At 44.7% G+C, this 60,948-nt stretch overlaps 2 protein-coding genes across 4 annotated transcripts; one reads left to right on the top strand and one right to left on the bottom strand.

Annotated features, from left to right (window-relative positions):
• Nucleotides 1-29,489: 29,489 nt before the first annotated feature.
• Nucleotides 29,490-33,623, bottom strand: CETN2 (centrin 2). 2 transcript variants are annotated; one of them, XM_082444898.1, is made up of 5 exons: nucleotides 33,500-33,623; nucleotides 32,481-32,639; nucleotides 32,094-32,222; nucleotides 30,550-30,687; nucleotides 29,490-30,116 (listed from the first exon to the last, which is right to left on the bottom strand). In XM_082444898.1, exons 1-5 carry the CDS (start codon nucleotides 33,596-33,598, stop codon nucleotides 30,027-30,029), a joined length of 615 nt encoding a protein of 204 aa, XP_082301024.1. In that variant the 5' UTR covers nucleotides 33,599-33,623; the 3' UTR covers nucleotides 29,490-30,026. The 2 variants fall into 2 exon arrangements, with proteins under 2 accessions (XP_082301024.1, XP_082301025.1); XM_082444899.1 differs by lacking the exon at nucleotides 33,500-33,623 and adding an exon at nucleotides 33,363-33,499.
• A 134-nt stretch (nucleotides 33,624-33,757) lies between these two features.
• On the top strand, nucleotides 33,758-60,634 carry NSDHL (NAD(P) dependent 3-beta-hydroxysteroid dehydrogenase NSDHL). 2 transcript variants are annotated; one of them, XR_014258422.1, is made up of 9 exons: nucleotides 33,758-33,901; nucleotides 40,388-40,502; nucleotides 44,205-44,363; nucleotides 51,055-51,201; nucleotides 54,377-54,505; nucleotides 56,966-57,108; nucleotides 58,346-58,448; nucleotides 59,268-59,658; nucleotides 60,235-60,634. XR_014258422.1 is itself a non-coding variant. In XM_082444887.1 (8 exons), exons 2-8 carry the CDS (start codon nucleotides 40,431-40,433, stop codon nucleotides 59,598-59,600), a joined length of 1,086 nt encoding a protein of 361 aa, XP_082301013.1. In that variant the 5' UTR covers nucleotides 33,758-33,901; nucleotides 40,388-40,430; the 3' UTR covers nucleotides 59,601-60,634. The 2 variants fall into 2 exon arrangements, 1 of the variants encoding a protein (XP_082301013.1); XM_082444887.1 differs by having other exon boundaries at nucleotides 59,268-60,634.
• Nucleotides 60,635-60,948: the final 314 nt, after the last annotated feature.

A 60,948-nucleotide genomic window follows, 5' to 3' on the forward strand; every position in this document is an offset into this window, starting at 1 on the left:
AAGTCTACAAAGAATAAATGCTGGAGATGGTGTGGAGAAAAAGGAACCCTCTTACACTGTTGGAGGAAATGTAAATTGGTACAGCCACTATGGAAAACAGTATGGAGGTTCTTTAAAAAACTAAAAATAGAGCTATCATATGATCCAGCAACCCCACTCCTGGGCATATATCTGGAGAAAATCATAATTCAAAAAGATACATGCACCCCAATGTTCGATACAGCAGTATTTACAATAGCCAGGACATGGAAGCAACCTAAATGTCCATCAACAGAGGAATGGATAAAGAAGATGTGGTATATATACACAATGGAATACTACTCAGCCATAAAAAAGAATGAAATAATGTCATTTGCAGCAACATGGACGGACCTTGAGATTATCATACTAAGTGAAGTAAGTCAGACAGAGAAACACAAATATCATGATACCACATATGTGGAATCTAAAATATGACACAAATGAACTTATCTATGAAACAGAAACAGACTCACAGACATAGAGAACAGACATGTGTTTGCCAAGGGGGAGGGGGGTGGGGGAGGGATGGATTGGGAGTTTGGGATTAGCAGATTCAAACTATTACATATAGAATGGATAAAAAGCAAGGCCCTACTGTATAGCACAGGGAACTATATTCAATATCCTGTGATACACCATAATGGAAAAGAAAAATTTTTTTAAAAGAGTGTTGCTTAGATAGTGGCCTGTATGCTATAGGATGCCATCTCCTCTCCTGCAAACACGGTTGGAAACTCAAGTTGCACAAAGATCAAATTTATGAAAGACTTTAATGGGATAAAGTACTCAACAAGAAAATCCAATTATAGAAAGTTTTCCTGTATTTAAATATATTTTTCTGTGTATTTGTGGCTCATGCATACAGCTACAATAATGACCTTTCATTCTTACATTTGCTATGTCAGGTCACTTTTAAGACTTTACTCTTGACAACCGTTGGGAAGACTGAGCTTACACTCTCTCTCTGCTTCCCCCAATATCCAGACACTTATGTCCTCAAACCTAGTGTGAGTTTTAGGCAGTTGGCAGCTCTTTGGTAACAAAAGTTGTTGATGATAAACAGATCAGAGACCTGGAGGCTGGGCTTCCATGATACATCATTTATCTAGTGGATAGTGGTTGTCAAAATTTTAGATGTGGAACCTCTTATTCCAACTGAAGCCTTCCGCAGAAATCCACTCCACAAACATGAGCAAGGCAGACCACTCCAGTGGAAGTGAGGAGTGTAATCCCAGAATCCTGCCTACCCCCTTGAAGAAGTTGGCCCTGACACCCAGCCACAGAACTCCAAGGTCCTCCTGACCACAGCTGGGAAAGTTCTATGCTGGAAAACGCTTCTTCAGACATGGACCTTATGCTCCTGCACAGGCACCTATTTGTGTGGACTCCATTCTGCCCAGTCCACTGACTCCTAATTTATCTGTCTGCGTTGCCAGCACTGCCAGCAAATATCACCCTAACCTCTGCATTCTCAACATAAGCTATCATCCCATTTCTTGTTTCCCAAACTCTTCATTGCCCACTGAGTCTATTTCTGGACTCTCTAATTAGCAACACTGATCTATGTGCCTACCCTTTAGCCAATACCACACCATCTTGATTACTATAGCCTTTTCTTAAAATCAGGTAGTGTGATTCTTCCAACTTTATTCTACTTTTTCATAATTGTTTTAGCTATTCTTGTTCTTTTGCCCTTCCATAAACTTTTTTTTGGCTTTCTATAAACTTTTTGAATCAGCTTGTTTATACCTACAAAAAAATCCTGCTGGAATTTTGATTGGCATTACTTTAAATATATAGATCAATTTACTGAAAATTGACATTGTCACTATGTTGACTCTACCAGCCCATGAACACAGTAGGTATCACTATTTATTTACTATTCATTTAGGTCTTCATTTCTTTCATTAGCATTTTGTAGTTTTCAGCATACAGACCCTGTGCACGTCTTATTAGATTTACACCTAAATATTGCAAGTTTGGAACTATTGAAAATGGTAAGTTTTTTTCAAAGAGGAAATTCATATATTAATGGAGATAATTGTGAGATTTCTTGTTACATATGAAATGAAACCTGCAGTGGATATCTCTGGACAAATAACTTTTTTTTTTTTAAATGCAGATTCTGCCTCAGCAGGTCTGGGGTGGGGCCTGAGAGTCTGCATTTCTTTTTTTTTAATTAATTTATTTATTTATGGCTGTGTTGGGTCTTCGTTTCTATGCGAGGGCTTTCTCTAGTTGTGGGAAGCGGGGGCCACTCTTCATCGCGGTGTGCGGGCCTCTCACTGTCGCGGCCTCTCTTGTTGCGGAGCACAGGCTCCAGACGCGCAGGCTCAGTAGTTGTGGCTCACGGGCTTAGTTGCTCCGCGGCATGTGGGATCCTCCCAGACCAGGGCTCGAACCCGTGTCCCCCACATTGACAGGCAGACTCCCAACCACTGCGCCACCAGGGAAGCCCTGGACAAATAACTTTTTGACTGGCAGGAAAGTCTTCTAAAACTTTAAATGTTTATAAAAGAATCAGTTTGGTCACTATAGAAGTAACATATGCTCATCACAGAAATCAGAGTAAGTAATAAAAGCATCCATAATCTCACCAGAAAGTGGTAGGTTTTTAATTTTTTCCGTTTTTTTCCAAAATGGTTTCCAATTTTTTATTGTAGTTGTATGGAAATACAGTTAATTTTGTGTGTTGATCTTGTATCCTTCAACCTTGCTGGATTCGTTGTAGTTTCCTTGGGATTTTCTCTGACTCCCTCCCAGGCTGCCAGCTGTGAGAAAGCCCACAGGGTGCCAAGACAGCAAATGAGCCCCATGCCTTCCCGAGGCTGTACCCTCACTACCAGAGGTTCTTCCAGGTACCATGGTGCCAAGGGCTTCACTCTCTGAAGAGACCATGGGCTGGCCAGCCAGGCACCTGCCCACTCAGCCGAAGCTCTTAGGCCCCCAAAACTAGAGGTTAGAGTCATGATATGATTTTTGCACCAGAGAGGAGACTAAAGACAGCTGTACCAGTACCTACTGTGTACTGGACTCTGACTGCTGCCCAAGAAGGCTGCTGGAGGCGGAGGAGGCAGGGTCAGGCCTACCCCTCGACTAAGGCAAGTTCTCTGTAGTATTCCACTCCTGTCATTCTGGATTCACCACAGCCACAGCCTCCACTCTAGTCACCTTCCAGGTGAAACAGTGGAAAGAAAAAACAAAGAGAAGAGAGAAGAGGAAGGAAGAGTAGACCTGATCTCTAGGCCAAATATAAGGACTGCAGAAATACACCAGCCAAATAGAAGCACTGAGGAAGGAAAGAAAGGAGAGGTAATCCTTTGTGTGTAAGAGAGAGATCCTGGAGCTGATAGTCTCTGCTGTTATTTTACTTCAAATACAGAAATCTGATTTAGTAGTGTTCTGGGGTGTTAGGAAACGGAAAGTGAGGATCTCTGACAAGCAGAGAGCAGGAAAGTCAGAACTGGACAGTCAGCCCAGATCTGGTTTTCTGAAGATGACACCTCCCCAAGTTGTGGAAAACACTATGTTGGGGCAATATTATCCCACAGAGCACCCACCCCTACCTAAGGCCCCGTGTGTCTCCTTAGGACAATCTACACTGTGGCAAGACTTCAGGCATTAAGGAATAAGTTTCTCCACACCGTCTACCCACAACACTCGGTCCTGAAGGCCTCTTCTCTCCCTCATTCCAACAGCTAGACATGAGTCGCCTTCTAAATAATGAAAAATAAAGACTGTAAATACAATACAGACTAGTAACGAGGAAAAAATATCGGTCCTTTGTCCAAGCAGCAGACAGAATGATTTAAATGCATGCTTCCCGCTTTGAATATAAAGACACTCAGCAGAACTGAGAAGAGGGGGAAAGGAGAAGATTAAGAAACCAAGAAGGCGCATAGCCTCAGACCTGTGTGGAATGGCAATTGCCCCAACCCTCTCCAATTCTTATTCTTATGTGACAACCTTCCCCCCACCTCCTCCCAGATCTGTAATCCTAACTGCCTAGGGCTCATAAAGCAACCCCCAGAGGATGAATCTGACACTTCGAGGGATGATGGAGATTGAAGGGAAAGTCTGGCCTGGATTACAGTAGACTACAAAGAACCCATTGAAATTGCTCCCTGAGAAAATAGTAGACCTGTTTTTAAAAACAGGAAGGAAAGTGAGGGAAGAATAGATGAAGGGATAGAGGAAATGGAAAAGGGAGGGAAGAAAGGAGGGAGGGAAGGAAGATAATTTTTTAAAAATCTATGAAGCAAATCATTGAAAGGGCTGTTTTTGAGGACAGGGTGAGCAGAAAGGAGAAGGAAGCAGAAGGAAGTAAGAAGATTAATGAAAAGTTGTCCAGTGGTAAGAGCCTTGGACAATGGGTTAGGAAATTCAAATTCTAGTCATTGCTCTGCCACTGACTTACTAAGTTGCAAGTGCCATCCCTTCTCTGGGTCTCAGTTTCTTCATCTGTGCAATGGGGATGTGTGGGGACTTAGAGCTGCCACCAAGGTCCCTGCCTGCTTAGTTTTCACAGGAGAAAGGCAGACCTCACAGAATTAGGCTGTCAATAGGGATATACGTATCATTTAATTAAATTAGTAATGGATTCAGCAAATATAGGTGTCAGCTGTTTATGAAAAGTTTCTAATACTCCCAAACTTCCATCAACTTACATAAATCTCATCATATTGCTCCTATTATGCTGCAACTTGCTTTTTCAAAAAACAGCTTTATTGAGATATAATTCACATACCATGAAATTCACCCATTTAAAGTGTACAGTTCAGTAGTTTTTAGTATGTTCACAGAGTTTTGCAACCACCACCACAGTCAATTTTAGAATATTTCCATCAACCCAAAAAGAAACCCTGTATTCATTAGTATTCATTCACCATTTCCTCCCAACCCCACACCCCAACCACAGACAATTACTAGTCTGCTTTCTGTTTCTACAAGTTTGCCTATTCTGGACCTTTCATATAAATGAAATCCTGTAATATGTGGCCCTTCGTGTCTGGCTTCTTTCTCTTAGCAAAATGTTTTCAAGAGTTTCATCCATGCTGTAGCCTGTATATTTTTATTTTTTATGGCCAAATAATATTCCATTGTATTGATATACTACATGGTGTTGAACTCATCTATTGATGAACATTTAGGTCGTTTCCAACTTTGAGGTATTGTAAACAGTGCTGCTCTAAACATTCATGTTCAAGTTTTTGTGTGAACATATGTTTTCATTTCTCTTGAGTATATTCCTAGGAGTGCAATTGCTGGGTCAAACAGTGACTCAATGTTTAACTTTTTGAACAACTGCCAAACAGTTTTCCAAAGTGGCTGCACCATTTTACAATCCTACAGCAGTGTATGATGGTTCCAATTTCCCCACATTCTTACCAACACTTATTATTATCTGCCTTTTAGATTCTAGCCATCCTAATGGTTGTGAAGTGGTATCTCTGTGGTTTTGATTTGCATTTCCCTAATAACCAAAAATCTTGAGCTTCTTCTCATGTAGTTATTGGCCATTCATATACCTTTTTTGAAGAAATGTGTATTTAAGTATTTTTCCAGTTTTGAAATTGCAACATTTGTCCTTTTATTTTTGAATTGTAAGAATTCTTTATATACTCTGGATACCAGTGCCTTATAATGTATATAATCTACAAGTATTATAATTTTTCAGGGTAAGATTTTTCTTCTCTACCCAAAGCAAATTTCCTTGTCATTCCATCTATCTGGCAGGTTTATTATTATTTATCCTTTTACTGATAGTGTAACAAGTTCCCAAACAGGGGATCTTCTATTAGACCTCCTATTAATCTCCCATTAGACTTCCACTTTAGGCAGGCTCTAAATTTCATCTCCTGCCCTGTGTACTTTATGTAGCCATCAAAATGGAACACAAAGCTTCCAAATTTTTCAGAAACCTCAAGGATAAAAGCTGACTTTGATACTCTCACCTCCCAGGAGTCCTGCTATCATTTCATTTATGGCTTCTGTGAATTCCATACTTGAATACCAAGGAGTGATGCATTTAAGAAGCTTTGACTTACTCAGTGTTTTAGTCGTTTTCATGAGGATGCTTATTCAGGGTCTTTTAAAATATGTTGTAAAAAATGGAAGTCTGCATTTGCTTTCTTTTAAATTTTATTTTGAAATCATTGTAGATTCAAGGAAGCTGCAAAGATAGTATGGAAATGTTCTGTGTACCTTTCATCCAGTTTCAACCAAGGGTTACTATAATACCATACCAAAACCAGGAAACTGACATTGATACAATGTATTAGTATAGTTCTGTCTATTTATCACAAGTGTAGATAATCAAGATACAGAGCTATTCCATCATCACAAAGTCTTCCCTTGTGCTACCCCTCTATAATCATATTCATCCCTCTACTCTCACAATTCCTGCCCGTGGAAACCAATTGTCTCTTCTCCGTCTCTATAATGTTATTATTTCAAGAAAACTATATATGTGGAATCATACAGTATGAGACCTTTGGAGACTGGATGTTTTCACTCTGAATAATGTCCTTTAAGCCATACAAATTACTGCATGTATCAAGAGTTTGCTCATTTCTATTGCTGAGTAGTAATCCATGGTATGCAAGAAGCAGTTTCTGTAATCATTCCTTTAGTAAAGGACATTTTGGTTGTTTGCAACTTTTTTACTATTACAAATAAAGCTGCAATGATATTCCTGTTTGCTTTCATTATACTTATATCATTATATTTGAAATGAGTTTCTTATACATATGATATAATTGGGTCATTTTTTAAATCCACTCTTCCACTCTCTGTCATTTAATTGATGTATTTTAGACCATGGTTTTAATGTAATTATGGAAATGTTAGGGCTTGAGTCTGACATTTTATTTTTTTAACACAATTTGGTGTTCAGAGAAGTTTCAGATTCAGCGCAAAATTGAAAGGAAGGTACAGAGATTTCCAATATACTCCCTACCCCTACACATGTGTAGCCTCTCCCATTATCTGGCACCAGAGTGGTACATTTGTTACAACTGGTGAACCTACATTGACACATCATTATCACCCAAAGTCCACAGGTTCACTCTTGGTGTTGTACATTCTATGGGTCTGGGAAAATGTATAATGACATGTATCCACCATTATATACCATACAGAGTAGTTTCACTGCCCTAAAAACCCTCTGTGCTCTACCTGTTCATGCTTCCTTTCCCCCATCGCCTGGAAACCACTGAATTCTTACTGTCTCTATATTTTTACCTTTTACAGAATGTCATATAGTTGGAATCATATAGTATGTAGCTCTTTCAGATTGGCTTTCTTTCACTCAGTAATAAGCATTGAAGATTCCTTCATGTTTTCTTGGCTTAATAGCTCATTTCTTTTCAGCATTGAATTGTGGTGTTCCATTGTCTGGATGTGCCACAGTTTATGTATCCATTTACCTACTGAAGTATACCTTGTTTGCATCCAAGTTTTGGCAATTAGGAATAAAGCTGCTATAAACATCCATGTCTAGGTTTTGGGGGGACAGAAGTTTTCAACTACTTTGAGTAAATACCAAGGAGTGTGATTGCTGGGTTGTGTGGTTAAGAGTATAGTTTTGTAAGAAACGTCCAAGCTGTCTTCCAAAGTGGTTGTACCATCTTGCATTCCCACTAGCAATGAATGAGAGTTCCTGTTGCTCCATATTCTCACCAGCAGTTGACGTTGTCAGTGTTTCAGAATTTGTCCATTCTAATAGGTATGCAGTGGTATCTCATTGTTGTTTTAATTTGTATTTCTCTGATGATGTATGAGATAGAGCATCTTTTCATATGCTTATTTCCCATCTGTAACTCTTCATTGCTGAGGTGCCTGTTCAGATCTTTGGACCATTTTTTAATCAGGTTGTGCATTTTCTTGTTAAGTTTTAAGAGTTCTTTGTATATTTTGGATAACAGTCCTTTATCAGTTATGAATTTGCAAAGATGTTCTCCCAGTATGTGGCTTATCTTTTCATTCTCTTGGTAGTGTATTTTGTAGAGCAGAAAAGAGAGAGGAGATATGGGGATATGTGTATACGTATAGCTGGTTCACTTTGTTATACAGCAGAAACTAACACACCATTGTAAAGCAATTATACTCCAATAAAGATGTTAAAAAAATATATGAACAGTGACTCAGAAATGTATAGGGGAATATGCCACAACAATAACATAACAGATGGGAAAAGGCAGTTAGAATTAAAATGTTCTAAGATCCTTGTGCAAAAGCCATGCCACCCCAGCCCTGGTCTGTCATCTTGTAGTGTGCTAGGTCCCAGGTCACTGTCCCTGGACACTGCTGCATGCTCTGCAGGTGCCTGTGATGGACCTGTGAAGGCCAGGCCATGGGACCTGATCCCCGAAGCTGCCTCAAATCTTACCCTGACTCCCACAAGCAAGAAGGGGTAGGGGAATATCTCTCTTCCCAGCTCTGGGCTCAGTCTGCTTGAGCCCGTGACCTCCCAGGATCCTGCCACCTAGGCAAGCCTGCTCATGAGAAGGCAGGTGGATTGAGTCATATGGGCCCGTTGGTAGGGCTCATGGCTGCCAGAGCATCTTTTAGGAATTGAGAGGGCAGAAGGGACACAGGTTTGGTCCTAGACTTTCTCCTTTCTTTGAAACCTGGCTCCTTCCCTGTTCTTATGGCTCTTTCCGTTTTCCTTAACAACGTGCCTGTCATGTAGCAGATGTTCAATACATTTTAGTTGAATGAATGGATGAATGAATGTAACCTCAGACTCCACTGTCTCTTTGTTGCTAAATACAGTGGATAGTTCCCAGTCCTTTCCTCATTGGATAACTCTGCAGAATGTGACAATGGGGATGGCCAGAAATCAAAATCACAAAAGTTGGCAGATGGTGTCCCTAGAAATGCATGATTTGCGCTGTGAATTGAGCCCACGGTGCTGGAGGTAGGAAGCAAGATTTCTGGCAAGAGAGCCTGAGAAGACACAGGAGGCAACCGTCTTGAGAAGAGGGAGCCTTTTCCTGAGGTTAAGGCCAGCTTAGGAGAGAGAAGTGGCAACATTTATATCTGCCTCTGCCACCTCCTCACTTTTAGTCACCTGACTGCCTCTGCCACCAAGGCACGCTGCCAGCCAGCACCCCTGCCCTACAGCAGTCTGGCCAAGGAGGGAATCTCCGCTTTCCCAACTGGCCCTCTCAGCTGCCCCTACTTGCCCAAGCCCACCGGGAGCCCCTTGCCTTCACTAACTTTACTAGTTTGCAACTGATGCCTGGACCCCCAAGGCCCGACTTCCAAATCAGGAGCACAAGCCAACACGGGAAGAGGATGACAGGCCCCAGCGTCTGCCCACTGTGCCTCAGCCGGTGCCAGGAAATGCCACAGGGCCGGGCCCTCAGTTCTCTGAGCTCCTGCTAGTGGGGAGGACTGTGCAAGAGCCTGACAACCGTGGCCTGCATCTTTCTTCCTGTCTGTACAGTCATTAGATGGATCTTAACTAAAAAATAAATTAGATCACATTTCTCTCCTGCTTAAACCTTCCAGTGGCTCCCTACTTTCCTCAGAATAAATTCCAAACTCCTTTCCATGGCTCATGGGGTCCTACACACTGAGGACGTTGACCACCTAGCCAGCCTTGCATCTTGCCACTCTCCCCACTTGGCTACAATCTGAGGCCCAGGTTTACCCCACCCCTCAAGCAAAGCTCTTACCTGCCATGTTGAGGGCCCCTACGGACACTGCCTTTGTGCCCTTGAGCTTCTATGGCTTGTGAGGGCCTCCCTGTGCAGGGGCTCAGGCTTACCAGGTCCCCACCCTTCTGATGACTCAGTCGTGGGATTGTGGGGCAATGCCTCCTCTGGCTTCACTTCCCCGGGTGCTTGGCTGCATAGGTCTCAGCCCAGTCTGCAGGCTTGAGGAGCTGAAAGTGAGCAGATTGGGAAGCCTGAGAGCTGAGAGCTGTTGGAAGATCCCTCAGGTCCCTACAAAGAGTTCCTTGTAGCAGGCATCCTTCTCTGATATCCTATTAGGCAGTTTTGTTGTACAGGTCATTTGTCCCGAATACTGGCTCACTCATCCTCAGGTTGAAGGACAATGAAGAAAGGCTGTTGATTTCCTGCTAGTCCCCCACTAGGATTCATGGGCACCTTTTTCCCTGACAAGGCATTTTCAAACCAAGAAGCTGCCTCCTCCTTTCCTTCCAATCTTTTCAATTGTGGTAAAATATATATAACATAAAATTTGCTATGTTGATTATTGTTAAGTGTCCAGTTCAGTGACATTAAGCACATTCTCACTGTTGTTCTGCCATTATCACCATCCACCTCCAGAACTCCTTTCATCTTGCAAAACTGAAATTCTGTTCCCATTAAACACTAACTCCCCATCCCCTCGCCCAGCCCTGGGCAAACATCCTTCTACTTTCTGTCTCTATGAATTTGACTACTTTAGGGACCTCATAGAAGTGGAATTATACAGTATTTGTCTTTTTGTGACTGACTTCTATCACTTAACAGAAAGTCTTCAAGGTTCATCCATGTTGTAGCAGGTGTCAGAATTTCCTTCCTTTTCACGAGTGAATAATATTCCATTGTATGTATGTATCACATTTTGCTTATCCAGTTATCCACTGATGGACACCTGATTTGCTTTCACCTCTTGGCTACTGTGAATAGTTCTGCTAAGAACATGAGTGTGCAAATATCTCTTTAAGACCCTGCTTCCAATTCTTTTGGGTATATACACAGGAGTGAAATTTCTGGATCAGTATGATAGTTCTACACATTCTCGCCAACACTTGTTATTTTCTGGGGTTTTTAAAATAGTTGCCATCCTAATGGGTGTGAGGTGGTATCTCATTGTGGTTTTGATTTGTATTTCCCTAATGACTAATGATGTTCAGCATCTTTTCATGTGTTTATTTGCCATTTATATATCTTCTCTAGAGAAATTTCTATTCAAGTCCTTTGCCCATTTTTTAATCAGGTTGTTTGTTTTGTTGTTGTGCAGTTTTAAAAGTTCTTTATGTATTCTGGATAGTAACCCCTTATCAGATATATGATTTTCAAATATTTTCTCCCATTCCATGGGTTGCCTTTTCACTCTGTTGGTTGTTTCCTTTGTTGCACAGAAGTTTTAATTTTTGATGTAGTCCACTTTATCTACTTGTCCTCTTGTTGCCTGTGCTTTTAGTGTCATATCCAAGAAATCATTGCCATATCGATGTCATGAAGTTTCTCCTCTATGTTTTCTGCTAAGAGCTTTAGCTTTAGCACTTATGTTAAGGTTTTTGATCAATTTTGAGTTAATTTTTTATATGTTGTAAGATGAAGGCTCAACATCCTTTTGCATGTAGATACCCAGTTGTTCCAAAACCATTTGTTGAAATTCCTCAGCTCTTAAAGGAAGAGTGACAAGGAGCAGGGTGTCTGAAGGTGACTGGATGACTGTGAACAAGGTCCTTCCTCTCGCTGAGCCACTCACTTTCTCAAGGAAACTGGATAATTTACTTAGCTCCTACTCTTTCATCACCCATTCATTCATTCATTCATTCATTCATACAACGTGCTGTGTCCAAACTTAGAGCCCACAACCTAGTAGAATTTAGGAAGCTCTGTGGTATTAGATGGGGGAAGAATATTCTTTATTTTCACTAATGCAGGCAACCAACCACAGGAAGATTAGCAGTACCTGCAACGTTGTCACCAGGAGAAATCCCTGGTATTTTTATATCATGTTACCATGGCATCAGCTCTCTCCAAATATTCTTTACCCTTGTCACTACTTCCTAATTACAGTAATTATTAGACATACTACTCAGTCGTATTATTTAATGCATCAATGAAGATGCACATATATTTTACAATATCACAATTGTGTTTTTAAAATATTTTGATAACTGTACTTCAATAAAATTGCTTTCCTTTGTAACCGTACTTATTTTGTTTCATGCATTCAAAAACGCTATTCTCAGACAGACCCCGCCAGTCTCCCCCAGATGAGCAAGGAGGTTAAGAAGCCCTGCCCTATGTTGGCCCCTGGGGATACAGCAGCCCATGACACAGTCTCAGTAAGATCCAGCCACTGGGAGTGGGAGGGCACACAGATGTGTAGATGCAACATACTATGGTGACTTCTGTGCCAGGGGCACCAGGCACTGTGAGAACCCAGCAGACTACTCAACTCCAAGCAGACCAGCCATTTTTTGGAGGTCTATGTAAAAGGAGAGACCATCCATTTGTCAGCCTGGAGGAGTTATCCTGCCCCTGGTGACTTTTTTGACCCTCTTTGTGCAGGTAATGAGATTCAGAGGAACCGACCCTGCCCCCCTTGGCAGCAGACCATCGGCTCTCCTTTCTGCTCTTCTGCTAACAACAGATATATTCAGCTGTGGGAACGGAGATGCTCACTGAGCTCTTGGTAGCTATGGAAATCCCAGGGTTTCCCTAGCAACAGCTCTGGTTCGGCCTTGTTGCTAGGGAACGCTGGGATTTCCCAGGCTGCCACAGAGCAAGACTGCTCTAGCCCAAGGGCAGAGACGTGAGCACAGCTGTAGGTCTGAGCCCCAGGGAATGGATGGTACCCCCTCACTCTGGTCCTTTCAGGTCACCATGGCCCATAGCCAAGTGAAAGGGGGCTGCACACTGGGCAAGAGGTCTTGAGAGGGGAATGAGAAAGGAGTGCAGTGGGGTAAGCAAACTAATTAGAAAAGTCCAAATGAGCCCAAAAGATGCCAAGAACTGGAAGACGCTGGGCTTCAGGAAGCTCTTCAATCTTCAAGTCTAGCACTTGGTTGTTTGTAAAGCACTTTCCCCAAGATTATCACATAGCACACACCTGCTTCGGTTAAGGAGAAAGCCCAAGGTTAGAACTAAGGCTAGCTTCATGGATGAGGGTGTGCCACCTAGGCGGTCCCCAAGGGCCCCATGCTTAGAAAGGTTCTACATACTTGGTATAATGCTCTGTTGTCACCATCTTGAAATTTAATTTTTAAACAAGCAGCCCTGATTTTTTATTTTGCAGTGGGCTCCACAAGTTATGTAGCCAGTCCTAGTTGTAACCCCCATTTTACAAAAGAGAGAACTGACCTATAGGGAGTAGAGGTAATTAACCCAAGCTCACGTGTCAGAAAGCACACCTTAGGGGCCACTATATTTTCCCTTAGCTGCTTTCAGACACCAGAAGCTGGAAGGGTTTGGCCCAAACAGGCATTCAGCATGAGAAGGCACCCCTATCTTCTTGTCATGGTCCCCTCACCAGTTCTAGGGCTTCAACAGAAAACTGGAGAAAGCAAGGCTTCTCCAAGCGTTGCTTTGGGGGAGCTCCCAGTCTAGTAGAGGATACTGCCAGCATTAAGGAGATACAATTGGAATAAGGACTGAGGTGGCAGTGAGTCCATGGTTGCTGGTAGCAGCGCTGGTTCTGCCCATATTTTACAAAACTCTGGAGAGGCTATCTGCTTCCTATATCACCCTAGATCCTTTAGAAAATGGACATTTCCCATTTCTTTATCCCCTAGGCACTACTTCTGTAGTAACAGGGAAAGGCCCATGCAACAGTACACACATATTTAGTGAGACTTCCTGTTGGCCAGACCCTGGGATGATATCTACTCTAGGCTGAATTGTGGTCCCCCAAAATTCATATGTTGAAGTCCCAACACTAGTACCTCAGAGTGTGACTGTATTTGAAGATAGGGTCTTTAAAGAGGTGATTAAAGTTAAATGAGGTCATTGGGGTGGGCCCTAATCCAATGTGAGTAATGTCCTTATAAGAAGAAGAGATTAGGACACAGACAGGCAGAGGGGAGACCATGTGAGGACACAGGGAAAAGATGGCCATCTACAAGCCAAGGAGAGAGGCCTCGGAAGGAACCAACCCTGCTGACCCCTTGATCTCAGACTTGCAGCCTCCAGAACTGGGAAACAATACATTTCCATTGTTTAGGCCCCCACAGTCGCTGGTATTTTGTTACGGCAGCCACAATAGACTAATATAATATCTTTCTCTGCTCCCACTCGTGTGAGGTAAAGACTATGACTATCTCACAGAGGAGGGACCCGCGACTCTGAGGGGTTAATTACCTTGCTCAGGGTCACACAAGCTACCACGAAGCCCAGGCCAGGACTCAACTCAGCTTAGTCTGACCCCCAAACCAGTGTTTACATCTCAGGAAGCCTGAGTGAATTGCACCCCAGCTTATCCAATTCAGAACATCCAGATCCCTTTCCTTCTGCTGTCCTGTGGGCTAAGGGACTTCTGGCATGACTCTCTTACCCCCGGGCCCATGACCAGCACATTTCTGCCCAGTGTTCCAGTTTCTCAAAACTTCCTGGTCATTGGCACCTGTGGCCCAGGCTGAGATGATCACCCTGGATGGATCCTTTCACAGAGGGACCCTGAGGCCATATTGACATTTACTGTCCTGAAGACAAACAAAAGAGTGGATATGAAAGGCCTTTGAAAAGTGTCACTAAGCAAAGTAGCAGTCTCATGTGGTCCCTAAGCCCTTTAACACTAGGGGACACTTTCCTTTAGTGTTAAAGTGGCTGCACCAGGAAATTCCAGATTCTGTCGCCTTCATGCGGGGGAGAAATTCAGCAATTCAGCTCTCTGTGACTCTCTCCTTTCATCCCCGAGGCAGCCAAGTATCTCCGTAAGCAAAGAACTATCTACCCAGAGAAAACCATGCCTCTCCCCTGGAAAGCAAAAGCAACTGCAGGTGGTTAAGGGGATGGATTTTTCTCTTTTAAAAAATTCTTAACTTAACAGTGCTTTATCAAGGTACAACGTACATAAAAAAAATTGCACAGATCATAAGTGTAAAACTTGATGAGAAATTTGACAAATGTATACTCCCATGTAATCATCATGCAGATTGAAATGGTAGTTGTGGTTTTAAGTGGAAATCCCCACTTGTCTACTACAAGCTGTCCACACATAGTGTGACAACTCTGATCATGCCAGGTATTGGGCCCCAAGGATGCAGAGTTGAAGCACAAGGTCAGTGGAGTTGATGACCTTGCTAATCTTGTAGAACCAGAGCTATGACAGAGAGGACAGGGGCTAGGGAAGCACAGAGAGGAGCACAGATCCATGTCAGGCCAGTCATGAAAGATTCCCCTTGAGCATGTGACAAGTAAGTTGGATCTTGTAGGATAAGAATGAGTCTGCTGGGGAAGAGAAAAAATAAGGGGACATCGTAGGCATCAAGACATGTGAAGGCTTATGGGTATCAAACAGCTTAGGAGAGAGGCATCAGAGTAAACACAGCATAGGATGGCTCATAGGGTGCCACTTGGGGTCAGAAAGAAGATATGATTATAGAGAAATGAACCCAAGGTTCCTGTGTGACTTAGAAGCTGTTTCTGAAGCCAGAACAGTCAGTGCCTGTCTAATGTTCATGCCAGGTTTTATTGCTTGTTGTCAAATGCTGTTGTACAATACACAGGGCAAAGACCAGGGACTGCATGATTCTCATAGCAACGTTCAGAATAAATGCGAGTCTCTGCCTGACAAGTGATATTGCAGAGCAAGTTACATGAATGGAATTATCCATCTGATAGATCTCACCACAAATTGATCAAGGTATCTAAAATCAGCTTAGCACCGATGTTTAAAGTGGTCAGAGATGTTTAAAGTTACCAAACCTAAATGCATGTTTCACCTCATTGTGCCAGCGTGTCATTTTCTCCCTCTTTAATCATTTGTTTTATTTTTGTCACCAGAATGTATCTTTTCAAGTATCCTTAAATCCTTTCTGAAAAAAAGAGAAATATATACATAGGTAGCCGCATACATACATGCAGCAGAAACAATCCACCTTTTCACAGCATCCCTGACATAAACCAAACTGTCATATACACTTAAGTCTGTTTCAAGCCCATTTCTTCTGTTCCAATAGTCCAATTTTTTCCTGGCCCTATACCACACTGGTTTTATTTACTATGGTTACTTCCCTTTAAACATTCAAACATTTCACCCCTAAGCCACCACATTTTGGGTTCCACAGAAATTGCTGTTGTTAAGGTCTGTCTGTTGACACACTCTCCCCTTGCTTCTGTGACATTTCGTTCCCTTAGGTTTCCTGCAGTCACTTTCCTTATTTTCAGTCTCTTTGCTTTGCCTCTCCTCCTCTTCCCATTTCCTAAACACTGAAGATCCCAGGACTTGGGTCCTGGGCAGCCTTCTCTTACTCAGCATGCGCATGACACAGTTACCCTAGGAGTGCTCCCCACATCTATATTATCTGTGACACAGGCGATGCTACATGTTCATCAAACACCATTTCCTTTTCCTACTTTACCTGCAGCTAGGCCACATTTCCCAGAATCCCTCCTGATTCAGTGTAGTCATGTGACTGAGTTCTGATCAGTGGAATGTGGAGGAAAGAGACTATGACACTTGCAGGTCTGGCCACTCAAACCTCACACGTGGTCCTGCAAGATCGGTCTCTTCACTCATCTTCCAGCCACGTGCAAAGAAGTCAGTGGGGATTTCGATGTGCCTAGGGCCCTCTGGAGCTACTGGATAGAAGGAAGCTTGGTCCCTAATAGCCTGTATGGAGTCGAGCTCAAGCAGCACCCCAACCCGTCCCCACTGACTTTGAACTATAACATGAGTGAAAAATATTCCTTTATTAAGTCAGCTCACTGAGATACAGAGATTGTTTGATACAGCATTTAACCCTCACCAACTGATACACCACCTCTATGCTAATGACAATCAAATATACGAATTCTGGGCTTGTATTTCTCATTGTGCATCAGATAATTGACAATCGTTGCCCAAAATGATAGGACAGAGAATGTTTTTTTAAAGTCGATTAAAGTCACAGAAATTCATTTATTCATTGAACAAATATCAATTGATTTTAGTATTAATCAACAAATATCTATTAATGATAATAATATCTATTAATCAACAAATATCTATTAATTTTAGTATCTTTCTCATGCAGAACGCATCGCCTAGTACACCAGGCACTGTACTAGTTGCGAGGACTGGACCTATCTTACCAGCCCCTGGTAACCTCTTTCTGTCTCTATGTATTTGTCTATTCTAGGTACATCACACAAGCAGACAAATACAGTATTTGTCCTTCTGTGTCTGACTTTTTTCACTAAGCATAATGTTTTCAGGGTCCATCCATATTATAGCATATATCAAATTTTCATTCCTTTTATAGCTGAATAATATTCCATTGTGTTACATAAACCATATTTTGTTTATCTATTTATCTGTTGATGGACACTTGAGTTTCCACCTTTTGGCTATTGTGAATAATGTTGCTATGAACATGGGTATGCAAATATCTTTTCATGTCTGTACTTTCAATTCCTTTTGCAATACACCTAAGAGTGGAATTGTTGGGTCATATGGTAGTTCAATGTTTAATCTTCTGACAAGTCACCAAACTATTTTCAAAAGTGGCTGCACAATTTTATGCTCCCACCAGCAATGAACCAGGGTTCCACTGTCTTCACATCCTCACCAACACTTGTCATTTTCCATTTTTTCTGGCCATCCTAGTGCATGTGTTGTGTTATTTAGTAATATTTTTAAATAAGAAAATCATACATGAATACAACCTTGTTTTAAGAAATTTAAACCCAAAGCAGCTTAAAAGGAGTAAGTCCATTTCACTATAGCCCCCTCCAAGTGCCTTCTTCTCTCCAGAGAAAACCACTGTTAAAAAAGTTTGGTGCTCATCTTTCCACACCTTGTTCTCTGCATTTATATTCTTACAGAGGTTGAATGGAAGATTATACATAATGCATTATGTCATTAATATCAATTTCTATCTTTCTTTCCACTTCCACTGTTCTTTCTGTTAGAGAAATTCCACCTCTGAAATCTTATGTTATAGCCTATCCCACTGGTTATAATGTGGTCATTGATGTCCTGGAAGAGTAAGCTGCATTGACTAGTTTTGTCACTAGCAGCTGAATTTTAGTATCTTTCTCATGCAGAATGCATCACCTAGGAAGTGTCAGGCTTGTTTTGGAATGACAACAACTCTTTATGCTCCTTTCCCTCTCTGAAATCGCTTACTTTGCCTGTGAAAAAAAAGAATTGGAAAGATTTTCTCCCTTTTGAAGAAAACAACTGTCCAACAGTTCCAAATGGGAAACAGGTAGTGTTTGACAAGACATTGCCCTCTGCTGGCTGTATTAGTCGAGGTTCTCCAGAATAGGAGATTAATTATACATATATATATATATTTTTATTTATATATATATATATATATATATATATAATTAATCTCCTATTGCTTCTGTTTTGCATATATATATATGGAGAGAGAGAGAGAGATTATAAGGAATTGACTGGAAGGATTATGGAGGCTGACAAGTCTCAAGATCTGCAGGGTGAGTCAGCAAGCTGGAGACCCAGGAGAGCCAATGGCATAAGTTTCAGTCTGAGTGTAGTTTCAGTCTGAGTGTGAAGGTCTGGAAACGAGGAGAGCCAGTGGTGTAGCTCCTGTCTGAAGACTGGTAGACTCAAGACCCAGGAAGAGCCAATAGCCCAGTTCAAAGGAGGAATTCTTTGTCTCTTACTCAGGGGAAGGGTCAGGCTTTTTGTTCTATTCATGCCTTCCACTGATTGAATGAGGCCCACCCACATTAGGGAGAGCAATCTGCTTTTCTCAGTCCATAGATATAAATGTTAATCTCATCCAAAAACACCCTCACAGAAACACCCAGAATGTTTGACACATGACCCAGTTGAGTTGACACATAAAATTAACCATTGGACTGGTCATGTGAACTGCTTTGGAGACCAAACCCAGAGCAGGAAGCTGTGGTGTATTTAAGCAATTGCCCTGATGGGTGTTGCAAGCAATCAAAATTCTAAGTAAGAAATTAAGAATAGAAAACTTGTAAACCAACCCAGAGAGAAAAAGAACAGGCTCAACCATCTAGTTTTCAGTTAAAAGTTTTTAAACTAATTGAAACAAGGAGCATGTTGTCTTAGAGAGCAGAGTGATAAAGTAGAAAGATCATGAACTTTAGAGTCAGAAACTCTGAGCCTCAGCTACTTTATCTGTAAAATGGGGTAATAATAATCCTTGCCCAACGCTGATAATTCAAGGATCAAGATTTCCCAAACTCTTTATGGTTTAGAAAGGACTAAGAGTTTGGAAAATCTTGGGTCTGGGAGTTATAGGCCACTGTCCCTAGAATGATTGATTGATTAAACCTGACCAGCAAGAGAGAAGAACTGGTTGTGGATGAGGAAATGACCAGAATTTGGGAAAAAATAATAATGACATTTTGAGGTTCATAATAATGGCAGACAAGCTTGGGTGGAAATCAGACATGAACTTAGACGAGAGGATCTGAGAAGGCAGACTCCAGGGGGAAAAGGGCAGAAAGCAAAATAGCACGCAACACAATTTGCAGTCCTACTGCTAGAGACTCTAAGGGAAGTGGCTCCGAAAGATGAGGATTCTAAAAAGGGGAAATCTGCCTTCATTACTTCAAATTCCAGAGCAAAAATTGTCCCCAGAAATTTCCCAATCTCAAATCATCCAAATGAGATTTAAAAATAAAAACAGTCAGCCATATGGCTATGCAGGGAGACCTCTAAATGAGCTCATATTACGAAAAGATATATGCTTCCACCCTGGCTCCCATAGGCAATTCACAACACAGCTGCCAGTGTGAGACTTTCCACTACAAGGCAGCTTACCTTCCTGATCAGCTCTCAGTGGTGACAACCCATCGTCTGCAGAACATAACCATTACTTATGGGGTTTACAAGGCCTTACCTTACCCGACCCCTGCCTCCTTCTCCAACCTGACATTTTTCACTTTGTTCACTTTGCTGCAGCCACATGGACCTCCTCATTGTTCCTCACTCACACCAACCCCACTGCTGCCTCAGGTCCTTTGTACTTGCTGTTCTCTCTGCTGGGGTACTCTTTCCCCAGATCTCCTCATGGCTTCAAGTCTTTGCTTGAATGTCATCCCCACAGAGAAGCCTTCCCTTACCATTCTGTCTAAAATAGCACCCCTACATCCTTTTCTATCTCCTCTTCCTGCTTTATTTTCTTGAGATTTTTTTTTCTGTCTCCTTCACCAGAATGTAAATCCCATGAGGCTAAGGTCTGTATTTTGTTTACTTCAGGGCCTGAATCAGAATAGATGCTCATTATTGCTGAATAAATGATAAATAAATTCAAATGATAGAAGGAGAGAAAAGATCTAATGATTGATTCAAAAAAAAAAAAAAAAAGCAATGGTATGAATCCCAAACAACAATTTCAGGAAGGCTAGACCTCAAAATGGATTGAGGCTTTTGAAAACTGCTGAAGACGAATAAGTAAAAGGCCTTTTAAACAGTAATAAGGAGGGGAAAGAACAACTTCTTAAAGAAAATAAATCCTCTTTTGTTGGCATTTTACTTCAAGAAGATTGATTTTCAAGCTGAAAAAGGCTAAAAGGGTTGGGAGAGGAGATGACCAGAAACCCAGGCAAGTGGTGATATTGTTGGAATCCAAAGGCTCCAAGGAGTGGAGGATCACCAGGAGGTCTAGACAGGGACAGAAACAGCATTGTAGAGATTCCCAGACCCCGAAGTGACAAGAAAGCAGCTGCCTCAGGTCCTCGGGCAGAGCCAAGAAACAGATCTCAGGGAATGCCTGTGTGGACAAAAGACCACAAAACTAGGTCTCACACACTACTACTGTTATTACTACTGCTGCTACTACTACACAATGCTATGGGTTTGCGTATTTCTCTCCATGCCCCAAATGGCAATGCCCAATTCCAAGGCAGTGCGTCTGAATCTCTTTAGGCTCACGGTCTTTGAACAATTCTGATGAAAGTTGTCCACCTGCCTGTACCCTCAAATTGTGCATGTTATTTCAGGAGATTTAAGAACGTCCTTGGAGTTATTCATGGACCTCTGAAGTGTGTCACAGGTTAAGAATCCTTGTTCTAGATATATGGACACCAAGGGGGGAAAACTGCGGTGTGGTGGGGATGGTGGTGTGCTGAATTGGGCGATTGGGATTGATATGTATACACTGATGTGTATAAAATTGATGACTAATAAGAACCTGCAGTATAAAAAAACAAACAAACAAAACAACTAATACTAAACTTTCATTGGGTTATTTGTATGGAAATATGTTAATATAAATGTTTCAGACATTACATGAAATTTCTAAAAATCTTATATGTTCTGGTATAATGTTATAAGTCACAATCCTAGTTATTACTTTAGAATGTATATCTCAGAAATAACTAATTTTCTTGTCAACTGCATTATTATGAACTTTCATCAAATCTTTAACCGTGGTCATTTTTAAGTCTTTTGTCATTTACAGACAGTTCTGGGTGTACTCTGATGCTTTTGCAAATATGTTCCTATAAAAGGGTTTCATCTTCAAGAAATTCATGGAAAAGACTCTGACAAGTACAGGTTTCTGGTAGCTGACTGTACTGCTGAACTGAATGAATAAGCATTTTCAGAACTCTAATGAAAAACTGATGAACTCATAAAAGTGCTAACAAAAGATCAAGATGAAAGAAAAAATTAATTACATGGGACTGAGTGAACTGATGAGGATGAGTATAATTTTTGTGACTTTCTGTTTGAATTTAAAAAAAAATCCCACAAGGACTCAGAGGCAAAGAATATACAAATCAATTTTCACTGCAAAGTAAAGGAGCTGTTACAGTGGAGGATTACTGGACTGAATGTCAATATTATGACATAGTATGAGTGTGTTTCATGTTTGGTAATTGCAATCATTGTTGCTTTTGTTGTGGTCATCCATGTACAATGCTTGGTGTCAGTCTATTTATCTCTTGTAAAAATAAAATACAGTGTGTGTGTGTGTGTGTGTGTGTGTGAAAAAAAAAAAAGGTAATAGACCTTGCCAGTTGCCCACTAAAGAGATTGTACCAATTTACATTCTCACCAATACAGAGTTACCAGGTTTTTGGATCTTTGCCAATGCAAAAAATAAAAATAAAAATAAAAGTGAGTAGAGTTTGTACATTCAGACACGGGGAATAGATTTCCTCTACTAAGCAGGTTTAATGAGACATGCGAAGCAGGAAAAAAAATTGTTTTCTCATTACAAAAAAAAAAAAGAATCCTTGTTCTAAAGGTATCTCCCTAAATTGCACCACTGGGATGAATGGTGTAACTCCCAAACCCTACAGTTGAGGATTTTAGCCAAATTCTGAATTTTTTCATTCACCAAATGTTTATTGAATGCCTGCCATGTGCTAGGCTCTGTTCTAAGCTCTTTAGATATATTGGATTATTTAATCCTTACAACTGCCCTTGAGGTGGGTTCTGTTAATAAACCCCCTTTGAACCCTCTTGCACTGTTGGTGGGAGTGTAACTTGGTACAACCACTATGAAGGACAGTATGGAAGTTCCTTAAAAAACTAAAAATAGAGTTACCATATGATCCTGCAATCCTGCTCCTGGGCATATATCCAGAGAAAACCATAATTTGAAAAGATACATGCATCCCAATGTTCATTGCCACACTATTTACAATAGCAAGACATGGAAGCAACCTAAATGTCCATCAGCAAAGGAATGGATAAAGAAGATGTGGTACATATATACAATGGAATATTACTCAGTCATTAAAAAGAATGAAATAATGCCATTTGCAGCAACATGGATGGACCTGGAGATTATCATACTAAGTGAAGTAAGTCAGACAGAGAAAGACAAATATCATATGATATCACTCATATGTGGAATCTAATTTTTAAAAATGATGTAAATGAATTTATTTACAAAACGGAAACAGACTCACAGATTTTGAAAATAAACTTATCGTTACCAAAGGGGAAAGGTGGGGGGAGGGATAAATTAGGAGTTTGGGATTGACATATACACACTACTATATATAAAATAGATAACCAACAAGGACCTACTTTATAGCACAGGGAACTCTACTCAGTATTCTGTAATAACCTATATGGGAAAAGAATCTAAAATGAGTGGATATATGTATATGTATAACTGATTCACTTTGCTGTACAACTGAAACTAACACAACATTGTAAATCAACTATACTCCAATAAAATTTTTTTAAAGAACCTTCGACAGATGAAACCAATGAAGTACTGAGGCTTTAGGTAACTTGCCAGAGGTCACATAATGGAATTTCACTTGTCTAGCTCCAGAGACATTTCACCACTACTCCACGGTGCCCCTCAAGAGGTTGGTGTCTGTTCTTCAGAGAGCCAGGTTCATCCACCAACAACAACATCAGAAATTCTGTCACACTGCCTCTGGTTACTGACCTTTCCAATGCTTTTCAGACTCAGTTTGCCATCATTGGACCTATTTGTATGAGGGATTGCACAAATATTCACCCACATACAACATCTCACAAGGAGATGGCCTCACATCCATGTACAAAGTTACACTCTAAATTGAGAAAAAATTTTTCGGGGGGGCAGGGGCAAGGCTGCATACCCCCACGTCCAAGTTTTGTTTCCTTGACATCACCATGTGCACTTCTGGTCAGGACACTTGGTGGAATAAAGGAAGTTTTTCAGTAAAAGAGAGACATGTATGAGTTTGCTGGGGCTGCCAAGACAAAGTCCCACAGATTTGGGGGCTTAAACAACAGACATGTATTGTCTCCCAGTTCTGGAAGCTAGAAGTGCAAAATCAAGGTGTTGGCAGAATTGGTTCCTTCCGAGGCTGTGAGGAAAGGATCTACTCCAGGCTTCTCTCCTTGCCTTATAGATGACTGTCTCTCTCGGTCTCTTCATTGTCTTCCCTCTATGCATGCCTGCATCCAAATTTCCCTTTTTTCTGAGAACCCCAGTCAGATTGGATCGGGGCCCATCTTAATGAACTCATTATAACTTGGTAAAGACCCTATCTCCAAATATAGTCACATTCTGAGGTCCTGGGGGCTAGGACTGCAACGTATCTTTTAAGTGAACACAATTCAAGCCATAAGAAGGCACAGTGGTCAGAAAAAAAGCCACAGAATGCTGGAAGTTTTAATGAGTTAATAAACCCTTGCTACAGGATCAACAAAGCTGGCAAATGAGGAGGCCTGACTGTGAACAGAGCATTTTACTGGGTACAAAGCATGGCTACGAAGAAATCAGAAGCACATCTGTGCCCTTCCCTTGATAAATGTTCGGTGTACTTGGGGAATCTCAATGAGGCCATGTAGCAGGTAAACAATTTTCCCTGCAAACACTCAGAAATGCAAACACGTCATTTTATTTTATTTTTTTTATTTTTTTAAATTTTTTTTTTTTAATATTTTATTTATTTTTTTTTTATATTTATTTTTTTTGGCTGTGTTGGGTCTTCGTTTCTGTGCGAGGGCTTCTTCTAGTTGCGGCAAGCGGGGGCCACCCTTCATCGCGGTGCGCGGGCCTCTCACCATCGCGGCCTCTCTTGTTGTGGAGCACAGGCTCCAGACGCGCAAGCTCAGTAATTGTGGCTCACGGGCCCAGTTGCTCCGCGACATGTGGGATCTTCCCAGACCAGGGCTCGAACCCGTGTTCCCTGCATTGGTAGGCAGATTCTCAACCACTGCGCCACCAGGGAAGCCCCTTTATTCTCTTTTAATTAGATTTAATCAAGCTTCCAACCAGACAAGACATCCTTCCATCAGTGTCTGCACCTGGTAGTTTTTCTGAGGGGTCCACAGCTCTGCCAGGATTCTCGACACTGTGGCATCCTCTCCATCACACTCCAAGGCTGTTTGGGACCACAGCCCTCTCAGGGCACCTGAGAAGTTCCAGCTTGAACCATTGGACTCCACGTGACTCGGTGCCTTGGAGCCTCTCTGTCCTGGCACTCCACCTAGTGGCAAGGGACATATCTGCAAGGCTGCTGTCTCAATTCTCAATTCCAGCTAGGAAGCAGCCCAAAAATACTCCTACCGTCAAACAAAAGTTTTTCTGGAAGGAGGGGACTCTTAGGTCGAGTTTCACAAGATGAGAAGAATACAGATTTGGGCGGAAATGGGGGCTATATTTCAATAGGGACGATGGCAGGGGCATAAGTACATATATAGAAATTAACCCTATACCAAGGAGAACATATATAGGCACTGATTAAGGACAGAACAGTCCAAGTTAAGGAGGAAACTGAGGCTCAAGACAGTTAAGTCACGGACTTCCCTGGTGGCGCAGTGGTTAAGAATCTACCTGCCAATGCAGGGGACACAGGTCCGAGCCCTGGTCCGGGAAGATCCCACATGCCGCGGAACAACGAAGCCCATGCACCACAACTACTGAGCCTGCGCTCTAGAGCCCGCGAGCCACATCTACTGAAGCCCACATGCCTAGAGCCCATACTCCACAACAAGAGAAGCCACCACAATGAGAAGCCCGTGCACCCCAATGAAAAGTAGCCCCCACTCGCCACAACTAGAGAAAGCCCGCGCGCAGCAACGAAGACCCAACACAGCCAAAAATAAATAAATTTATATTAAAAAAACACAGTTAAGTCATGTCCCCCGGGGCCACAGCTGCTGAGTAGAAGAGTTGAGATCTGAAGCAGGTATGACTCAGTCTAAAGGCCAGGCTCCTTCCCTAAGCAAGGTAGTGGCACAAGGAAGATGGTACCGCAGATCATCTTGGGAAAAGACAGGACAGAAAAAGCAACTAGGAGGACATTACAGCATTCCAAATTTGGGTTGAGGTGGTGCCTTCAGAAATGAAAAAGGAAGAGGAGGATCAGAGTGACTACTGTAGGGAAATCTTGGTGACCTAATAGATGTTCAGCACAAAGAGGAGAAAGGCAGTGAAAATGACAAGCCTCTAAACCATGGCAATCACAAAGAAAAAGGGGAAAGGCTTAGAAGACTGAGGGTCAGCAGGGAAAAGCACAAGAGGTGACTTGGCTTCCAGATACATCAAGTTCTGATGGTGATGTTTTTAGAATTGGGCTCAGAGCCCCTGTGAGAGTTTTGGGCACTGCCGATAGGGATTTGGGTCACTAAATATGTCCCATATGTCACAGCATGGCACACCAGGATGGCGTCATTGCTCCACAGCTGCAATCAATGAAGATTGATAACTTTTGCTACAAGTGAAGATGCACAATATTCCAGCGACTTCAAGAATATAGGATGTTGAGCTGAGCAGGTCATGAGACATGGAATGGAGAAGGGAGCCACTTGCTGCAAGACACTTATCACGAAGGCCGTGGAGGGCTCATAAAAGGGTATCTCCTGGCCTGTGGCAGAACTTGGCTTCGTGGGGTGAGCCATCAGGGAGTAAGCAGGTCTAGGCAAACAAAAGGGTGATTAAGTGTGTAGTGAAATGACTACTGGCTGTTTTTTACAGAAATGTGAGTGAGCTGTAATTGTAGGTAAAGTGTTATTTTGAGTGTATTCTCCCTTTGAATGTGCTTCCAAAATCCCTACTATTTGAAAGTGTGACAAAAACAAGAATTTAAAATCTGACAGAGGGTGAAAGGACTTCAAAAGGGCCCCCTAGGGCACCCAATGTGCATTTTCACCCTTCGATGCCTGGTCAACATTCTGGGTCCAGGAGCTCTTCCATGTTGAAAAGGACAGGAACTGAGCTTCCTCCTTTCTTTAAACAACTTCCTTAGATTCTACTTATATCAAACCTGAGTATGGCTACCGATGAATCTGGCTGTTCCTAGTAGTTGGAACACTTTGGAACAAAGAAAAGACTAATCCCCTGGAGAGTTATTTCAAGGAAACTTAGTACATCCCTGAGTTACTAGGGAGGCCCACAAAGCCCAACAGGAACTGACTTCTCCCTCCCCATCCCACTCACCTTTTCTCCCATCCCACCCCCATCTCTCCACCACCCCATTCCCACCACCACCCCCATCTCTCCACAGCATCCTCATGGGAACTGATGGCAGCTCCCTCCCCATCCCCGCCCCTCCATCTCCCCACACCTCTCTGCTCCAGCCCCATATGAAGGCACTTCTGCTCCCTCTCCACCCACATCCCTGCCACCTCCCTATGATTCTCTCTGGTCCATCTTACATCAACTAACTTCAGCTCCCGCTCCTTCCCAGTACCCAGCCCAAGACGGAATGCCCTCTCTCACTCACCATCCTCCCACACCCATATGCTTCTCTACTCCACCCTCAAATGAACTAACCTCTGCTTCCCTTCCCCCCAACTCCACCTGCATATCTCTGGTCGAGCCCCACATGTAGGAACCCCTGGTCCCTCCTCCCCCTTCCCCCAACTCCCATAGAGCTCTCTGGTTTATCCTCCTGCAAACCAGTCAAAATCTTGTATCATCAAAATCCTGCCCCCACTCTCCCACAACTCTCTGGTCCAGCCCAACATGAACTGAACTATGTATCCTTTCCCTCCCCATCACCCCAATCCCACTATAGTTCTCTGTTCCAGCTGAACATGATCTAACACCTGCTCCCTTCCCCTCCTCATCACCCCCAAGCCCCCACAACCCTGATCTGTCTGCACAGAAACCAACCCTTTCTCCCTCTCCCTCTCCTTTCCCCACCCATCACTTTTTCCAACCCACATGGATGGACCTCAGTCCCTTACTTCCCAGTCCCCAATTACCTTTCTGTTCCATCACCAGTTGACCTGACCTCGGCTACCTCTCCCAGCGCACCCCGCCATACTCCCCCTACATCTCTGGTCCACCCACAAGGGCTGACCCGTTCCCTCTCTCTCCCTGCCCATCCCCCACCATCCCCCTCCAGCTCTGTAGACCATCCATCCTTGGGGACTGACCTACCTTGTCTCTCCCTCCCTATCCACCCCCACACTGCCCAGAGTTTACCCAACCACTCTGCCTACATCTCTTAGTCCAGCCCCACACGAACCAACCTCTACTCCGCTCCCTTTTCATGACCCTACACTCACCCTACACTCTCTGCATCAACTGCACCTGCGCTAGCCTCGCCTACCATTCCCTCCCCATCCTTCCCATCCCATCAGTCTATCTGATCCAGCCCCACATGAACTGACCCCAGCCTCCTCTCCATCCAAATCTCCCCACCCCCTTGCAGCTCTTTTCTGCCTCCAGTGACCTGGCTCCAGATCCTCCTCCATCCCCATCTTCCCGACCCTCCTGTGACTCTGCTCCAGTGCCACATCCACTGATTCGTGCAAACCTATCTTAGAATGGCTCCCAGGCATAGATATGGCAAGCACATTATGTCTGTCCTTATCCTTAAGGATAACATGTTACTTGCCACTCTCCCTCCTTCCAAGAGATTCTGACTTTATTTCATTTAGGAGAACGTTAAGCAGGAGGAGATAAGAATGTTTCCAGGGTGACAGTTAACAGTGAAATGGGAAGTAGGGCCCTGTTTTTTCACTCGTTTCCAATATTGTACGTCTTTTATCAGATCATATGCCTCTTATTAAAAAACAGCAATATGACAAAGGTCAACTCCTCACAGGAAATGCTGTCAACTCGACTTTGGGGACAGTAATCATAAAAGCTTCATGGACCCACATTTAACAAAAAGCTTCTGTGACAACCATACCAAAGGAATGAGTGAGAACAAATACTCCTGAAATGCCTCCTTCTTGGCACTGTAAATCCAGGCCCTTTCTGTTAAGTTTTCATTGGCCCTCCCCAGCGATTCTGAGTTAAGCACCACTCTTCTCCCTATTCACAGACAAGGAGACTGAGGTGCCCAGAGAAGCAGCTTGCCCCAAATTACACAGCCAGAAAGTGGTGGAGCCCCTGTGAGAACCCAGGTCTGAAGCTACTCTGGGGTCCCCCCACATACCTCAGTGTTTCTCAAGGAGAAGTCCCTCTGCAGGAGACCTGTCCAGGGGACCCCCAAGTCCTCCAGGATGCCGGTGTCCAGAGATGAGGCCCACGGTCACACCTCTTTAACATGCACCCCACACAGGGTTGCTAGTTGAAATACAGGACACCCAGGTAAAGTTGAATTTCAGACCAACAATGAATAAACAACAAAATGTCCAAATGGGATATACTTGCACTAAAAAAAATTGATATGAAATTAGCTTAATCAGTTTTCCATTCCTCCTCATCCCTTCTTGCTCCTCACCCTCAGCCTGGGGCAGAGACTTTAACGCCATCTGCCAGGATTTCTCTTACAGGTCATCCCATACAGGGCCAGGAGGGAGCTGGACAAGGTCGCTGGACCTGAACCACACAGAGATTCTGAGACACCATCCAGCAAATAAACTGACCAGAGGTTGGCTAAGCTCAACCTACTGTCATAATCACCTGGCTTTCCCCAATTTGTCCCAAGCACAAATTACCAATAAGACTCTTTTCCAGCTGTACACTTTGCCAAAACTATGTTTTAGGGCATCATTTAGGCTTATGCAAAACAGTCAACTAATTTTAGAAACTGATGGGTTCCCAGGGCAAAAAACAATTCACGTCCATAGTAAAGGATCATTTTGTTTTCTGTTCACGGGCTGGCAAGGAGTTTGGGATCTACCAGGCTACATTCAATGAAATGGTTTAGAAGCTGAACTCATAGTCAAGGCTAAAGAAGTCATCCTTAGAGAACAAGAGCTCAAAATAAGAAAGATTTTATTTGAAGACAAAACAAATAGCGTGCACACACACACACCCACACACATCCAAATGCAAGTAAGAGAGTTCACTGGGTTTTATAAAAGAGAAAGCTGCACTCAGGTGCCAATTAAAATTGGAACCACTGAAGAGATGCCCCCTGCTTGTGGTGACACAAGTACAACATGTGCTTGTGAAGAAGTTGTTCTGCGGTGGCATAAATGTGGGAATGCGGGACAAGAGTTAAGCGATACAAGGCAGAATAGCAGGTGTGCAAAAGCTGAAAGACTCTTTTCTCCACTCCAACGTGCTCTCGTTCTGCCCTGGGGAATTAAAGCAGTCAGCAGGTCACCTTACAAAGAACCTCAATTTCAAAGAACACTTTCAAAAGTTGAAAATAGATTCAGAGTTATTACTAAGGTCATATAGAGAGATCAGTGGGGGAAAAATAATTTACATTCTCAAAAACCAGGCTTCACACAACAGCAGGCACGAAATCGAGTTCCACGTGCTTGCGTTATAAAAGATGACACTGATCTCAATAAAGGCTGGTTTTCTTCATGATGCGCAGGAACTCTTGCTCATTGACTTCTCCATCTCCATCTCTATCGGCCTCATCAATCATTTCCTGCAGCACAGAAAAGATTCCGGTTAGATTAATTCATAAATGAAATGAAAATGTGACTAAGTAATAGGCTTTTATAATGCTACATGAATAGACAATTGTGGTCCACCTGATGCAAATGTGCTGCTTTTTATAATGGCTTGGTTCCTGAAAAGTCATCTGAAAACCAAGCCATACTTTGCCACACGCGTATCACCTAGAAGGGAGCTCAACGATCATGTTGACTAGGGAGATTCCTAAAACCTAAAATAGTAAGTAAAATTGTTCACGTGTGTATTTTTCTGGGAGCAGCGTCCATAGGTTTGTCACACTATCGAAAGAGAAATTAAGTGGTCAACAGAGCGACGAGAGAACACACTAGTTTTCCTTCCTATGTAACCAGAGAAAATGTAACTGAGAAAAGTCACACAGGGCTCCAGGCTGATGCGTCACAAACCTGCAGCTCCTCATCGGTGAGGTTTTCACCCAACTCCTTGGCCACACGTTTTAGATTTCTGAACGATATCTTCCCAGTTTCATCATCATCGAAGAGCTTGAAAGCTTTCAGGATTTCTTCTTTGGTATCTTTCTCAGACTTAACAAGTAGAACATAAAACACATGAATATGGAGACACTCGTGACTCATACTTACTCGGCTCCTGCAGCCCCACCACCGCCCATACCCCCTGCCCTGCACAGACATCTTGGTAACAGCCTTCGTGACCATAGGGGCTCGATCACAGAAGATCACACATCAACCAGGGTAGAAAAAGGGGACAAACGATGAAATTATTACAAACCCAGAGACTAAAAAGGAAATATAAAGGATTGTATTTAAAACATTTTCTGTATAAACCAAAGAGAAAGTAGATTTGTTTTTAAGACGTACGAGCAGATGGTGGAGTTAAATTTAGGGGAAATATACTGCTTAAGCTGGTGGAGGAGGGATCCTCTTGGTGAGGGTGGAGGAGAAGGGAGGAAAGAGAAGGCTATTTCACTTGTTATGAGATCACAAAGCATTACTGGGATCCCAAGTACTCTAACAGAGGAAAAGAGTAAAATCTCCAAGAGCTCCAAGTCCAAATATTCCTGAAAGGTAGCTAAAGATAGAGAGAGCCTCTAATAAGAGCAATCTGGGAATCAACCTTGAATGTGGGACAGCTTTACTAGGTTGTTACAGAATGTTAAACTTCCTGAACTCTTAAACTAGTCCCTGAAGAAAAATATAGGTGTGATTAGATAATTTCAAAGCAACAGGATTATTAGAGTAGGAACAGGCCTGTGCCCTGGGAAGCACACCTGAAACACTGATGGAGTTACTTTTCCACAGGCCAGTAGAACATAGCTGAGCCACATTAAGGAGGAGCCAGGAGGTCAACAAAAGAGAAATGGACCAATGTGAACACCTTTCCTGGGTGGGACACTCAGGGGACTGAGGTAGACTGGTAAGGTGTCATTTTAGAGTCTCTCTGGACCATTTGGACCCTTTAAAAGGGTGACACCCAAGAGACTAGAAAATGGGTGAATTCAACCTTGGAAGTGGTGAAAGACCAAATCCTCAGTGCAGTAAAAACACAGCCTCAGGCTGAGGCTGCCCAGAATAACGACAAATAGGAGAGAAAAGAATTTCAAACTTTAAATACATGGACTTTGTCCTGTCAAAATGCGAGACACTGTAATATTGTTGCTGTCATTAAAAGTTTTACTGCTTGTGGTTATCACACTGACATACCGGTTGGAGAAAGGTAATAGCAAAAAAACATGATAGCAGGAATACTTTTACTTCCTTTCAGAGGGTAAAATGACTTTTCCTGTGACTTTGTGGCCTTGAAGAAAGCCAAGTAGAACCTAAACATCCTAATTCTCAGTCACAAATACTCTCCTTGATCTGAACGCTCCAGTTTGTATTAACTTTTCTTCAATGAAGACATTTCCATATCGAGATTCAAATTTGTCCACCATTATTGGTGGCAAATATGCTGATCATCTTAGCTAACTTACCATTTTCTGAGTCATCACAGTCAAAAAGTCGCTAAAGTTCATTTTTCCTGTCCTTTCCTTATCAATTTCACTTATCATTTTCTTGATCTCTTCTTTCTTGGGTTCAAAGCCCAGTGCCCTCATTGCCACCTACAACAAAAAGAGGATCATCTCAATAGGCACATCTAAACCCAGGAGCGAAAGAATGACAGTGCTGAGGGGGTTAAGCCAGCATCTGCCACAATACTGTTAAAATGACTAGGAAACACTATAACATTCAGCAAATTGATATGTGCACTCAATTTTATTTAATAATTCTCGAGGTAAGTAAAGACAGGAAAACACAGCACAGAAGACAAAGAGGCAGAGAAAAGTCAAGGCAGCAGAGCAGGAATGTATAAGGCTTGCCTTAAGTTCCTTAACATCAATTGTCCCAGTTCCGTCAGCATCAAAGAGATCAAAAGCTTCTCGAATTTCCTGTTTCTGCTCTTCAGTAAGCTCCGGTTTAGGACTCATCCTTTTTCGCTGGGCAGTTGATGCCATGTTTGCCTTCTTAAAGTTAGAGGCCTTTATATGTTTTACAAACACAGAAGCACAATATTAAGTAATAGAGTCCACATTTTACATAAAATAGTTACAACCACACGCATTTTAAGATAGTTCATACCAACGAATTCCAAAACTTTGCTTAACAAACTATTGTTTGTAGAAGCAAGGAGATCCCTTGTTCTTTTGGACGTCTCATTGAAAAATCATCCCAAAAGAGAGCTAGCCAAGGAGCTGACTAGGGAGAACTGTACAGATAACCAGCTCTCCCTGAATCTGGGGACTAATTATAAAAATGTCCTTAGAACGCTACTCCGCTTCACCCTAAGTTCTCCGATTTTCTGATTACTTCTAGATTTAGGCCAAATATTACTAAGGTAAGATGTATGTTCTGTCAATATCGAATAATAAAATTCAATCCCCTTGGTACATCTGAGCCCTCTCCAAGAAGCTCAAGGCGTTACCCTAAGTCCCTATATTTAACATTTTAAATGCATTAACAATCAAACATAATAAACTGCCCCCCAGCTCTGTGTGGAAACTTTGGTAGAGGCGGCCAGAAGGCCAGAGTCAGAGAGGGGTCGGGGCTTGGGGGAAACCCGAGTCTTTTTTGCCCAGGGACGGTCACCGAAGGGGCTGGAGAAGGCCAGGGGAACCCGAGGGGCGGGTAGGGGGCGGCTGTGGCTGAAGGGGAGACAGCGACGAAGCACAGGCCCAGCAGGGCAGCCGGCATCTCTACCCTACCCTTCCGGGAAAGCTCTCAGAGGAAGAAGAAGTGCGCCAAGGCCGAGAACCGCGCAGGAGAGGCGGCGGGGCCTTGCCAAGGCCTGGGAAGGGCTCAGCCTCTGGACGCGGGGCTCCAGACGGCGGAACGCACTCACCATCGCGGATGGACTCCACTTCCCGTTGTTACGGCAACCGACGTACACAGTGACTCGGCTCCTTTCCCACCGCCCCGCGCGCACGGCGTCTCTCCCCATTGGCGGACCGCTCGCTGCTCTTCCCCATTGGCACAGGGCTGGAATGGGTGGGGCTAACGTGAAGAACTCCCGGCGCAGGGCGGGGGGCTGTGCTCTCGCGGCCTGGCCTCATTGGGCAGGATCACGCCGCGAGCGCTGATTGGCTGAGCCAGCACCGAACCGAGCCAATTCCCTTGGTGGAAGAGCCTCGGCAGATCCTCGGCTCACGTGGGCGGGGAGAAAAGGGTGGCTGCAGGCCGCTGGAGCTGTGAGGGTGCAGGCTGCGGACGCGCTGGGGACAGCCAGGGGGCCGCCTACGGACGGGTAAGGTTTGCGACCTCGTCCTTGTATCGGCGACAGGACTGGAAGGGTTGGGTGGGGCGATCCGGGTCGGGGACTCTCTGGTCTGGCCTGAGATTGAGTTAGGGTCAGAGAGGCCAGAGAAGACCGTGACCTTTCGTGTTGGAGCAGACACTGTACTCACGGGGCAACTGAGACCCAGAGAAGGGAAGGGACGTGCCAAGCCTTGTCGCAGAGGTTCGGAAGTCTGGGAGTTAGCGGCCAAATGCAGCTGAGGCTCTTTCTTTGAGCGTGTCCCTTCAAGAGCGCCCCCTGCCTCTCAAGTAGGTTCCAAGACAGGATCACTTTAGTTCTCGCCTGGCTAAAAGCAGCCCAGGAAAGTGAGCTGGAGGCCTGGGAGCGGACTTCGAAGGGAGTGAAGCAGATATGAGCGTGAGAGGGAGCAGGTCATCAAAATATATTCTTTTTGACACCCAAACACTCAAGGTGGATAGTGAGGAGCATTGCAGGCGGAGACACCTCCTGAGCAAAGTCACAGGAGTTTTGGAAGTGTGAGACCTGCTTGGAGAATTACAAGGGGACGTGCGCCAGGGTATGAGATGAGACGGAGCTGCTGCGGCAGTGGATCTGGAGGTCCACGGTCTGCCTTCAGCCAGCTCAGTGTAAGGGCACTTCTTGGCTCTCAGCCCTTACCTGCTTCCCCTCTGGGCAGGGGACAGAGCATAAGTTTCTCAGACTGAAAAAAGCCTGAGGTTTATTGACATTCGTTAAACGAGAGTGTTCGCCAACCTTCTGCCCTTTACCCTCTTCCTCTTTGAGCATAAACCAGGTCCAAAACCTTGCAGTCATATTTGACTCTTTTCGTGCCCCCTTCCCATTAACCAGCCTCCAAGTTCTATCCATTTTCCCCCTTAAATGCCGTTTCTTTTCTCTTTCCCACCTCTGCTGCTCCTCTCCCACTTCAGGCCTTCAGCAGCAGCCTCCCTATGAGTACAAGCCAGACAACCACCCCCTCTGTTTGACTCACGCCCCCAGGGCCTTAGAACTTGACTTAGGGATCGCCTCCCCGCCTGGGTTTACCCTCATCGGAAGTCAAAGGCACTTCTGCAATGTTCTGCTAAGCCTGACTCCCACCCCAGATGCTGGACTCCCTGAATGTCTGTGCTGTGCAAGGTTCTGTTTGGCAATGGCCTTGTGAACGAGGGAATGTATGAGTGAGTGAGCTGACACCAGGGTGCTTTTTTTACAACTTTTTGACAAGTTACAGCTCCCCTTTTACCCCTGGGGCTTGTTTCAGCCCTACAGCAACTCTGAAGTCTGTGGGAAGGATCGCTGCTCTACAGATGAGGCCTCTTAGACCAGCCGCAGCAGCACAGTTCAACCCATACTCTCCATTCCAGGGTCCTTGCTGGCCCTCCAGGGGCTCACAGCCTGGCGGGCCAGGACAGATGTGGCGGGGAGAAAGCCTAAAGCTGTGTGCTATGCTGGAATGAGGACAGAAACCTGTTCTGAGGAAGCTGCTCACCTTGCCTGGGGAGGGGGAGGAGGTGTCACAGAGGTGACAGCTGAGCAGAGCATCTCACTGTGGAGAGGACAGGGGGGATATTCCAGGTGGAGGGAACAGCATAAGCTAAAGCTCTCAGGCAGGCTGTTGGCTTTGTCAGTGGCCACCACGAATTCAAAATCAGGGCCTTTCTGGGTCCTAAAAGTAAATAGACCAGCAGAGAGATGAATGACTGACAGAAGCACAGAGACACCTCAGATCCATGAAAGGACAAGATTGAGCTGATTGAGACTTTGGGGGAAGTGGTGGGAAGCCTTGGATGCTGTTGGCGTTTTTCTTGCGCAGACAGGCGTCGTTCTTCCACAGACTAGGGTACCGAGCTCGCGGTGGCCACAGTTTAGCTTCCTGCACTGAGTCTGTGGACAGCAGCAGGCCAGGCCCCGACTACCCCAACACACCCCTCTGAGCTGCTCTGGATTTCCCCCTCACAAAGAGCCTGGTCTCCCACGTTTGCGAAGGAAGGAACACTTGTCTCTATCTGGTTCGAAATGGACAGACTATCCCGTCCTTTTGTCCCCAGGACTCACTAGCTGGGGACTCTCCCCAGCAGGAAGGTGGTGATGGGCTCACTCCCTTCTCTCTGTATCTAATCCTATCAGTGGCCTTCCTCCCCCTTGCCCAGAAGTGGAGCCAGGCACTTGAGTTTCCCTAATAGGAGATGGTTCTCTTCCTAGATTCTTTTTAGCCTAAGACCTTGTCCCAGTGTGTATAGAGGAACGAGGGCATACGTACTGGTTTTAATTCAGAGACCTATCATTTTAAAGGAAAAAGACTTGAGGCTTCTGATGTGTGAACCTTAACAATGCCAGCCCTTAGAACGTTGCTCTTTGGGGTCTTATTTTCTCACTTACAGCTGTTCGTGTGAGTGTATGTGTGGTACAATAGACAGAACTGAAAATTTACCATTTTAACCATTTTGAATGTACAGTTCAGTGGCATTAAGTATGTTCACATTGTCGTGCAACCATCACCACCATCCGTCTCCAGACGTCTTTTCATCTCGTAGAACTGAAACTCTATACGTACTAAGCATCACTCCCCGATTCTCCCACTTCTCCCAGCCCCTGGCACCCACCCTTCTACTTTCTGTGTCTATGAATTTGACTACTCTAGGGACCTCATGTAAGTGGAATCATATAGTATTTGTCCTTTTGTGTCTGGCTTCTTTCACTTAGTATAATGTCTCCAAGGTTCTTATTTCACTTAGCTTAAGTTCATCCATGTTGTAGCATGTGTCAGAATGTCCCTTCTTTTCATTTTTATTTTATTGTTGTAAGAACAATTAAGATGAGATCCACCATATTAATAAATGTTTGAATGTACAATAGGTACAACACACCTCTAGAGCTTACTCATCTTGCTTAACTGAAACTTTCTGCCCATTGATCAGTAACTCCCCCTTTCCCCCTCCCCCAGTCCCTGGCAACCACCATTCCACTCTTTGATTCTGTGAATTTGACTACTTTAGATACCTCATATAAGTGGAATCATGCAGTATTTGTCCTTCTGTGACTGACTTATTTCACTTAGCATAATGTTCTCAGAGTTCATCCATGTCTCATATAGTGGAATCTCCTTTTTTAAGGCTTAATAGTATTCCGTTGTGTGTATATACCACATTTTCTTTATCTATTCATCCATCAGTGAACACTTAGGTTGTTTGCATGTTGGCTATTGTGAATAACGCTGCAGTGAGCTTAGGAGTACCCATATCTCTTCAAGATTCTGGCTTCAACTCTTTTGAATATATACCCAGAATTGGAATTGCTGGATCATATGGTGGTTTGGTGGTTCTATTTGAGTTTTTTAAGGAACCTCCATACTGTTTTCCACAGTAGCTGTATCGTTTTTGCATTCCCACCAACAGTGTACAAAGGTTCCAGTTTCTCCACATCCTTGCCAACACTTATCTTTTGACTTTTTGATAACAGCCATCCTGACAGGGGTGAAGTGGTATTAATTGAAGTTTTGTTTTACATTTCGCTGATGATTAATGACATTGAGCATTTTTTCATGTACCTGTTGGCCATCTGTATGTCTTCTCTGGAGAGATGTCTGTTCAAGTCCTAAGCTCATTTTCTAATCAGGTTATTAGTTTGGGTTGGGTTTTTTTTTTCTTTTTTTTTTTAACTATTGATTTGAAGTTCCTAATACAGTCTGGAGATTAACTCCTTATTAGATATAAGTTGTGCAGATATTTTCTCCCATTCCATAGTTGCCAGAATTTCCTTCCTTTTTAAGGCTGAATAATATTCCATTTTATCTATTTATCCATCAATGGACGCTTGGCTTGCTTCCACCTTTTGGCTGCTGTTCATAGTGCTGCCATGAACATGGGTGTACAAATATCTGTTCAAATCCCTGCTTTCAGTTTTTTGGAGTATGTACCCAGATGTGGAATTGCTTGATCCTATGGTCATTCTATGTTTAATTTTTTTAGGAACCACCATACTGTTTCCCACGGCAGCTGCACCATTTTACATTCCCACCAACAGTGAACAAGGGTTCCAGTTTCTTTACATCCTTGTCAACACTTGTTATTTTCTGTTTTCTGGGTTTTTTTGATAATAGCCATCCTAACAGGTGTGAGATGATTGCTCACTGTGGTTTTGATTTGCATTTCCCTGATGATTAGTGAGGTTGAGCATATTTGCATGTGCTCATTGGTCATCTGTAAAGTATATCTCTTTTGGAGAAATGTCTGTTAAATCACAACTATTCTTGGTGTTCATTTGGACGGGAACATATATCACATGGGGGATTTAGGTTGCAGGGGAGGGGGGCTGCCAGTGGGATCTGATTCATTCCCTAGGCTAGACCTGGGTACCCAGCCTCTAGAGACAACTAAAGTATCACCAAAATTCTTATCTGGCTTACAGTATTTACAAACTTTAAAATAATTTGTATATAATTTGAGACAAATTAGATTTGATTTTGTTTTTATTTTTACAGGAGGCTGCTTTGCTGAGAATTGTATGTGCATTATTTGAAAGTTATGTTACGGATCCACGGGAGCAGGAAGGGTTTCTTCTTTCACCTCCCAGGTCTTCCCCTAGAGATCAAGGAAGGGAACAGGCTTTAAGGCTTCTTGCTTTTGTAGTAGTACAGGGGAGCTGTGGAATTGGTGGCTGTGCTAACTGGATTTCAGGACTGCTATAACAAAGTACCACAAAGTGGGCGGCTTCAAACAACAGAGATCTATTTTTTCACAGTTTTGGAGGTTAGAAGTCTGAAATCCAGGTTTCAGGGCCAGGCTCCCTCTGCAAGCCCTAGGGGAGGATCCTTCCTGCCTCTGCCAACTTCTGGGGGCTCCAGGTGTCCCTGGGCTTGTGACCACAGCACTCCAAATGCTGTCTGCCCTCTCATTTCCTCATGCTTCCCTGAGTATCAGGAGAGATTGAGTAAGAAACCAGCAGTGGGTATTGGTGAGTGTAACACCACCAGAAAAATAACAAACCCATTTGCCCCCAGTGAAGCTCCTGCATCTTAGATGGGTGTCTGTGTGTATGCGGTTGAAAGCAGAAAGCATGGGTGCGTACACACACCGTGTATTCATGAGTCCAGTGGATGTGTGAGGGCCAGGATATAGTGGTGAGCAAGACAGGACCTCTAGGCACACTGTTCGCTAGGCCTTGGTGCAGGCGCCCAGATCCTTGTTCCCTGGCTGATGCACATTGAACCAAATGAATAAAAAGTTCACCAGCCACATCTGTTTAGGGAGAACAGATGACAGGGCCATCTGCCAACACAAAGAGTATTATGGTGTACAAGACAGATGGGATAAGCATAGAACTACAGGTGAACTTTGCTTATTCATTAATGTGCGTTCTAAAAAGTTCTGTGAAAAATGAGGTTTTGAAATATATTTCCTGATAACTTCCATTATCGTTGCAGAAATATGTTTCCCCAAAATGGCTCCATCAGACATTGAGGATCCTAACATCCATTTCCAGGCCACAAAATCAGCTCCTACAGGGACACATGGCAGTGAGTGTGTGTGTGTGTGTGTAATTGGGTTGCCTGCCTGCCACCTCCTCACTGAAGAGTGTTCTCTGAATCTAGCCTTTTGCAAGCAGTTAGACTTTCTTTGTCATGGATTTTGCCATCCCCGGTGTTAGGGGATCTGTGACTTAGGTGAATTGACCACTGCCAAGAAAGCAGATGCAAGACCGAATGCATCGTAACCCCAAATTGAACGGCTTCTCTTTGTTTGCAATTCAGTGGTTTGGTCTTGTTGTGGGACTTTATCACCTGCTATGCTTTGCTACTGTCTCCTGGTTGTGGACTGCTGGGTCCCCACCATTCTCTGACCACTTCCCGAGGGTTTCTGATGGCCCCAGACACTCTGAGTTCTATATGTGGTCAGGGTGGCTTTAATCCCACCAGGAAGGAGAGCTCTGTCTCTTCTTACTCTTCCTCCTCCCAGCACCCCATGCCCTGGCACCGTGGGCATGAGCACTGAGTCTGTTTTATTGAGCTGCAGCAAAGAGACATGGCTTGAGCAGATTGATACACTTTCTGACAGTGGCAGGACTGGAACCCGGGCCTCCCCGGGTCTGTGCGTTTTCCCACTGCGCTGCCGCCGTCTACTAGTCTACTGATCGACACGAGAGAAATAGACAATAATTGAAGTGCTGTGGGAAAAGCTGGGATGTTAGACATGTTCTTTTCATTGTAACTGATGAATGAGAGTGTTTAACGGGCTTCCTGTTCTGCCTGTAGCCAAATATACAGTGAGTTATGGGCCCAGTCAGGCCCTTCTCTGAGGGCAGCCTGCATCACAGGAATGTTCGCTGAGTGCTTCATCCAGCAGCTGAAGCTGTGGTTGAGCGCTTTGTGAAAACTCCATGTGTGTGTGTGTGGCGGGGGGGCATCCACACAAAACACTAACAGCTAAAAGATGTTTCAGTTTATATAACATGTCTGTCTCTAAATATGTCTTTAAGGAGAGAAAAGTTGACTGCAGACAGGGCCAAATTTGCAGCTGAAATGGAACAAGCAGCTGGTGAGCCAGTACGAGACCAGGGCACATGGACACATTTGACAGAAGACATTCCAAAAGTGAGTATGAAAAGGGTTAACCAAAACCAGGTAAGGGGAAAGTCGAGCACATACATACCAACAAGACATTGATACGTAGCTATGGGTTAAAAATCGTATTTGGTTCATTTATTAAATCAATCAATGTTGAGTATTGTTTCTTTATAGAAGATATATATCTTTATTTAAGGCACCAGTTATTTATTGCTGTGTAACAAACTCTGTCAGAATGTAGTGGTTTAAAACAACACCCATTTCTTTGTTCACGATTCTACCGGTTGGGCTCGGCCCAGCGGGGGGCGGGGGTTCCTTGGTGGGTCTCCCCTGGGCTTGCTCTCGCAGCCGCTCTCGTGGGGACCCTGAGGTGTATGTTCCAGGCAGCCTCACACACATGGCAGTAACTGCTGGCTGTCAGCTGGGTGCCTTGGTTTGCCTTCACGTGGCCTCCAGCAGGTTAGACTGTGCTTCTGGGTAGAATGGCAGAAGCCTTTCCAGGGCCAACAAGGGCGGTAGCAAGGCCTCCTAAAGTCTAACGTTGCAAGTGTCAGAAGGGACTTGAAGGAATTGTCAGGCCTCTTGGAGATTTTTCCATAAAGATCTGCAAAGGGTGGGTTGGATTCACTTTTGCTGAACGAACACTTCAGAAATGAAATCACACCAAGGTAAAAAACGTGTTTCTATCAAACGTTAGTAAATTAAGGATTCCCAGGAGGTTGCCAGAGGTCACCAGATCACCCTGGTTTTAATGTACAGCTCAGAGTAAGGCCTTCTCTATGCCTCCGTAGTTGAGGGTTAATCTGAGATTCTAGTGCTCAGACAAACCACCAGAGCTCCTTGCCATTTGTAGTTCATTATTTGTGTGAATCAGGATTTTACTGATACTCAGCAACCAAAAACAATCTGGATTCGGATGGTTGTTCGTTCTCATTGATTGACTTTATAGGAAGTAAAAGTTACACAAAGTACTAAAATAAAAAGAACACTTTCACCCTAACTTATATATACATTCTGTGTAAGACTTCTCTGAGAAAACGGCCCACGGCTAAAGACAAGGGAAAACAGAAAAGGCTGGAATAAACCCAGTGACCTGGAGCATTCTCTTATCTCAAGATCATATTGCAATGAAATAGTATGTCTAGATGGCTTTCTTTCCTATTCTTAAAACTGTCTCCAAGATGTCGATTTTATAACTCCCGGCAGTAACCCATTCTTGAGTCTCGCTACCTGTTTCCAGTCTGGAGTTTCATTCTTACTTGTTAGTGCATATTCCTTCTTGTCTGCTGGGCCCACTTGCCCCATACCATCTTTCATGGCCATGAAAAGTTAAGTGGTTATTTCACATGATCTCCTGTAACCGAATACCATGGTTCCATCCCACATCTGGGGTAAACGCCAGCTCTGTTCTCATCATTACAAAACTCTCTGTGGCACAGCTGCTGACCCACGCTTCCCAGGCAGTATTGGCGCAACATTTCAATATAATAAAAAAATCCACGTCACTGTCAAAGAGAGGAGTACGGATTGCTCACACTTAAAATCATGAAACGAAATTGCACTGGACATAATAGCAAGGTTATTTGATTTTTTTAAAGTTAGACTATCAACCTTTTGAAACAACTGTAACTAGAGATTGCAGATAATATAAACAAGAGACTCTGAAATCCTTTGGGATGCCCTTAGACATGTCTAGTTCAGACTCTCTTTGGGCTCAGGCAAACTTTTACTAAACCAAGAAAAAGTAGCTTGGGAAGCAAGGAGGCTCAGAGTTATTCTAAAAAACTGCATTTGCCTGTGCAGCTGACTTGGGGGGAGTGGGAGGAGAAGAGATTGCCGAAAGGGGGATCAAGTGGGATTTGTATAATTTCATTTACCTATGACCTGGGGGTGTGTTAGAAATTTTAGTAACGGTGCAAATAATGTAGCGTGCTATGATTACATGTATATGGCAGTAATTGAAGCATAGACAAGAATAGGCTTAAAAGATAATTTGGTGGGGGGGTGGGTGGCATAGTGAGGCTGACTCTGTCAGGAGATTACAAATGCCTGAACAAATGATGCTAAAGCTACAGAGCCATCTACAGATGGCCTGGTGGACTCCAGTAACAATACCATTCCAGATGGGACGACAGGTTGAGAGGGGCAGATCCATAGAAGAGGCTCTGGCACCCCTGCAGTCTCCTGCATGTCTCAATTATATAGGCATTTAAGGCATACATAGCAGGTTGATTGGTTGGTTGGTTTTTTTTTTTAAGAAATCTCCATTTTAATTTTTATTTATTTATTTATTTATGGCTGTGTTGGGCCTTCGTTTCTGTGTGAGGGCTTTCTCTAGTTGCGGCAAGTGGGGGCCACTTTTCATCGCGGTGCGCGGGCCTCTCACTATCGCGGCCTCTCTTGTTGCGGAGCACAGGCTCCAGATGCGCAGGCTCAGTAGTTGTGGCTCACGGGGCCCAGCCGCTCCGCGGCATGTGGGATCTTCCCAGACCAGGGCTCGAACCCATGTCCCCTGCATTGGCAGGCGGATTCTCAACCACTGCGCCACCAGGGAAGCCCGATTGGTTGGTTTTTTAATCAGGAACAGAATTTCTTTAAGATCTCTACTTACCATCCCCAACTTTGATTTACTGTACATGAGCTCAGGGAAGAATGGGGGTTTGTCATCTTAAGGAAGCCCAGATATGGTTTTCCAAAGACCCCAGGGAGGAGGGATATAACGGGTCCTTCATCGGGGACCCTTATAGCCAGCTTCATCAGCGTACACCAGCTACAGTTTTGCATCGACTCCCTGGAGTCAAAATATTTAAGTGCCTGCAGGTGGTGCACTGTCCTTCCTTTATCCCCAATTACCAGAGTTGGAATTTAGCCAAAAGAGTGCACGTGTTGCAGAAACTGAAATGTAAACACCATAGCTCTCCCCTAATTTGTCAACTTCCTCAGAGCTCAGGGAAGGGGAAGCAAAGCCCTGGGCCTGGCTGATGGACAGCTTACCCATCCTCCCTGCAGCCCCACCAGGAGATCCCATCAGGCGACAGCACAGTGTTACATGGATGTGCTAAGGCCAGAAGGGATTAGGTGACGAGCCCAAAGCCGCACAGCCAGCCCTATAGTGGTTGGGGAGCAAAGGGGGCTGACTTTCCCCTGCAAGTAAGGAGACTCTGCTTGCTTCTTTCTGATATTTTCTTCTTTCTGATATTTTAAGTGCACACTGTCAATTGAGTGGGTGGCATGTTTTGATTTGTTTTGTTTTTCCGTTCATGTGTGTGGTTGGTTGGTTTGTTTGTTGCTTTTTGCCTTAGAAGTGCCCATGGATCAGCTATTGGGAGCAAGAAGGTGTCATTTTTTTTTTTTTTTTTTTTTTTTTTTGCCACACTGCACGGCTTGTGAGATCTTAGTTCCCCGACCAGGGATCGAACCCGGGCCACGGCAGTGAAAGCACCGAGTCATAACCACTGGACCGCCAGGGAACTCCCCTCAGGTCGTCCTGTCTAACCAAAGTCTGCCTCAGTATCATTTGCTATCCTGTCTCTCCTGATCCCAGGAGAGAAGGTTGGCATTGGTGATAGGACACCAGAATTATATGAAGCTTCCAACTTGGTTCAAGAAGAGTTTCAAACTAAGCGATGGACCTGCCATCGCAGTGGCTCAAGGTCTGTGAGTCCAGGGCCTCAATAGCTTCCAGTTCTCAGCACACCCATCCCCCCTGCCATCCCTCCCTTTCTGCAGGCCATGAAATGCACAGTGATCGGAGGCTCTGGGTTCCTGGGGCAGCACATGGTGGAGCAGCTGCTGGCAAGAGGCTACGCTGTCAACGTGTTTGACATTCGGCAAGGGTTCGACGATCCCCGCGTGCAGTTCTTCCTGGGCGACCTCTGCAGCCAACAGGTAACAGACCACCCAGCCTTGCCGATTGCCCCAGGCCCCTGAAGCGAGACTACCAGACTGACCTTGCTCAGAGGCCAGCCAAGTTGTTGTTTCCAAAAGAAAAGTTTTTTTGAAAAATTGTAAAGTTATAGGAAAGAATTTAACACACACCCACACTGTTACTAGTGAGAATGAGTAACTGTCATCTCTGTCACTCCTACTCCACTCTGCCCTGGTAGTTCGAAGGTAAGTGTGGCCAATACATAAATGAGTGGGTGTAGCTGAGTAGCAATAAAACTTTATTTACCAAAAGTTGTCCGCGGGCCATAGTGTGCCGACTGCGGCCCCAGAGTGTGTATCCAAAAGTGCAATTGCTGGAGTTTTTTTTTAATTGAGATATAATTCACATTCCATAAATTTCACATGTCTAAAGTGCACAATTCAGTGGGTGTTAGTCTGTTCACAAAGTGACGCATCCCTCACCACTACGTAATTCCAGAACATTGTCATCACCCAAAAAGGAAACCCCAGGCCTGCTGGCAGTCATTCCCCGTTTCCTGTCCTCCCCACCCCCCGCCAGCCCTTGGCAACCATACATCTCCCATCTCTATTCTGGACACTTCACATAAGTGGAATCATAATATTTGTCGTTTTGTGACTGACTTCTTTCCCTTAACGTTTTCAAGATTTAGCCGAGTTATAAGGGTGTTAATACTTTGAATTTTAAGATGTTGTCATTTAAGTTCACAGCAGCCATGTGGTAGGATCCCCATTGCTCATGTCCTGGCCAGCACTTGGTATTCTTAGACTTTTTGGTATTGCCATTCTGGAGAGTGTGAAGTGCTACCTCAGTGATGCTTAGTGTCACGTGTCCTCCCTGCATGGGTGGCGGGCTCCATGCCTTTTGCTGATCCTCCCCTGTGAAATGCGTGTCGGTTACCTTCGCTCATTTGTCTTTGGCTTCACCTTGTTTTCCCTAGGGGTGTGTAATTCCTTTCTATTGGAGACAGTGCTTTGCCTGTTGTATGTATCACCGTGGCTTCCTTCAGCCTGTCACTGGGCTCTTCTTCTTGGCTTTGGCATCATTGGCTATAGTTTTATTTGTTTGTTTTGGATTTTAAGGCCATGGCTTCCCCTGCAGCCCTGTCAAATTCCAGGCTGTCTTCTTTACCCCACCCTCCCCACCTGTGGGCCTGGAGATGGGGTAGAAGTCTTCCTTGTTCATCATCACTGCTTCTCTGACCCTGACCTGAGCTCCCTCCGGCTTTGAAGGTAATACCAGCAGGCTGTACATACCCCAGTAGCCTTCCTTGTGGCCATGACCCACAGCCACCCTCTCCCTTTCCCAGGTGACTCCATCTCATTTCTCAGTGATTTTAGCTCCTGGCCAAGGTCAACCTCATCATAATTGTTGGCAGGTTCAGCATTCACACATATGATCCTGCCAGTACCCTCGCCTTGGCCTCCACTCCTGTTGTCATTCCCTAGACCCAGACCTCGGTCATCCCCAGTAAGTGTGTCCTCTCCGTGATCTCACTTACAGGCATTGCACTGTGAGCCCCAGCTCCTGCCTTTCCAGTTCACAGCCTCTAAGACCTCCACTCTACCAGGTCTGTGACCCACCCAGGCATCTGGCCCTTTCCCACTATCCCTCACCCCATTCAGAGCCTCCCTGCCAAGTCTATGGCTGATTTTCTCTTGCATGATTCTCAGCCCTCTTACCCTTTTCTTCTCATTGTATGTATCAGTCAGAGTTCTCCAGAGAAATAACCAGGGACACATGGATTGTGGGGGCTGGCAAGTCTGAAATTTGCAGGACAGGCAGGCAGGCTGGAAGCTCAGGCAGTCCTGAGGCAGGTTTTCTTCTTACCGAAACCGCAGGTTTTACTCTTAGGCCTTTCAACTGATTGAATGAAGCCCACCCAGATTATCAAGGATAGTCTCCTTTGATTTCAAGTCAACTGATTGTAGATGTTAACCACAGCTACAGAATATCTTCAGAGCAGCCCCTGGACTAGTGTCTGCTGGAAAAATGGAGACAGCCACATGGACACATAAACCGCCCCATCATGCTGTACTTCCTGGGTTAAACCCCAGCCCTGGTTAAATCCAGTTCTACCTCCCTGGGGGGGTCTCTGTGCAGCCAAACGGGGCTGGAGAAGAAATACAAGCTTGTTGCCTCTTTCTTCACGGTCGTGGTCTTCAAGCGGCCCATGTACCTTCCGGCACCATATCCACAGACCTACACTCTGCACGTGCTTAGCCCTGGAAATGGTCCAGGCAGCAGCTAGAGCCCGTGTCTTCTCCCCTACTTGGTGATTCCTCTAGGGATTCTCCACCCTCTCTCCTTGATCAGCAGGTTGTCCTTCTACCAGATCCCAGCCATCAGCACAGCATCACCGTCCTAAGAAAACAGAACACCCTGATGCGGCCTTAGCTACTGCCCCACTTTCCCCTCGTGGCCATTTGTTCTCAGCACCTCTGACTGCTTCCCTCCATTGCCTCATAGCAGCACTCCAGCTAGGTCTTCACCTAACAGCCACTGACGCAGCCACCAGGGACCTGGAAGTGACCAGATCTGGTGGCCACACCGTGCTTCTCATCTGCCTGGACCCTTCCGCAGCATCTGATAGTTTCTTCACTCACCACCCGCTCATTTCTCCTCCTGCCTCACCAATTGCCCCTCCTCAGTCTCCTTATATCTGTAATTTCTAAACTTGGCAGGATCCAGGGCTTATTCCTTAGATCTCTTTTCTCCAAGCACACTTAGTGTCCTGGTGAATCCACTCTGGCTCACAGATTAAATACAGTCTAGAAGCTGATAAGCTCCAAGCTTGAGATCTCCAGCCTCGTATCTATCCAGCTGCCTGCTGGGTATCTCTCTTTGTGCTGTATCTAAAATTCACCTCCTGGCTCCCTGCTACAAGCTGGCCCCCTCCCCCGCCACAGCCAACCTGCTCCTACTAAAGTCCTCACCATCTTGATAAATGCCCACTCTGTCTTTCGGATTGCTTTGGCCCGAAACTTTAGATTTATCCTTGATTCCTTTCTCTTCCATACCCTCGATCCCATCCATCACCAAATCTTGTTGACTCCACTCTCAAAGTAGATCTCCAATCCATCAACTTCTCACCCCTTCCATTACCACCCTGGTCCAAGCCACCACCCTTTTAACGCATAAATCAGACTTCAGGGCTCCTCTGTTCAGAAGCCTCCAGGGGTGTCCAGTCCTATTTACAGCAAACATACAGACCTGAATAATCACCCACAAGGCCCTGCGTGATCCAACCTCACCCGCTCCCACACTCCCCCTCATTGCTCCGGTCCAGGTACACAGGCCTCCTTACTGCTTCTTAAACTCACTAACTGAGTTCTTGCCTCAGGACCTTTGCACTCGCTGCTCCTTCTGTCAGGAATGCTCTTCGTGAACCGCAGAGCTTGTTCGGGAAATTCCTGTAAGTCTTTGAGCACCTTATGCTAAGCATCCAGCCCCTCTGGATCTCCCTTACTCTGTTTTGTGTTTCTGTGTAACACTTGGCACTAGCTGATATACTCTGTGTAAACTTAGGTATCTGTGCCCCCCGCCCAGAGAATGTACCCTCCTTGATGGCAGGGATATGGTTGCATTTGATCACTGACATGTCCCCTCAAAGGAGACAGGCTCCTTAGCAAACTTCAGCTCCCCTCCAAACCACTTCCACCCAACTCCCATGCTATCGTTGCCAGTATTTCGTTTCCAGATTTTCTTCACCCTGAAGATGGTGAAGGACGAGGGAGGGATGGACTGAAGTCTCCACTCATCAGCACGTCTCCTATCCCATTTCTCTCTCCCAGGTTCCTTCCTCTTCCTGCTGAAGCATTTCCTGTAGCATTCTCCCCAGCAAATATCTGTACACAGTAAACTCACTGAGTCCTTTTATGCCCGAAAATGTCTCTATTTTCCCCTCACTCATAAATGCTAGTTGGCTGCAGGTGGAATTCTAGTTTCACAGTTTTCCCCCCATCGCTCAATCTGAGCATCGTTCCTTTGTAGGTCAGCTGAGTTTTCCTCATGACTTTTAGGATTTTCTTTTTTGTCCTTTATGGTCTGTAGAGAATATCTCTAGGTCTGAATTTTAGTTTTCTTTTAGAATCCTACTCAGCACCTAGTGGGCCTCATTTTGAGAAAATTCTTCAAATATTGACTCTACCCCCATTCTTTCTGGAAGCCTTACTGGACATACAGTAAAGTCTTTCGTTATATTCTACATGTCTCTTAGTCTCTCCTCCATGTGTTCTTTCTCCTTCTGTCTTTATAATATTTTATAGATTCCCTCTATTCCATATCCACTCACAGCCAGGCCTGTTTCATCTGTATCCCCTCCGCACCCTCAGAGTATTTTAAAGCCAAACCTAGACATCTTGTCATTTTTTTTGTAAATATTTCAGTATTTGTTGCTAAAAGATAAGAATCCTTTTAAAAAACACAACTCCATGACCACACCTAAAACGTATTGACAATTCCTAAATTTCTAACCAGTGTTCAGATATCTCTGAATGTCTCACAATGTTTTTGTATAGTTGTCTTTCCAAATAAGGAACCAAAAAGGTTGAGGAATATTGCAGTCAACTGAAGGGGCAGGACAGGAATGAAGTGTTTAAGTCTCTCTTAATTTATAAGTTCCCTTTCACATTTTAAAGCTTTAGATTGTTCACTGAATAATGGATGCTTATCATAAACCATGGTCTGGATCTTGCAGATTTCAACCCCGTGGTGTTGTTGAACATGTCCGTGTAGATTATATTAAATACATTAAAATTATTTTCACCTGTTTCTTTTTACTTTTTTATGTTATTTTATTTTTTACTTCTATTTATTTAATTTTTTTGGCTGTGCCACACAGCTCGCGGGATCCTAGTTCCCCGAACAGGGATTGAACCCAGGCCCCCCCCCCGCCACCCCGCAGCGGAAGCACAGAGTCCCAACCACTGGACCGCCAGGGAATTCCCACTTTTTCCTTTTTTAATGTGGCTACTACAAAATTTGAAGTCATATCTATGCTTTGTATTATATTTCTAGTGGAGTAAAGACTGCATCTGATTCTGGTTTGGTTTTTTTCCTTTAGGGCATCATGGATTGATACCCCAATAGCCATAAGCACACCTAGTGCTCAGATTTTGCTTTCTATACGCCATTGCCCATAATAGGAGCCAGGGCTTCTTGGGAAAATAGCCTATGCAGGACTCTGGGGCAGGGGTAGGTAGTATAAGGTGAGCCTGGAATATTTTCTTAGGACAAAATTAAGGAAGTACTCAAAAACTAATGAGAATATGTCAAAAAGACACAGGAACCAATTTGAAGAGCCTCCACTGACCAAATCTGGGACACTTTGAGCCTCACAAAGTATAATAGTAGTGGATTACACAGAGGGAAAGGTACCTTTTTGATGGCCAGAATCTGGCAGCCATCACGTTAACCAAATGATTGGATCAACATCACCAAAGGTGGGACAGACAGCCGTCTTGCTCCTCCTGGGTGATGCCCTGAGAAGATAATAATGTCACTGGTGTGACATTCTTGCCAAAAGTATTAAATCTAAAAGACTAATCCAAATTGAGGGGACATTATTGGGACAGTTGGGGAAGTTTGGATAGAGACTAATTATTGGATAGGAGTATCCTGTCTGTTACATTTCTTGCATACAATCAATGTTTTGTGGTTATTTAGGAGGATGGTGAAGACTTGAGAGGCTAAGTGGCATGATGTCTACAGCTTACTCTCAAATGGTTTCAAGGAAAAACATCATGTCTACATAGAGAGAATTGTGGCAAAATGCTAATAATCGGTGGATCTAGGCACATAATTCATGGTTGTCTTTCTTTTGGTGATGTTAGTATCTATTGATCATTCCTAGATCTTATTACTTAGTTAAGGTTTCACAAAATGGTGACATGCTGTTATTCTCTCTTTATTTCTTAGCTCAAATCTTTGTACCTTGTGCAGATTAAATGCTTGACTCTTTCCCTTTATTTGCCACTTTGCAAAAGGAATTCTTACTCTTACTGGGGATCAAATTGTCCCTTCTTTTTTGGCTAGTGGGAGCGTCTTCAGGTTGGCTCTCGAGTCCTTTCAACAGGAATTATTTTCTGGTGCGACAAGGTGTTCCTGGCTCATCTTGTCTGTTTCCTGCCCCAGATCTGCAATCAGCCATTGATCTCAGGAGCTCTGCTTCCCTGTAGCAATAAATTGAACGTACATGTTTTTGTCTCAGGTTACTGCTTTATGTCTAGTTTCACAGAAAGAAATGCTGCTGTGTATTGGGGATTTACACTGTCTTTTCATATGATTCATAATGTGTATCTATGGGCTCATCTTCGCCAGGAGCTTTAAGTCCAGGTGCCCTGAATTGTGCCCCACCCACCCACCACCCATGAGGCACAAAGGCAAAGATGCTGCCTTTCTCTGGATCCCACAGGCTTCTCTTGCCCCAAACCAGTTTTTATTTGGGCCCAGGTAATGGGGAGGGGGGCGGTTAAAGGGACAATATGGTTTCTGTGCCATGTACTTATGTGTTGTTTGACTCTTTTACAATGAGAATGTATTTCTGTGTTGATTGTAGAATTATTAAAGGGCAAGACACCTACATGCCCCAGATTGGAGAGTGGTAATGTGAGGAGGGTGTTTACTTGTGTAAAGCAGGAGTGATTTTTTGGTCTTTGTTTGCTTCTCCAGGATCTGTACCCAGCTCTGAAAGGTGTAAGTACAGTTTTCCACTGCGCATCGCCCCCACCATCCGGTAACAACAAGGAACTCTTTTACAGAGTAAATTACGTTGGCACAAAGAATGTCATTGAAACTTGCAAAGAGGCTGGGGTTCAGGTAAGGGGAAGGCTGGAATGAATGCTGTCAGGAACGTGTGATGGCCCTTTCCAAGTGTGTGGGGACCAGGGCTCTGTTCTCTTCCTGGGCCTAGCCAGGCTTGCTTCCTAAAGTGTTGTGAAGAGCCTAGAAATTCAGCCCTGGGACCTGCTGAGCATCTGAACAGACCATCTGAGGACCCTAAGGTTTATTAGTCTTGGTTAAAGAGCTACAAAATTTAGAAATTGCTTGTATTTTTTTTTATTGTGGCTTAAATATATATATATATAATATAAATATATATAAAACATAAAATTTACCATTTTAACCATTTTTAAGTGTACAGTTCACTGGCATTGAGCACATTCACACTGCTGTACAACCACCACCATCCTCCGTCTCCAGAACTTTTTCATCATCCTAAGCTGAAATCTGTACCAATTAAACACTAACAGTTCCCTCCTCCCCCAGCCCCTGGCGCCCACCATTCTGCTTCCTGTCACTGTGGATTTGACTCTAAGAACCTCATAGAAGTGGCATCAAACAACATGTGGCCTTTTCTGTCTGACTTACTCTACTTAGCGTAACATCTTCGAGGTTCATCTATGCTGTAGCAGGTGTCAGAATTTCCTTCTTTTTCAAGGCTGAATAATATTCCGCTGTAGAGATGGAGCACATTTTGTTTCTTCATTCATCCCTTGGTGGACACCAGGGCTGTTTCCAAGTTTTGACTATTGTGAATCATGCTGCTGTGAACACGGGTGTGCAAGTATCTGCTCCACTTTCTGCTTTCATTTCTTTGGGGTAAATATCCAAAAGTGGAATTCTTGGATCATACAGTAATTCTGTGTTTAACCTTTTAAGGAACTATCATACTATTTTCCAGACTTTGCTTATATTTTCAAAGGAAAACCTATTTCATTTTAGCCAGTAGAAACCTGCTATAACTCAGACCCGAGAGGGTACAGTGTCCACCACATTGTAGCTTGCTGCATTGTTATAAACCCTGGTTCTCTGGATCACCTTTATGGGGCACCAGCCACTGGACAAAACAGCTTCCTATCAGCCAAACCCCCAACTCTCACAGTGACATATGCCACAGATGCTGTGTGAACAAGAAAAAAGACTGAAGTGAGCCAGCTGGCATAACAAGAACAGGCGGGAAAGGAGCTCTTTGGGGCTCGGTGCCCTGGAAAGGATCAGTTATAGTAATCGTGACCCCTTACGCTTTGCAAATGACAAGACCCTTTCTCCTGCAGTTGTCACCTGATTTGCTCCTCCATAGATAACCAGGGGCTACTAATGTTGCTTAATATGTGAGGAACCAGACTGAGACATCAGACCCTCTGATGCCGAATCCCAGACTCCTTACTACTCTCTACCATGCTTGTATAACTGGAGCTCTGTGAATTACACTGCTGCTGTTTTTGTTTTTTTGTTTTGTTTTGTTTTGTTATTTTAACATCTTTATTGGAGTATAATTCCTTTACAATGGTGTGTTAGTTTCTGCTTTATAACAAAGTGAATCAGGTATACGTATACATATATCCCCATATCCCCTCCCCCTTGCATCTCCCTCCCACCCTCCTTATCCCACCCCTCTAGGTGGTCACAAAGCACCGAGCTGATCTCCCTGTGCTATATGGCTGCTTCCCACTAGCTATCTATTTTACATTTGGTAGTTTATATATGTCCATGCCACTCTCGAAGGAACAACTGCTTTTTTCCATTCATTTATTGAGCAACAGACATGGCTCAAGGACAAGTAATAGACCAATGAAACAAATAGATGTCGTCCCTTGATGGAATCTAAAAAAAAAAATGGTCATGAAGAACTTAGGGGCTGGACAGGAATAAAGACGCATAGCACAGGGAGATCACCTCGGTGCTTTGTGACCACCTAGAGGGGTGGGATAGGGAGGGTGGGAGGGAGACGCAAGAGGGAAGAGATATGGGGACATATGTATATGTATAGCTGATTCACTTTGTTATAAAGCAGAAACTAACACACCATTGTAAAGCAATTATACTCCAATAAAGATGTTTAAAAACATGAAAATATAATATTTTACAAAATTTAAAAAAAAATAATTTGTTTGTGTATTCTTAGCCCTTTGCTCGCCCATATACATTTTAGAACCAGCTTGTCGAGTTCCTTGATAAAGCCTGTTGGAAATGTTACTGTAATTGCCTCAAACCTAAAGGTAATTTGGGAGAGAATTGGTATCTTTCAAATATTGAGTCTCCGTATCCATAAATACATACATAATATGTCTATTTATCTCTCTCTTTAATGCCTTTCAATAGAGCTTTATACTTTACTTCATAAAGGTTTTGTACATCTTTTGTTAAATTTATTCCGTGTACCTTGCTTTTGGTGGTTGAAATATCTTTCACATTACATTTTCAACTGCTACTGCGTAGGAGCACAGTTAAATTTTGTATATCGATTTTGTACTCAGCAACTTTGCTGAACTCTAATATTTTCTGTATATTTGTAGTGCTTTGTATGTAGACATTTGCAACACCTGTAAGTGGCAATAATTTTGTTCCTTCTTTTCAAATCATTATACTTTGTTGTTTCCCTTATCCTACCATGCTGGCTAGGACTTCCAGGACCATGTTGAATAAAAGTGATAAAGATGTGATTCGAGCTAATGGTGTTCAGTTTAGGATGGGCTGCCCTTAACCAGATAGCTAGAAGCTAGGAACCCTCGTAAGAAAGCAACTTCCTTTCAAATAGCATTTCACCAGTGGGCATGTGCATGTGCCCATTCGTGTGTGCTGACGTGCCAAGGTTGGGATCGGAATCACCAGGGTCTTTTGCAGACAGGCATCTCCCTCGAAGTTTGTGGGCTATCCTTCCCCCATGGAGAATCACTCCCATAGTGAGATAGCATGAATAATGGAAGTCTGTTCTATCCCTTGGTTGTGATAAGAGGGGGGAAAATGTGAAATTCACTGTTTTAGAGTGTGATACCATAATGTGTCTCAAATCCTCATACCTGCAAAAGATGGTGATCTTTGCATTATTTTAAGAAGGCCTGAAAAGGGAAGGCATCATAGTAAAGAATCTGTATGGGGCAAGGGTTGTGAACACGTGCCATTTGATTCTCTTTCCTACATGACCATCGTGGTGTTTAAACAGCGATCGTTCCTGACTCATATTTTTAAATCTTCTGTTCTCCTCTGCCAGAAACTCATTTTAACCAGCAGTGCCAGTGTCATCTTTGAGGGTGTCGACATCAAAAATGGAACCGAAGACCTCCCTTATGCCATGAAACCCATTGACTACTACACGGAGACGAAGATCTTACAGGAGAGAGTACGTACCTGCGAACTGGTTGAGTGAGTGACAGACGAGGTCCATGAACGTCTACAGAATTTAGATTCTTAAGAAGAATGTTTATGAACATAGGAAGTTAGTATTCTGAAGCCTAATATGTAAATTGGGAAGTAAAATTTGTGGATGGAATTCAATTTCAAAGATAGTAACAGAAAAAATAATAACATAATAGCTTAATGTGGCCAGACGCTACTCTGTGTATTTTATGAGGAGCTGCCTCATTTAAACTTCGCAATGACCCCGTAAGGCAGGTACTGTTATCGTCACCAGGTTACAGAGGAGGACAGTTGGTGCAGAGAGATTTGGAAGCTTCCTGAGGTCGCGCAGCTCTAGAGCCTGCACTCAACATCTATACCATGCAAGTTTACTGAACTGCTCCAGAAATCAGACAATTTATGACGACCCAAAGTGGCAGGCAGAACTCAGGCTAAACACTCAAGTGTGTTTTGATTTGAACACACCTTCCTAGTGGCACTCTTGCACCCCCTGTCCTTTTTTTTTTTTTTTTTAACATCTTTATTGGAGTATAATTGCTTTCCAATGGTGTGTTAGTTTCTGCTTTATAACAAAGTGAATCAGTTATACATATGTTCCCATATCTCTTGCCTCTTGCATCTCCCTCCCTCCCACCCTCCCTCCTTTTTTTTTGAAGTTAAACAATGGAAGACTCTTGCTTTATTTTAAGGAAAAGTACTTTTCCACTTGGCAAGCCAGCTTCACCAGGAGCCCCTGGTTGTAGCAGCAGTCTGGGCCAAGTAACAGACGCTGTGACAGTAGCCAGCTCCGGGACTAACGTCCAGGAGAATATTACCCTGAGGACACCCGATACTGCAGGCCATGGACGCTCATCGGCCACAGGCAGCTCACCTTAGCCAGGCAGCTGCGAGTTTGCCTCTCCCAGCTGTTGGCAGCGGGCCACGCCTACTGAGGTTTTCTTTCGCAGCCGGTACGTATGGAACCAGAGCTTAACGCCAAATTGGCCAGAGTCCCCCTGCGCGGCCCGAGTGTCAGCCGCCTCCCATCTGTTTGCTATTACTCCAACTCAGAAAGTCCCAAAAGAGCTCATCTGCCGGGAGACCCAAGGGCTTCCCACTGCAGCGGATGGAGGCCTAGCCTTTTGCCAGCTCCAGTCCTGGGTCTGCCCGCCTGCTCCTTGGAGCACAGAGAGCCTCACGTAGCTCCCACCTGCTCAGACTTGACCCAAGGAGCGCTAAAGCTTCCACTGGGCCCCGTGCACCCTCCTCCAGGGCTCCTGGGTCTCTCGCCCACTGGGCTCAGGTGCTGCAAGTGGCAGCTGTGGTTCAGACCATCGTCATGTCACTTGCACTGACTCTTGGGCGCTCTGCTGGCAATAAGCTAAGCCTGTAAACGCCTCTGGCAATAACTGTCCTGGAGCCTCCAGTTGGCGGCAGATGTCAAGCCGCTGTCGGCTCTCAAACGTGCTGACAGATAATAGATGGAGTGTGGTGTTACCTAGGACTCCTGGAGCTTTCTTCTCTTTAGTAACAGAGATGAGCCTCGGCTAGAGGGCATTTGAAGGCTTATTTAGTCATTTCCTCCGTCGCTGTGGGGACCAGGGCCTGGTGGGGAGAGGAGAGGCAGCTCCACCTTCGGGTAACTCCGATCATTGTGAATGCAGTCAACAAGTAGCTTAAGCTCACTGGACCAAAACGTGAACAAGGATTTTGCCACCACAGAGTAGAAATCCTAGGTGAGGTGGGCCATCTCGTTTCAGCAGCACACAGCCCTGGCAGTAGTACCATCGTGATCCCCATTTTTAACAACAACCTATCAGATCCTTTGGGAAGTTTTCTTCCCTCTGAGACAAAACTTGTTTCTCTGTACTTGAAACCCTTAAGTTCTAGCTTGTACATTAAGCCACACAGAACATGGCTCTGAGGATTCACCCGACATGTTGGTTCATCTGTTTAGCTACTGAGTTGCTGCCCTGTTTCTCCCACACCCTCCACCTTCTCAGCCCCTTCTTCCTGGCCCAGTTGGGTTCATCAGAGTCCCTTCCTAGGAGGTGGTACTCAGTTCTGACCACAACAGCCCAGGACTGGTGGAAACATACAGTTGGCACATGGAGCTTAAGTCAGGAGCTGGTTTGGTGGCAGCAGCCTTACTGAAGGCCCCCAGCTAACTCATTAACTGGATCTCTCAGATATTTTCCACAAACTGCTGCATTCACGCATTTTAGTGTTTAAACCCAAACCCAGGCCTTTCTGTTGGATTCTACTGGTTTCGACCCAGCTCTCTCCTGTGTTTTCAGATTTGGGTGTTGGAGTGGGGAAAGGGATACAGAAGTAGTCCCGAATTGTAAGTGTCGCTGACGTGGGTCTGCAGCCCAGGGCAGTGGGCGGCGTCCGTGCCCCCGTGCGAGGACCTGTCCCCCGGGGAGCATGTCTGCAGCCCACAGGTCCCTTTGCTCTCCCGCAGGCGGTCCTGGGTGCCAACGATCCTGAGCGGAATTTCGTAACCACAGCCATCCGCCCTCACGGCATTTTTGGCCCAAAGGACCCCCAGTTGGTCCCCATTCTCATCGAGGCGGCCAGGAAAGGCAAGATGAAGTTCATGATCGGGTAAGTTGGCTGCTCTCCTCCTACCCCCACCCCCCGCCCTGGACACAGTCGGCTCTTTCCTTCCGTGGCCTTCTCTACTGCCCGCTGTTCGTTTCCAGGGGCTGCCACAACAAATGAGGCTTAGAACAACAGAAAGGGATTCACTCCCAGTGATGGAGGCCAGGACTCCAGAATCCAGGTGTGCGCAGGGTTGGCCCCCACCGGAGGCTCTGAGGGAGAGTCTGTTCCAGGCCTCTCTCCCAGTCTCGGGTGGTTGCCAGCGTCCCTTGGCGTCCCTTGGCTCGTAGACCCGTCACTTCAGTCTCTGCCTACATCTTCACATAACATTCTTTTCTCTGTGTGTCTGTATCCAAACGTCCCTTCTCTTACGAGGACACCAGTCGTTGGGTTTAAGGCCCACCCTACTCTAGTGTGACATCATCTAAAGTAATTACATATTCACAGACCTTATCTCCAGATAAGGTCATAGTCACAAGTTCCAGGGAGACATGGATTGTGGCAGGACACGCTTCTGCCCCATGAACCCTCTCAGGTAGGCTGCGAAAATATTTGTGTCCCTGTTTGGAAATTCTGGAAACAGGCTCAGAGGGGAAACAGTTGGCCCAGGGTTAAGGGCCAAGCCCTTCGCTCTCCTTGCATCTAGGAAGGCGGGGGAGGTGTTAATATTCCTCCTCTGGGCAAGTGCAGGTGGGAGGGCCGCTGCAGGTGATGAGACTGGGACTGTGTCCCCAGTATACCTTTCCTTCCCCCCTCCCTCCCTTCCTTTCTTCCTTCCTTCCTTCCTTCTCTTTTCTCCCTTTCTTTCCCCCTTTATCCCTGTGCCTTGCCACTTTGCCTCCCTGCCTTTCACTTGGCTTCCCTGCTGTGGGATTAGAAAGAGATAGTAGAAAACTCTGAGGCCAGAGCAAGGCATTAGCCCAGAGTGCCATGGAGGGAGTTCAGAGCTGCTGCCCTAATTAGAGCCCAGAGCAGACAATACCAGTGTTGGCCACACTGGGATGGAGCACGCAGGGCATGGGACTTGCAGATTCATTGGTGGGCCCTTAAATATCCCACTGGCCCTGAGGGCCTAGGAGCCCTGGCCTCCTGCACATCTTCAACTGTTATGGATGCCCAGGTGTGCCAGGGGCCGGCATTGCCAAGGCGGGCCCTGGCCCTGGGTCCATGTGCAGGGGCTCTACCAGGTGTACAGCTACGTGCTCCCAGTGCAGGGAACCCATTCCTTGTGCACCTGCAGGAACGGGGAGAACTTGGTGGACTTCACCTTCGTGGAGAACGTGGTCCACGGACACATCCTGGCTGCAGAGCACCTCTCCAGAGACACAGCCTTGGGTGGGAAGGTAAGGCACCTGCTTCTACCTGCTCGGCAACAGCCAGCCCACCCTTTCCTGCCCCTGTGTGTCCGCCTGCCTTCACAATTCTCCTCCCAGTGATCGGACCCACTGGCAAATGGCTTCTGTGACCCTGCATCCTGGCAAACTTGCTTTAGGATCCCACTGGGCCACGGTTGCGCCCCTCTGGTAGGGTGAGGTCAGCTCTCACGCCGAGATGAGAGAGCACACGCAGGCTCGTTTCACTCCCACTCCTAGGGCCCCCGTCTTCTTTGTTTCTCACTCCTACCTTTGGAATCCCCCGTATTTGGGCCTCATTTTTTTCTCCTGGACCTCTGCCATTTTCCCACTCCTGTAACTCTCAGTGTGGCGGGGGTATGGTGCGTATGGCTTTTAGTTTACACCAAAGACAGCACATTTCAGAAATGTCATATGACCCGTTCGTTGCATCTGAAGATAAGATGATTTACTGCATTTACCATGATTAACACAATTATTAAATTAACAAACGTACCTTCCCAAGTGCAATCTAAGCTTCGCTTGAAATCCTGTCATCGCCTGAAAGCTGCCTGCAGCTGCAAATCAAAAAGGCCTGTCAGCCACTGGCTCATATTTGCAGATTTGAGGACCACGTGAAATGCTGCGATCTGTGTAGGCTTAATAACCGCCTCACTTTTGAGCTGCCTTGCAAAGGAACTGGGGCGGGCAGGCAGGGAGTGGCCACTGGTTTCTCAAAATATTGGTCCTGGCTGAGCTCCAAGCTCCAAGCGTGGCCTGCTGCGCCATCCTGCTGGGGAGCAGTTCCTAACTTCTCCTTCCCCCCTGCAGGCTTTCCACATCACCAACGATGAGCCCATCCCTTTTTGGACTTTCCTGTCCCGCATCCTGACAGGCCTCAATTACGAGACCCCCAAGTACCACATCCCCTACTGGGTGGCCTACTACCTAGCCCTCCTGGTGTCCCTCCTGGTGACGGTAATCAGTCCCATAATCCAGCTTCAGCCCACTTTCACACCCATGCGGGTCGCGCTGGCTGGCACATTCCACTACTACAGCTGTGAGAAAGCCAAAAAGGTCATGGGCTACCGGCCACTGGTCAGCATGGATGACGCTGTGGACAGGACTGTGCGGAGCTTTCACCACCTGCGGAAGGTCGAGTGAGGCGGCCTGGAGCCCGGGCCCTTCCACGCGTTCCCCAGCCGACGACTCTCTCCTTCCAGTGAGTTTCTTTCTCCTCCGGCCGGTTCTATGAGAGCACACCCACCCTTCTGTGACTCCGAGGGTGGCAAAATCAGTGAAATCAGCAGACGTTTCTTCGTTTCTTCGTAGGACTGGATTTGGATTTCTTAAAATAGGGCAGCTTCCTAGTCTACTGTTCTGTATTCTCTCCCTCTCCCCCACCCGCTTCCTCCTGGGTTCCTTATTCCAGTGGCTTTGTAAACAATCAAGCCGTAGGGAAGAAACAAGCCATTTGCTGATTGAGGAGGGGGTCCTAGACTTACTTCCATGCAGACTGTTCAAGGAGCCACAGATGACAGATACCCTAGAGAAAAGCAGAAGTTATAAACACATGGTGAGGCTTCAAGTGTACATTTTAAATAGACCCAGAGTTTAGAGCAAAAACTTTTAAAAAGCTTGAATAACTGTAAACCCCCCAAATCCCTGGGGAGAAAAGCTACCGGTTGTTCATCTCCTTACATGCTCCCAAGTTCTCTCTCAGGTACAGCTGGTGTGCCTGCCTGCAGTATTTTTTCATACAACATTCTTTCATGGACACCTTCCTCTCTATCCACAGAGCTCTGTGTCCTTTTAATGGCAAGGTGGTGGTCTGCCCGAGTGGCATGCCGTTTCAAGCTGTTTAGCACCTCTCCTAGCATGGGACATTGGGCAGTTTGACAGTAAGCCATGGAAAAGGTCAGAGAGAAGAGTGCCTCCTTTATCTGCTTGGAGTTTGGGCAGAAACAGCACGAGATGATGCAGAAAGGGCTACTTCCCTGCGGCTCATGCGCATAGAACCCTTCAGGCCAGTTTCCAACAGTCAGCACATGTAGTGATTCAGCGTTCTTTATTTTCTGATGTTCTGCTTACAGAATCTGGTTTCTTCTCAGACTCATTGAAATGTAACCTTAAAGACTTCTGTTTGCTTCTCTGCCTTTGTGCAAGGGTGGGGAGACTGGAATAAAGTGAAGGTATTGGACATGCCGTGCAGTTTGTGTGATATGAACTTGACCCCCACCTGGGGGGAAACTGAGCTACTGGGGTGGGGGGGGACACAAACAGAAATAAAACAGGGTTTTTGCCCCTAAGGCAGTTAGAACAGAGGAGTTAAGATAGATACGTTCACAAACCCCTATAATAGCAGGTAGGAAATGAGAGACACACTCGAGACGAGGTGGTGTAAGTTCAGAGGAAGGATACGTGGCTTCCAGCCAAGGCCTTGAAGGATGGATAAAGAGTAAGTAGGTGCAGGCCCCTAGATGGCGTTTCAAGGTAAAAGGTAAGGTTCACA

This window comes from Balaenoptera physalus, assembly GCF_965194825.1.
Source record: "Balaenoptera physalus genome assembly, chromosome: X".
Classification (NCBI taxonomy): Eukaryota; Metazoa; Chordata; class Mammalia; order Artiodactyla; family Balaenopteridae; genus Balaenoptera; species Balaenoptera physalus.

Coding starts and splice junctions, on each gene's coding strand:
- CETN2 (XM_082444898.1), bottom strand. CDS start 33,598: ATGGGGAGAGACGCCGTGCGCGCGGGGCGGTGGGAAAGGAGCCGAGTC. Junction 32,223..32,480: donor TTGATGTTAAGGAACTTAAG/GCAAGCCTTATA, acceptor TTTTTGTTGTAG/GTGGCAATGAGGGCACTGGG. Junction 30,688..32,093: donor CTGTGATGACTCAGAAAATG/GTAAGTTAGCTA, acceptor CTACTTGTTAAG/TCTGAGAAAGATACCAAAGA.
- NSDHL (XM_082444887.1), top strand. CDS start 40,431: ATGGAACAAGCAGCTGGTGAGCCAGTACGAGACCAGGGCACATGGACA. Junction 44,364..51,054: donor GCGACCTCTGCAGCCAACAG/GTAACAGACCAC, acceptor TTGCTTCTCCAG/GATCTGTACCCAGCTCTGAA. Junction 57,109..58,345: donor AAGATGAAGTTCATGATCGG/GTAAGTTGGCTG, acceptor GTGCACCTGCAG/GAACGGGGAGAACTTGGTGG.